This window comes from Rhamphochromis sp. 'chilingali' (assembly GCF_963969265.1).
Source record: "Rhamphochromis sp. 'chilingali' genome assembly, chromosome: 13".
Classification (NCBI taxonomy): domain Eukaryota; kingdom Metazoa; phylum Chordata; class Actinopteri; order Cichliformes; family Cichlidae; genus Rhamphochromis; species Rhamphochromis sp. 'chilingali'.
Window position 1 is genome coordinate 24,143,236 of NC_137940.1, and position 72,089 is coordinate 24,215,324.

At 40.5% G+C, this 72,089-nt stretch overlaps 1 long non-coding RNA gene across 1 annotated transcript; it reads right to left on the minus strand.

Moving 5' to 3' along the window:
* Nucleotides 1-34,880: 34,880 nt before the first annotated feature.
* On the minus strand, nt 34,881-35,397 carry LOC308409065. Its single transcript, XR_013973920.1, has 3 exons — nt 35,302-35,397; nt 35,082-35,221; nt 34,881-35,001 (listed from the first exon to the last, which is right to left on the minus strand). It is a non-coding gene; the product is annotated as an uncharacterized lncRNA (long non-coding RNA).
* Between the last annotated feature and the right edge of the window lie 36,692 nt (nt 35,398-72,089).

The window sequence follows — 72,089 nt, forward strand, 5'->3', positions numbered from 1 at the left end:
GCGTGAAAACTGTAAGAACTGTTAAGGTTTTTTATTACATAACCATCTACAATTGTCCTCACTTCTATATCATAAAACAGCCCTCATTAATTAACATGTAGAACATATAACACAAAGAAATATCTGTTGCTAATTAGTTGGTATGTTCTTTGGAATGTTTGGGACTTGCAGCTCGGGGTTCTAGCTCTCAGTTAATTTAACCTCAGTTAGCCCAAACCAAATGGATTTGAATTTGTTTAAATTTAGATTATTCTGTTACATTGCTTGTGTTGCACTTGCTGTTGAAAATGAAATGCAGTATAGTCACAGTTATATAACACTTTCCTAGACTTACTGAGTACCTAAAGTGCTTTTGACCACAAATTACACTTTAACCATAATCATACAGCACTTTATTCTATACGCTTAAAGCACTTCGCCTCACATGGCTCAAGAGTTGGGAGTTCGCCTTGTAATTGGAAGGTTGCCGGTTCGAGCCCCGGCTTGGACAGTCTCGGTCGTTGTGTCCTTGGGCAAGACACTTCACCCGTTGCCTACTGGTGGTGGTCAGAGGGCCCGGTGGCGCCAGTGTCCGACAGCCTCGCGTCTGTCAGTGCGCCTCAGGGCAGCTGTGGCTACAATGTAGCTTGCCATCACCAGTGTGTGAATGTGTGTGTGAATGGGTGGATGACTGGATATGTAAAGCGCTTTGGGGTCCTTAGGGACTAGTAAAGCGCTATATAAATACAGGCCATTTACCATTTACATCCATGGCTAATTTAGAATCTGACATGCATGTTTTTAGACTGTGGCAGAAAGCCAGATTACCCAGAGGAAACCCACACAGGCACTGGGTGTCCATGCAAACTCCACGCAGACATGCCCCAGCCGGGATTTAAACTACAAACCTTCTTGCTGTAAGGCAGAATCTTTGCCATCTTATTAAGAGTTTGCATCTGTGTTAAGTCACCCTCTCTAGTGGCATCTAACAACTTCTGTATGACTGATATGACCATGCTGGCAATTAACAACTATGTTTACTTTATTACATTTCATTATAATTCCCACACAAAAATAATAAACAGTTTGAAAAATCAACCAATGGAGTAGCATTTGTGGTATGAAAGCCTTATTCTAAGGAAAAACAAAAACTACAGAGACACTTTAGCAGTAATGGGAATAACCGCGCTACAAGTAACGGCGTTATTAACGAGTAATCTATCTAATTACTATTCCTATTGTTACAACGCCATTACCGTTAATAACAAGAAAATGCGGAGCGGTCGCATTACTATTTTTCAACAAACAGACGGTTGAAGCTGTTCAGGCTACCGCATCTTAGATCAGTTGCACGGAAGTAGCTGTCTACGTAAGTAATCTGGGCGCTACAGCTTTAAGCAGCTGCACGCGCTCCCGCGGACGTCGATCACTTCTGGTAGACGATCACTTTTTGGCACAACACCTGGAGCTAGGGGGCAAAACAATCGTATGAGTGCTGCTGTTTGACTGAGGAAGAATAAAGTAGTCGGGGTAAGCCGATCACATGACCACTTTAAGATGACAAGGCAACAAGGTGATATATACCAGTTTTTAAATTGTGTTGATAGGCCACGTAAAACCAGAGTCATGATAAACAATATATACGCGCCGTTTTTTCCACAATAGTTTCGTCACGTTTACTGTCTAAGGACAGAGCTACCATGTCGACCAATGAAAAATGATATGGCAACATGACATTTGGTTGTTTAGGAAGAGGGGGGAAATTTAAGAGTGACGGCGAGAAAGAGAGAGAGAGAGAAAGAAAGACAGCTGAAAAAGAGAGAGAGTTTTGAGATGTGAAAGATTTGTGACGTTTAGCGTATTTGTAGTGTGTAGTTAACGTGTTGTCTTGTGTAATTAGTGTGTGGTGTTGTTGTGTTTGTGTGTCAGAGTAATGAGGCGACTGCTGTCTCCAGGTAAAAAAAACAGGATGAGTGATACACCTGCTGCTGTCAGTCCTGCAGGTATCAGGCTGTGCTGCTCTCCTTTATAATGGACAGAAATAATTTTTTTGGAGTGGCACAAATATAACTATAATTAATTACTTTTTCAAAATAACTTGCCCAACACTGCACTTTAGTGAATAAGCTGTCACGCAGCAAGGCATATTGTAATTCTGGTACACTGTAATCACTTACCAGACTGAAGAAACAAATCCATGGCCAAGTATTTTGGAAAAGACTTGTTAGTGTTGAATTTAGTTTGTGTTCTGTTTAATAAAAGTATTAAACAGCCAATATTTAGAAATTGTGCACTGTATGCTGTTGTGATAATCTGTGTATTGAGCTGTTTGAAAAATATATTATCCACTTTTGCTTTCTCCTTATTTCTCACATTTCTGTGTGTATGCACAAGCCCCAGAGAAACCCAGACAAGCACAATGAATTAGCCAAACAAAACCAATTAAAGAGAGAGAGAAGTTGCAGATCTGGCCGAAAACCATCCCACCATATAGTTTCAGCTGCTTGCCTATTGACAATATTGACTGGAGTGAGTAGCTTTAGCTGATTTCTCACTGCAGTGACAAATAACTTGCTTTCTATAAATTATACTGTAATTTGTACAGTGTCAGTCTGGAGTGGTGCATCTTGCTCTAATAGAATGTAACTGCCTCAAAGCTCTGAAGTATTGAATGCATCTCTAATTCAAACTATTTCAAATGTCTCAAAGCATGCTATTCAAAATAAGAGCAGAGTGACATTCTTTTATGCGTGTTTATGTCTCAGTACAAGAGACTGACACTGAAAGGTTCTTGTTTGAATCTTGAGGTTCTTTTGACAATATGAAGCATTGTGATTATCTGTCTCCTTTTCTTTTTTCTGAATTGCATTCAGTTCAATTCACTTCAACTCAGTTTTATTTATACAGTGCCACAACAACAACAGTTATCTCAAGGCGCTTTATATTGTAAGGTAAAGAACCTAACAGAGAAAATCCCAACAATCAGATTAATCCCTGTGTGAGCAAGCCCTTTGGTGACAGTGGGAAGGAAAAAATTCCCTTTCAACAGGAAGAAAGCTTCAGCGGGACCAGGCTCATGGAGGGGTAGTTATCAGCCACGACCAGTTGGGGATGAGACAGGACAGCCATAAGTATCTGTTTTATCAAAAAGGAAAGTTTTCAGCCTAATCCTAAAAGCAGAGAGGGTGTCTGTCTCCCAAAACCAAACTGGGAGCTGATTCCAGTTATACCATTATTCTGCCAGTATCGCTACATATAAACTGTTTATGTCCCATTGTTGTATTATAAAACTGCCATGACACCCATGGTTGAGTCACGATTGCAACTTTTAAATTCCAGAAATATAGACACGTTTTTCTGGTCCTAGGTTTTCATGCAGGAAATATTACTATGGAATTTAGTACAAATGTTTAGTTTTGCATTTTGCAGCTTTGATTCCTATTTATTAGACAGAAACTACCATAGTTTCCTGTAGCATAAAAGATATGTACATTTTTACATTTCAAGAAAGAAGCTACGATAAACCAGCTACTATGGTAATACTATCCTAATATGTGAAAGCATTAGCTAAGATTACCTTCTTAATATGATGTTACTACTTAAAAGTCAGTAATAAATAAATAAATAAATAAAGTGCACGGATTTAAGTGTTAATATAATGTTATTTCCACATTATTCTCTTCCTTGGTTCCACCCTATCGCCCCACTATTACCACTGTCTACTACAGAGAGAGCTAGCTATTTGTCTTTAGGACTGTGACGTTTCTTTGAAAAAGGATATTCAGGCATTTTCAGTGTTGGTCATATCAAGATTTTAAAAAGTTCAAAGTTTTCACTATCCCCGAGGGCACGGTCTATGGCAATTTATTGTAACGCTAAGTATTCATAGCTCCAAAAAACAATTATGCCATTACAATATTCACCTGTGACCATGTGTGCACTTAGCTCGAATCTTTTTGACTGAAGCTGGATGTTTTAGAGCCTTTGGGACGTTTGTAGCATGTGCAACCATTTGAAATTACCATATTTCCTCCTCTCTTTCTCAGTTTTCTTTTTTTTTTAAGATTTACTTCCTCTGTCCACGTCTTTAGTGTCCACAGTGGCTTAATGTTACCACTGCCTCAGGCTGAGTGTCCTCTCAACAGCCCATCAAATTGAGTGACAAGGGCTGGCCTAAGCTGCACACCGGAGGGGACAAATAAAGGACTCACAATGCACTTTGTTGCCTCTAGGTGAAAAGTTGCATATTGTAGCCTTAAGGAATTTAATCTTTTTCTTCGGTGATGACGGATTTTTGAATTGTTATGGATGACTAGTTCTATCAGGATGTCATGTTGTTTTACAGAAGGATTATGAAACTGCTTGTAAGAGCCTAGGCTCACAGAAGTTAGTACAAGGATTAGACAGGAAAAATAAAAATCAGTAGTTGAAGAGCACCAACTTGATTTGCAATTAAATGTCTCTGTGACGTTTAATTGTCTAGTTGTGAGCTGAAGGTACAGTGGGGCAAAAAAGTATTTAGTCAGCCACCGATTGTGCAAGTTCCCCCCCTAAAATGATGACAGAGGTCAGTAATTTGCACCAGAGGTACACTTCAACTGTGAGAGACAGAATGTGAAAAAAAAATCCATGAATCCACATGGTAGGATTTATAAAGAATTTATTCGTAATCAGGGTGGAAAATAAGTATTTGGTCACCTCAAACAAGGAAAATCTCTGGCTCTCACAGACCTGTAACGTCTTCTGTAAGAAGCTTTTCTGTCCCCCACTCGTTACCTGTATGAATGGCACCTGTTTGAACTCATCATCTGTATAAAATACACCTGTCCACAGCCTCAAACAGTCAGACTCCAAACTCCGCCATGGCCAAGACCAAAGAGCTTTCAAAGGACACCAGGAAAAGTATTGTAGACCTGCACCAGACTGGGAAGAGTGAATCTACAATAGGCAAGCAGCTTGGTGTGAAAAAATCAACTGTGGGAGCAATCATCAGAAAATGGAAGACATACAAGACCACTGATAATCTCCCTCGATCTGGGGCTCCACGCAAGATCTCATCCCGTGGGGTCAAAATGATCATGAGAACGGTGAGCAAAGATCCCAGAACCACACGGGGGGACCTGGTGAATGACCTGCAGAGAGCTGGGACCAAAGTAACAAAGGTCACCATCAGTAACACACTACAACGGCAGGGAATCAAATCCCGCAGTGCCAGACGTGTTCCGCTGCTGAAGCCAGTGCATGTCCAGGCCCGTCTGAAGTTTGCCAGAGAGCACATGGATGATACAGCAGAGGATTGGGAGAATGTCATGTGGTCAGATGAAACCAAAGTAGAACTTTTTGGTATAAACTCAACTCGTCGTGTTTGGAGGAAGAAGAATACTGAGTCGCATCCCAAGAACACCATACCTACTGTGAAGCATGGGGGTGGAAACATCATGCTATGGGGCTGTTTTTCTGCCAAGGGGACAGGACGACTGATCCGTGTTAAGGACAGAATGAATGGGGCCATGTATCGTGAGATTTTGAGCCAAAACCTCCTTCCATCAGTGAGAACTTTGAAGATGAAACGAGGCTGGGTCTTCCAACATGACAATGATCCAAAACACACCGCCCGGGCAACAAAGGAGTGGCTCCGTAAGAAGCATTTGAAAGTCCTGGAGTGGCCTAGCCAGTCTCCAGACCTCAACCCCATAGAAAATCTGTGGCGGGAGTTGAAAGTCCGTGTTGCTCGGCGACAGCCCCAAAACATCACTGCTCTCGAGAAGATCTGCATGGAGGAATGGGCCAAAATACCAGCTACTGTGTGTGCAAACCTGGTAAAGACCTATAGTAAACGTTTGACCTCTGTTATTGCCAACAAAGGTTATGTTACAAAGTATTGAGTTGTATTTTTGTTATTGACCAAATACTTATTTTCCACCCTGATTTACGAATAAATTCTTTACAAATCCTACCATGTGGATTCATGGATTTTTTTTTTACATTCTGTCTCTCACAGTTGAAGTGTACCTCTGGTGCAAATTACTGACCTCTGTCATCATTTTAGGTGGGGGAACTTGCACAATCGGTGGCTGACTAAATACTTTTTTGCCCCACTGTATATTATCATTGTTGTTGTTGGGTTTTTTTTTTGTGGCCTTGGTTGGGTGTTCTTCTGTTGTGTAGTAACCATAACATCTTCTTTAGATTTTGCATGAGTTACTGATAAATCACATGGCAGAGGTCACACCCCTGTGGATTTTATGTTTCTGCAGTAAGGCACAGGGGGTGTTTCTCAGTGGTGATGACTTTGCCATCATCAAATAAGATTGAATCACTGCTATTATAGTATGTAGACATTTTATTCATTAAAGCCACTAATCACTGAAGATAATTAAACAGATAATAATGGCACTTTGCAATCTGAAAAGTAAGGGCTTATCTTTTGAAGCAGGAAACATTTTAATGAAATTATGAAGTGGTGCTAGATCAAACTATGAGTTTAGTTTAAGAAACTGCTACTTTGTCCATTTTGATGTGGTTAATAGTATGTTCTTCCTGTGTCTGAGAAAGCTACTGTAAAGCTGATGAGCTGTCCCACCATAACTGCAATCCCCAGATTACCCCTCATATAATGGCTAAAACCACAGGCCTTGATTGGATATCACTAGAATACATGTTAGTTAACACCTTTTCTTTTTGTGTCACTTAAATTTGATATTATTCCCTTTGTTCCCATTTGCTGACTTATAAATGAATGCAATTGGTAAGGCTCAGATAAGAAGATTATAATCCTCATAATCTCTGTTCTATTAATTAATAAAATCATACCTTGTAAAAATAATTGCCTTAACAAAGTTTAGCAGGTCAAGCTAATTAAATACTAAGTTCTTTTAGTTATAAACTAATTGTGTTGTGTCTGTAACTCATGAAATCACAGTATATTGATATCCAGTGAATTCAATATCATTCATTAAGCCACAAGTGTCTACAACCCTGTAGCTCTAAACAAACTATTCACCTATTCTCTTAGCATAACTGAACCCACTTGTAATCAGGGCATTAGCTTTGTTTGCACATTTATTGACTTGCATTTTTAAAAGTAGTTTGGATTCTGTAATGGTGAGCTCCATCAAAACTGTCCAAAACTACTACCCGCCTGTTAACTCACTGATATCTTGTTGTCCTCGGACGATGCTTGAGCGAGGTAATTCATTAGTACCATATGATAAAGTCATTAGCTAACTAAAGAAGAGCTTTGTGTAAATTATATAGCAGACAGAACATTTTTATATTAAATGCTGTGCCTGTTAAGCAAATTTTATATTAAAAAAAAATAATTCTACTGATGAATCTGAAAAGCTGGACTACACTAACACGCTGCTCAGAGGAATCTTCAAAAAGCATCTCAATCGATTTACCAGAATGCAGTTGGCTGGGTTTCAGTTAAAGATATAATGACCTGTACTAAAATCGTTACTGTGGGGGCCTCTAGTAAATTTTATGATTGACTTTAAAACCCTAATGCTTGTTTTTAAGGCGCTATAACTTCTTGCACCTTAACATCTCTGTGAAATGCTGGTAAATGATGGACCATCTAGCAGTCCTAGGACATTCTGAAACAGGGTCTGTGGTTATTCTACAAATACAAGTGAAGCTTACTTCGTACTGTATGCTCCAACCTGCTGGAGTAAAAATGTCCAGTGTTCCCGAAACTTTGAAACTAAAACTGCATCCACACAGGATCACCATTAGCATCACTGGAATATAAGAAAAGTGAAATACTCCCAGAGTGAAAATATCCCTGTTTAGCTCCACATTTTAGTCTTTTTTTTTTTAAATTGTTTTGTTTGTTTGTTTATTATCATTTGGACTGTCTCTGGCTTGGAGCCGAGCACCTTGCATGGCATGTTGCTGTGCATGTAAGTATATAGTTAAAGGAGTATATAATAATATATTCAAATAATAATAATATAAGCAAATCTAAGGATTTTAATTCAAGTTTTTTGTACTTATTGACTGTGATGGTTTCGATCCACACATCGTTTAAATTTGACCTGCTGGTGTATTTCATGTGTTTATTTTATTAATATCTTTTACTGTATTTATATTCTCAAGTCATTACTCTAATGATTTATATCTATATAGTATTGTTGCAGCGGAATTTATGGTTGCTCATTTTTTGTGCAGCACAAGTACAACAATACTGCATAAATAAAGTTTTGTCACGGCCTGTGGCTCGGCATCCAGGGAGCCGTGGGAGGCTGCGGTGGCCACACCCTCGGGCTGGGCCGCCTCCAAACCACCTGCGTCTCATCTGAGGCAATCACCGGAGGACTACTTCAGCCAGCTCTGGCGGCTTCTCCTCGCCAGTCCGTAAGTCTCCTCCCAGTGTGACCAGCATTCGGCGTGGAAGCCTGTGGCCTGCCTGTCCTCCTGCCTGACTGCCTCCCTCCCTAGGATTCCCTTCAGGGGCACCTCTCCCCTCCAAGCTCCACGTTCCTGCTCTACCTGTACGCCTCGGCAACTTATGAAGTTCTGTGACAGTTTTGTTGCTTGGTATATTTATATGCAGCCACCAAGATTCTCCTTTCATATGCATGCAGATGCTGGCTTAAGTGTTTTATGAATGCTTTATAGTATCTTTACATAGCAAAATTGCTACTTTTAGATTAATACATTTATGATTTACAGACTTAGGAGTTAGTTATACTCTACTATGCAGACTCATAACTCCTAGCATTACCCATTTATAGTGCCCTAAAAGTGTCATTTTAAGGTTCTGCAAAGCTATCAAACAGCAAAATATCCCTAAATAAAATACTATATGAGATTAATTTAAGAAATCTGACCTATCCACAGGTGGAAATCAATAAATTATTCAGCGATATAAAGATTACTAACACTTCCTAAAGTGTGGGTAAAATCCATTAGAGTACATAAAAAATATAACATAATAATAAGAGGATGATGATTGGGTGTAATTTTCCTTCTTTTTATGTATCCTTCCGTTGTTTCAGTGTGCCTATAAGACGTTCCGGTACATTAGCAGTAAAATTAAAGAGAGCAGTGTGGCTAAATATGAAAATATGAAAATCTTAATGGTTCCATCAGTACAGTATAAACTGCATAAATATGCACTTTCAGTATGGGGACTTAAAACCCTTGTCTGGTTATCATTAAGAGATGAATATGGAGCAAGATCTATAAAGTAGCTCTGGATACATGCTATAGCCCTGGTGCCATCTTTAATTAAATGATATATTTTCATGTCATTTCACAGAGGTATTCATCAGTAGACTCTAAGAAAACAAACATTGCTTCAATGAAAGTGTCTGTCTGCTGCATTTCAATGTGCGCAGACCAATATTGCCTTATCATTTCATTTTACCATGGCAACCCCTTTTCTCTGGGGTAGTTTGAGTACATTTGCATTAAAAAAAAGCCGTGTAAAACTGTTGGACCTTACATCCTCCCACTTAAGCCTTGAAAGTTTCCTCTGATTAACACTTTTTTGTTATGATCAAAGTGAAACTGGATTGATGTGAAGCTGAGTCTGGATAACAACACCCAAATCACTTAATTTGTTTGTTTTCCACGTTGTGCCTAAAGACAGCGATGTGATAGCAGCTCGCAGTTAACACACAGGGAGAGACTTGAACAGCAAAACAAAACCGAGTGTTTTTGCATGATATTCACAAATAAGTCTTTTTGTTTTCATGTAGATGATACATTCATTCTAATGGCATGTTTAATCACAGTTCTTCTGTTACATAGATCAACAGTTTAAATAAATGCTGTTGCCAAAAATCATTAGCGAATACCGAAGCTTCATCCACAATACATAATTGCAGCTTGTATCAAATTATAGGGGATGCAAATGTTTACGCAGTGCCAAAAAAGTCCAAAATTTGGATGTGTTTTGTTAGGTTTTGTTTCTCTTTTTTTTTTATTTTGTTTGCAGCACAGATAGGATGTTAAATTATAGAAGCAATAAGCTCTGTGCAACTGTGCTGCCTACTTTAGATGTACCTCTGACATATGAAAAATATCTACTACAACTGCTTTTTATTAAAAATTGATCTTTGTGTGCATGTAGCCAAAGATAGCTCAGTATATTACCCAAGGTGTTTTTCAGCTAAATGAAACAATGTTCTAGTAGAATAACCGTGTGCCTAAAGCATCTCTGCTTTTTCACTGCAGACCCCTGCTGACCTGCGGTGCTCTGCAGAGTCTATTATGACAAAGTGTGGTCTTACTGTCGGTCACTACGCTCAGACTCAAGTGTACGCTGGCAAATCTGTTCACCTCAGGGAAAGTTGCTTGAGGGAAAATTGCCTCAGGGGGGAAGTGCACACAGTTGTTAATGCTGTCTGTCTCCATTATGAGAGATTTAAAGCTGATGTACCTTGTTTACAACTCTGTCGAAAAAAAAAAAAATCCAGCTGCTGCACTGTCTGTCCTCTGAAAATATTTACCAAAAGGGTCTAAACAACATTTGCGTTAATCAAAACTGCCAATGTGCTGGGATGATATTTGTGCGCGTTTCAGCAATGACATGCAAATGCTGAGCGGCTGCACTGAAATGGGGCTTTTGTGCCATTTCCCTTTGAGCAATTAAGTGTCAATTGTTTATTCCTCTCCTTTTGGGGAGAAGACATGAACAGATGTGCGGCGGAAGATGAATCGATTCAGACCGAAGGAATTTCTCAGCACGTTTCAGTCATATCATGCATACTGGGAGATAAATCATGGGTCATTGAAGCTATCACGGGACTCTTTTGACATTTCATTTTGCCATAGAAAAGGAGTAACAACACGGTTATTATCCCAACCTTTATTAACTATTCATAGAGTAAGAACACGTCTATCGAGCTGGATGAAAAAAGCAGGACTATCAGCTAGGGGTGCAACGATACACAGGGATAGCAGGGATAGCTCAGTAGGTAAAGTGGTCGCCCCATGATCGGAAGGTCGGCGGTTCGAATCCACTTAACGGCTACCCTGAGGTACCCCTGAGGTACCGTCCCTACACACTGCTCCCCGGGCGCCTGCTTAGTGGGCTGCCCACTGCTTCACTGAGTGAATGGGTCAAATGCAGAGAAAAACAAGTAATTTCCCCATGGGGATCAATAAAGTATCCATTATTATTATTATTATTATTATTAAAATTCACGGTTCGGTTCGGTTCGATACTTTGGTGTCACGGTTCGATATTTTTTCGATACAAAAAAAATGTTCATGCCTTTTTAATTTGTCATTTATTAAAATTATAAATATATATTTTAACTCAAAAGTACAGTTTTTAAATTTAACCCTAACCCTTGTGCGTGTTTTTTATTTTGACAGCGAATGCGCACCTGCGGACCACTTATGTGCAGCCCTGGTTATTTAGCTCGTCATATTGCAGCCACAGAAATTCTTTTGTCCATAAAACCATAAAGCTGCACTTTCTTTTTGCCTTATAGTCTGATTTGTCATAACTTCTCCGTTTTGTGGTAAGCTTTTCTTTGGCTGTCACTTCTTCACCCTGACCTGTCTTATTTGGCTCAGCAGAACTAAAATATATATCTGTCTGTGAAGGTTCTCAGTCATCCAGGTCATCATAGTCAAATATATATCCTGCTGCTTTTACACGCGTACTCACATAAGCTCAGCGATTCTCTGCGCAATCAACCTCTCACATGTTTAAGCTTGCTGCGGGAGATTTCACTTGTCATGTTTGCATAGTAAGCTAACAATTAATAAGACGATGTCAGAGGAATTGGTGCACAAATTATCATCACTCACAGACAGAGGCGGAGCCAGACATTTGAAACACCCGGGGCTTAGCCCAAAGAGTAGTATGCATGTGGGATTTTTTTTTTTTTTTTTTTTTTTGGGGGGGGGGGTGTAGAAATGACTGAAAGATTAATAGGCTCTGTTCAAAAAAGAATGACTTCATATAGGGAAAAATATATATCACATGTGCAGGACACCTTAAACTAGTTTTTTAATTAAGCAGCAAGGCAGAACAAGGTCAGGGCTGCATCAAGACATGAGGACTAAACCCCAATTCAACCAGACCCAGAACTGATCCAGAATTAAAACAGGACTACAACAGTTCAAAATCAGGACTACTGAGGACTTAACCAAGACAGAACCAGAATCAGAACTAGATGATAGCACTAAAAATCATCATAGACCTGCACTACACTTATTTTTTTAATTCTACCAAAGTCCACTATTTAGATTGAGAAAAGTTTATATAATTATTTAGCCTTGTTGTGCAAACAAGCCTGCAGAACTTAATAAATACAGAATTTGAAAAATAACAAACCTAAAAAGAAACACTAGGTACGAGATACATGAGGACCTGTGATACGGTGATACTTTTGGTAAACAACCATTTGACTAACATGTGTGTCTCACCTGCTCTTGTTCATCTGTTCTGTCCTCGTTCTCCTCTCTCTCCCTCTTTGTGCTGACAATCATCAAATATACAGTTGAAACCAGATATTTACTCTTCAGATAAAAACACTTTTTTAATTGTAACATCAAATCAGACTAAATGTTTATTTCTTTAGATTGATAAATATAAAAACATATTTGTTAACTTTAAGAGTAAAGAGAGAAACTATCTGTATTTCTTAATTGCAAATGGCACCAAATTGTATTCAAACTTGAGCCACACTTATGGAGCTCCACAGTTCTTTTCCTGGTGTTTTGGTTGATATCTCTTGATTTTCCCATGTCAAAGAAACAGGCTCTGTGTTTTGCCTTATATGCATCCACAGCTGTGCCACCAGTTTACTCACATGGACTCTACTAACCTATCAGAAGCTTCTTCAGCTCAGAATGGAATCGTCTGGAGTTTTCTTATTAATTAACAATAAATTTAGTGTACATGTACTCCTAAATTTGATGAAAGTGATAAAAATAGCTCTGTCTCTCTTTATTCTGAAATTTAACTAATTCAAAATATATTTCAATATTTATCTAAAACAAAAATTTACTCTAAATTGATGTTGTACAGTAAAAATGTTTTATGTTTTCTCCCTAAAGTGTATGTAAATATCTGGTTACAAATGTGAATATCCTGCTGTGTACTGAAATCCCTCTTGTTTTGCATAGAAATATACTGAACAACATACAAAGCATAATATATAAAATAACATTTACCTGAGTTTTTTCTTTGAAAGAACCCTCGAATGTCCATTCTTATGTTTCAGTACATAACTGAAACCGATTTAGTCAGGAGGGTAAGAACTGAGAATATGAAATAAACACACGTAAGCTAAGACTCTAAAAAAAATTGCATTTGTTCAGCTTTTCATTCTGCCATTTGTTGATTCACTTGAAGAGCAAGTAACGTAATATTGGTCAAGTGATCAGTTTCATATCAATCTTTCGTGATGCACCGTCATATTTACATTATTTGTACGGTACGAATGATTTGCTTTGGTACCTGGTCAAACTTAAGCTCTCCTTAGTATGGCTGGCTCCGTCTCTCCAACAGCGCACTCACGGGCAGCAGCTGCCCCGCCCCCTCGCTCAGTCGCTTAGTGCCTGAGCTTGGATCATACCAATATCAGGGGGGGATTCACGCACAGTCGTAAATTCCCACAGTGTGCACTATGTGCTTCGAATATTGTGTGTACTTTTTGTTTTATACAGTTGTCAGCCAGGCATCTAACTATGAAAAAATTACACTCCAAAAATACCCCGGGCTTAAGCCCCGTAAGCCACCCCCCCGCTCCGCCCCTGCTCACAGATCAGTACTGTCGCTCTCTATACACAGTTCGCACGATTGCAAAGTGAAAGCAAAAAAACAAGCGCAAATTCAAACGCGACTTCAATATGTCACATATTGACAGTGGCTCACCGATGCCAATGACATAATTACCCAGCTACATTTCTGAAAGAATGCAAAAGCATTGACATATATTTTTCCTACAATAGCCCGCTGGGCAGGGAAGAGATAGATTTTGGTAGCCCGACTGAAAAGATCGCTAGCCCCGGGACGTCGGGCTAGCGATATTGCGAGCCCTGTATCTGATTGAGGAATCACTCATCTTTGGAAAAGAGAGTTTATTACAGAGAAATGGCTCTTTCCAAAATAAAAGCTATACTATCCGCTTCTTCTGGGCTATATTCTCAGCAGCATATTAAACACATAAGGAGAATCATGTGCCAACAGCTGTCTAAATGACTCGGCTAAAGTTAGTAGCATGCTTGCTTGTTTTTTTTCTGCTTCCACTTGTCTTTGCACTAGGATGATGTCGGCGTAAATGTGCAATCATATTCGTTGTGTTCCCACTAGTGCTTTCAGGTTAATCTCGTTGAAATGACCTTAACGCCACAACACGGCAAATCTCCGTTAGCTACCGCCGATCGCCCCGTGCATGGGGCTAGATGGCCAACACGTTAACGAGCTAACTGCGCTAACACACTAGCTCCCACCCATGTAATTGAGCATTGCATGGCAAACATACTGTTTTACTTTAGTCCATGACTCGCTTACCTTCAGGGTCATACGTCACATGAAAACCAAAATAATTCCAAACGCCAGATCTGAATGCCCTGCACTCTTCCTTCTGACGATGCTGTCTGTGTTGAGCGCTCAGTGAATCTGCGTTCGACTACTCCGCCTAGGCTGCACTGTCGAGCCTAGGCGGAGTAGTCGAACGCAGATTCACTGAGCGCTCAACACAGACAGCATCGTCAGAAGGAAAGTTGATAAAATAAATCAAAAATTTTGTATTGTTCGATACATATGCGTACCGAACCGAAAGCACTGTATCGAACGGTTCAATATCGATACGAATATCGTTGCACCCCTACTATCAGCTATAATGTGTGAGGGCGTGCTTCTCCTCCAAATGCAGTGATCGCATGCCCCTGCCAGCCTTCCTCACTCTCATATTGTCTTGGCTTTGAAGGCGAGCTGTCATGCATGTTTGATCACAGGCACACACACACACGCACACACAAAAGACACTCTGAAGTTGCACAGTCTTGGCAGCACTAGAGCAGTGAATTACATTTCTGCCTTATGAAAATGTTGATCCTATATCCCTTCTCCACTCACATGGAATAGTCGCTAATGACCAAACACACCTCCAGAAAGAGGCCGAGAATAGAAGGGCTCCTCCTCAACATCTGCTCCCTCCGTCTCCAAGAGTTCCCTGGAGATCTGAAGGACTAGATCCCTTCCTCCCTTCACCCATCCTCCCAACTATTTAGTTAAAGGGCACACTGAAGGAGCAGGTTGTCCTGGTAACAAGTGCAGAGAAATTCAGAAATGACACAACCAAACACTTTAGTACCATCTGAGACTGAGCCACTGAAAGAACATCACGGCCATGGTCAGATCTCTCCCAGAGCCTATTGTGTCATCATCTTGATAGTGGAGCCTGGCTCCAAACAGCTTACACTTAATGAGGTATTCTGACAATAACACAGTGAGTTTTGAGTTGTTGAAGGACTTGGGAAAACAATTCTTTTCCCCATGTTTTTTGTTTCACACTTTTAAACACGGCAGTCTGTCACATTGCTTTTTACTCTAATGATAGTTTTATGCCACTGCAGTGAAATACAAAACACGAGACACAGGACTTCTTAATACAGAACTAGGATTAGTGATCATTTTGGGGCTGACTAAGTCTGGCAGACACTATTGCAGAAGTACTGATGAAAAGAAAAAGAAAAAAAATCTTAGCTTTGCTACATTAAGGCTGAAAAACCCATAACGCTCTCGAAAAAGTGATTACTTCGTTAAACCCGAACCATTATTGAGCATCTGTAAATTCTGCTCATACTCTCCAGCATCCGCAAATAAACATCAATATCTCCTCAGACATCATTTTAAACCACATATGCATACTGCATATCATCCAGCTGCCTCATCTACTTAATAAACTGCCTGTAACTGTCTTTTTTATTTAAATGTAATTTCAGCTTGATGGAAAACTGCTCAGTGTAGACAAAACAAATCTCCTTAGAGCTTTAATGTGAAGGATTTAAAAAAAAAAAAAAGACTGTATAGAAAAAGTAATCCCTCCAAGCATGTGCTTTGGCTGCATTCACACAAAAATCCCTGCACCTTCCTGCAGGGTTGTGAGGCGGTGCGCGCAAACAATGAGAAAATAGAAAAGTTTGATTTCTCGAATTCACGGCTTTGTTCTCGCTAACATCGCTCCCTCTCATCGTTCACCCTCTGCTGCTCTATTTTTCTTGCTTGGGGCCAAGTTTGAATGTTGTGTTTACAAACAGCAGCTGACAATTGCGGCACATTATACCTTTAACGCTGAAATGGAACACAAGGGTCAATGAAAGATGTGCCTCTTGGACGAGTAATTTAATTTGCCACATTGTCAGGATGGAATTAGCAAGCGACATTTCTGATGTAGTTAGTATTGCAAAGCTGATGTATCTAAGGAGATGCATATTTCAGCTTGTGTAAGGAGATGAGATAAATGATAAAAATCATTTTGTTCAGCTTTGGTTTGTATAAAAAGTGGATAAATTGTCAAATTCAGCTTTGTTGTTTGTCAGAAATGTTCTTACAGCTTCTTCGTTTTCATAATTTAGGTTTTAAATTTAAAAAAAAAAAATGCTGTCTTCAGCATCAAAACCTCCTTGATTTGACCCAATTACACAATCGTGCAATGCATATATTTGGAGCCTGTGAACATACAGATAAATAGTGACCTTAATAAAATGTTTGGTATTAGATTTGAGCTTAAGTATGAATTCTGCACTACATCGTCGGTGTAGTGCAGCATACCTTGTCTGTAGCACCAAAAACACACTGCATTTGCTAATGTGAGGTCGCTGAAGGGGTCAGATGCTGGATGTAAATATAGTTGCGCTATTTCAAGCAAAGGAACAAACAAAAGGGGAGGATAATTTGCTCAACTGTATTTCTAGACAGCATTATCTTAAAATTAGGCATGTTTCTTGATTATGAAAACAGCAGGACTGCACGAGAATTGCTTAGAACATGCTGATTCCTGCCCTACTGTTTTACATTTGCAGGCAAAAGCTCAAAGAAGATAATTTAGCCTAGTTACTCAGGTTTTTGCATAGAACTTTGAAGACCCCCAAAAATCTGAACATTAGTGTACTCTGAGGCAAGGAAAAAATGAAAGACAGATTTACAGTATATAATTTCAGACTGACAAAGCTCTTTTTCTCTGTTATCAGGTGCAGTGTGTGCAAAAAATGAAAAGTTGGAGGAAGCAAGTGATTCATATATATTAATATATATCTGCCCTTTTCTCTCAAAAGACCCTTTAGCAGACCTGAAAATGAGAAAAAACATTTGCAGCAAACATGTTCCGAACCAGCAAAGGAACTTGATGTTTTGCATATGTTAAACTAGATTTTAACAGCATATTTCTTTCGGGTGATGCATTGCTGCTCAGCAAACTGAGATGAACAGTGGAGTGTAATGTAATGTTGCCTGATGGACAGCAGTAATGGATAATAAATCCCAGGTTCAGGTGCTGTTTGATCATAAATCACACTTAGACTGTTAGCCAAAGTCAAATCCATCAGGCTGCAGTGCAACAGGGAGCACTGGGCTGGAGAAGTGTGAAGCAAATTCCATTTTGCCTAATGTTTTGTCTCATAAAGAGTCTTAGTACGCAACGGAATATTAAAAAAAAACATAACATCAGTGGACACTCTGTCTTTATTAGGAAAAGGATCACTAGTTTATTGGTAGGAGCGGCTAAAATAGGTCAGAAATTCTGCAAGAAAACCTGAGCTGGATATTAAACGCTTTGTTTAAAAAACTTGCAGTACAGAAAAAAATATGTCTTTGCTGTAATTTCAATATTTTTGATATATTTTTGATATCTGTCCAGATTCATGAGCCAAGGGGGTCCAGTGAATCAGAATGTATCATCTACTCTGTGGCAGAAACCCAAGCAGTGGGAAGCAGTTGAAAGGTTCACTAATATGATGTTTTGCTGCTTGTTTCTTTTACTGCAAGGTCATCATAAAGATAAAAATAATCCTCCATGACAAATTTGTTTTCAAAAGGTTTCCCTCTCCTTCTCTATCATCTCTGAGAAATACTGCCCGATAGTGCTGACTCCAATAGAATGCTTTGATCGGGGCCTGATGTATTACCCTGTCTTTCCTGTAATTCAAATGCCTCCACCACTTGTTTTGGGGAAGAACATGAAAGTGTGAAATGCTCCTTTGGGAATCATACTACGGGGCTTCTTTATTCCCAGACACATGTTGCGGCATGTCAAATTTCTAATCTGATGAAAACCTGTGTGCAAACACTTCCCAATGAAAAATAATCACGCAAATGCAAATGCACTGCCAACTAGTAGCAGGGACAATTTATCAGTGCAGCTTGAAATCGCAGACAGCAATGTGCTTGTCCTGGCCAGGGTTCAAAATGAGATGAAAATCCTGCAGTTGATGCTTGAAGCATTCTTGATAAATTTGCCCAGAATATGATTGCAGTCAACATGTAAGATATGGGACAGCAGAAATGATCCACTTACTGAGATGTAATGACTTGTTGAACCGTAGGCTTCACATTCACACACTAATGGAGCTTCTAAACAATGTTTACACTTTTTGCCTAGTCTACCAGTTTCCATAAATTCGAACGGGGCAAACAGACTAATATAATACAGACCTCAAAAGCTGGTCATCATTAATAACACACGACATGCTCCCTGGCAATTTGCTTCAGAGATAAGCTGGTTACAGAAAGTCCAATTATGCTGCATGCCTGTAGGAAACACTGCTATAGGTAATGAGCAACAATTCAGATAGTATTCTAAACCCGATTTATGGTTAATGCATGCACTAACAAGCTGTCAGCGTATCTAACATGGACAATATATTTGGAACTCTGAACTGAGAAATATTTGTGTGCATGGTATTTCATTACACTGGCTTTCTTCTTTAGTTAGAATTGCTCTATTTGTATATGAGCATTTTTTTATTCTTACTTTGCTAATATAATTCAAAAGCAATAAAAAAGGATGCAGCTCCATTTTTGTGTTAATGACAAACTTCTAGGATTGACACAGCCTAATGGCTGCACAGACTTCACCACGCTTGTGTTAGTCCTCCAAAATAAATCAAGAGGCTTTAGTTTCTAAATGAAATAGTGGATAGATCTTAAAAGGTTCTTTGAAGCAAAAGTCAGGGTCACAAGCTTCTGCTCTTGGTTAATCAATAGAAGTTTGAAGCCAATTTCCGGATGATCAAGGTAAGAACCTTTATAAACATTTGCATTGCATTTTTGTTGGAGACAAATTGGCACAACTAACATTTGAAATTGCTGCAAGCACTTTGCTCAAGGTATTTGCAGCAATGTAAGTACTCTAAGCTACAGGTCAATTCTCCTAAAGGGAATGCTCCATTAGTTTTTAATTATACTATAATGACAATGCTGTTTTTGAGCAATAGCTAGCTTAAAATGCTTTCTCTGAAAACATGATTAATTCAGACCTGGTTTTTTTTTTTTTTTGCTCTAGGAGAAGCTTGTGTACTTTATTGAGCTTCACAAAACACTCTGAAATGTTCAAATATTTGGTTGCCCTTGTGTATTTCTGGGCCTTCAACAGAGCATGTTTTAACAAGAAAAAAACATTAGCAACTGACAACATAACATTTCAGATTTCACTTTATTTTCTTATATATACAGTGGAACCCCGACTTACGAAAACCCCATTTAACGAAAAATTCAAGTTATGAAGGCACTTAACGGCAATATTTCTGCCCGTGATACGGCAAAATGCCCGCATAAGGAAATAGATCAAATAGAAAATGTAAAAAAATTTAATTAAATTCCACAATGTTATGTACATGTACACATACGTATGTATGCATGCATATGCATGCTTTCTTCAACCTCCGCCACCTCCTCCTCCACCAAGAACTTCGTCTTCAGCCAGCATCGCCACACTCAAAAGGCGATGGAAAAAGGTGCTTCAACGTACGAAAATTTTGACTTACGAAAGGCCCTCTGGAACAAATTAATTTCGTTATTCGGGGTTCCACTGTATTTCTACATATATTCTATATATATTCTATTATATTCTTTTACAGCTGAGGAATAAAATTAAATGTAAATGCAGATATCGCTGCTTATCTAACTTAGAGCTACCTCCAATACACTTAGCACAGACGACCACACACTCTCACATTCATACCAAAAGCCATTTTAAAACTAACATGTATTTCTTTGGCGTGTGGGAGGAAGCCGGCGTATCTGGAGAGAAGCCATGCAGGAACAGGGAGAACATGCAAACTCCACACAGATGGGCTCCAGCTGACCTGGAGGTTTGGACAAGGAATGGACACGGCTGAGTTGTACCAGCACAAAAATAATGTGGAAAAAAAAGACCAGTGGGTTGGTAGTTTGAAGAAAGGCGGTAAGAGTTTTGTTTTTTTTCTCATTGTTTCATTGCCTCATTTGCTTAACCTCATATCCAGCTTAGGGTCACAGGGAACTTGGTATCTGTCCCAGCTGCCATGAGGGGGCAGACCGACAACCACACACGGTCTTGGTCCATGATCAATGTTGCTTAAGCATTCAGTTAGAATTAGCCAATAAGTTAGTTAAAGCTTTTATAAACTATCAGTAGCAAATCATGATGAGGAACTTTTTTAATATGATTATTATAGTGTACAAATTAGTTCAGTTCAGTTCATTTTTATTTCAAACATATACATTCACCAACATTTCATAATATCATTCCATGCAGTTATCTGAAAAGGAGTAGGCAGAAGTATACACTTATTTAGCCCTACCCCTTTAGGTTTACATCTTAATAATTTCCTCATCATCTAAATTTGAAGAACAAATACTTATACAATGGTTTCTACTTATGAAATAATGTCACAAAAAATATTTTCTCATATTCAACTAAAACTATGTTTAGATTTGCTAATTAGCAAAAGAATATAAACATCACTGTGACTGCTGTCTTGGGTTAAGTGCATTTTCTTCATTCTTATACTTATTTAAAATTTCTTTTTTGAGCTTTATTTTAAACTGGTTTAAATCACTACTGACCTTTATTTCTTCTTTTAACTCATTCCAGAATTTAACTCCCGCTATTGAAATAGACATCCTTTTCAAAGTCGTTCTTACTCTTTGTATTTGTAAATTCCAATTCCCTTCCTGCAATTAATAAAGGAAATGCTTACCATTTCTTACATCTGTACCATGTTAACCCCCCCATGCTATGACATCATGTGATTAATCAGTTGCACTGTTAAATCCTGTGCACATATTATGATGATGCAGGAACAACACGAACGTGGGAAAATCACATATGCACACAGTATTATATCCACACCAGTTGATAGCTTCAAATGAAACCTAACAGCTGGGGCCTCTTATGTGGAGTTTGAATGTTCTTCTTCATTTGCGTGGGTAACTCCTGGATACTCCCTGGTACTCATCTCACAGTCCAAAGACATGCATGTTGGGTTATTTGGTGATGTGAAAAAGTGGGCATCGATGTGATGCTGAAATGCTTAGTGTATAAGGTTTTATATTAATATATGTTTATATGAATGTAGTTTAAAGCATTTTGAGTGGTCAACAAGACTAGAGTCCATTTTCATTGCCAACATGCACGTCTTTGGACTGTAGAAGGAACCTAGAGTCCAAAGACATTCCTCTTTATTGTGTTAAAAATGAGATGCAGACATATTATTTAATATGCTTTTTCATGCAAAAGGAGGTTGTTTTTTTATGTTACTGGTGTCAGACATATAGAAAGATTTGTGTATACTATCTATATCTATACACATGTAGAGGAGCTAAAGTTATAATCCATACTGGCATTTGCTTTAGTACGGTTTGCTCCATTTTAGAAAAGCAAACAACAGAAACAAGAAAGTTACACTTGTATAGCAGGCAGACAGTGATGCCTTGTAGAGTGAAGGCAGCTTTGCCATGTAGACATATTGCAAAGGCAAGCTTTTTGAGCAGGGCATTTCATGAAAGTAAATGGTTTTCGATCTCTCCTGACTTTAGACAAAATAGCTCTTTGAAATGTGCCACACTGCAGGAAATGAAACATCGTACTTACATCTTAGGTTGTCAAAGGTAACATTTACCTTGAAATAATTTTATGTTGTACTGTATATTTCAGAGTCTGAGTGCACATGCACTCAGAGGAAAATACTGAGCAGCATGACAAAAATCATCAAGTCTCATAGACCATCTAAGGGAAGCTTCAGGTTCATGGATTTTTCTTGTGCACATGTTTCACTGTGAACTCATATCAGTCATATTAAGGCCACCACAGAGAAAAGAACAAGGCCACAACAAAATCTAAAGAAGACAGTTATGAAACCACAAGAAGAGGGTGTTATCAAATCAGTCTTACGTTTCTTCTTTTGACCAGTGGTTTTTGAAAAATATCATCTGACACAATTTTAGTCAACTAAAAAAAACAATATTCATATGTACGTTTTTGCCAGTGGACACTGCTCTATATAGACTTTCTGAGTGAAGCCTTCAGGCACACTTTAACAGCCCACATGCCTACTGATGAATATATAATGGCTGTTGCAAGGACTGACTGTATGACCTTTCAGTCTCAAGACAACCACAAGTGCGCTCCACTGCTACATCCATAAAACTTGTTTGCGTCGACTTTCTAGCTCAGTGAACAGTGTTCACGATCGAAAGGTCTAGCTGAGCAGCGGCATCCCAACTTCTGAGGATGTCTTGCGGTGCCGCCGCTCAGCAAAGTGTTTCAGTCGACCTGACAACATACTTACGAGGTACTTATCAGCAAGAACATCGGTGCAGAAGCAGATAAGAGACTAAAGTTCTGTCCTCGTTTTACACTTCATTTTTCCTTCCACCCCCCCAACCTTTCTCTCTCTTCTTCGCTCATCTTTTCACCAGCGCTGTGGTGGATTGTTCAATTTCCCCCTCCTCTAGCTATCATCCTCTATGAGTTGGCAGAATTTTTCACACTGCTTTTGGCCTGAGATCAGTGAAGCACCTTGGGCAGAGAACGAAATATAGAACCGGGACAGAGAGACAGACAACCTCCCGCAGCAATCTCCTCCCAAGCAATTTTGATAGCAGGGGTGGCTGTGTGGGTTATTCCCTCTGTAATACACTATGAGGCCCTAAGCTTGTTCCCTGCACAGTAGAGAGCACTCGCCTCCCTCTGCATGACTCTCTCTTGACAGTCAGACAAACAGACATCCAATCTCTGGTTTGGATGATTACGCTGCTATTGACCATGACCTTATCATTCATGTGTAGTTGATGTGAAAGAATTCATGCACTGTTTTATGGCGAGAAAAGTCAGACCAACCTTCTTTTTCAGTGTCACTAGGGATGGGTCGAAAAAAAAAATAATCCAAGGCTGGTGGTAATCATTTTCCTTTTGAGTCGCATAAATAGGCACCTGTGTGAAAGAACACTGATGGTGGAGTGGTTACTGCATAGACTCTAAACTGGGATGGGCTTCTTGGCAGATATTTAGACTCACATTTGAGCTTACTTTTGTTTTACGGTCCACGAGTTATTTCATTGATCAGGCTGATAACAATGGCAGCATTTCAGTGAAATATGAACTGCCAGCGAGAGCAGCTTAGCTTTGTCATTATTGAAAACCTTCACCATCCATCTGCGTCATTTGCGTAGCCTGTGGTTTTAAGACTAGTATTGACATGTTATGTGCTGGTATCATATATATATATATATATATATATATATATATATATATATATATATATATATATATATATATATATAACAAAACAAAAAAAAAACAAATCTAGATGATGTGTTATTTAAGCTCTGTCACTTGCTGTGCTAATGTATTCATAACAAGCAAAATCGCTTCCGTGATAGTCTGTAGATAAGAGAATAAATCCTTGCCACGCTCATTTGGCAAAGGTTATAATTAACATTAGCACATCTTCTTTTGTTAACCAGCGCAATTACCAATAACCTGTGATACTTCTGAAAAAAAGAAAGAAAGAAAGAAAGCGGTGTTCCTCTGTAGTTGGCTCACACTCTAGGAGGGAAGGAGTTACCCAGAGAGATGTTATTGTTTCAGAAAGAGGCTTTAAATTTGTGCAGCTGAATGCAAATGAATGCCTTTGAAGTACAGCGATCTTAGGAAATTAAGACTCTCATTTCTTTTCTTTTTTTTCTTGGCATGACTAAAACTGCAAGCAGCAAAAGTTGGCACAAAGCGAACCTAGAGGAAATGAATTAGAGAGCTGCTTTGTCAACGGTCAAAGACAACAGTAACCATCTAATCTCATGAACTGTTTCAGACAAAGCTAGAAAGTAGCAGTCGGTAAGTAGTGTCAGTCTGTTTTTTTTCTTCTTTTTTTGTGTTAAATAGCATATTTAATGCAAAAAGGAGAAAAAAAATAGAAACCTCTATCTGGGATGTGCAGGCAATTACACCAAATGCTTCCATGCATGAAATCCCAGCTGGTTGTTATTGATAAATTTCCAAACACCTCCAAAGACTTTTCAAATTACCTCTCTCGCTTATTAAAACTTTACTCATGCATTTCATATTTCTAAACCCCCCCCCCCACTCCACCACCCCGACCCCTATTCTTTTTTTTTCTTCCAAAGTCTATGTGAGAGTGTGTTTGTTAGTGCAAGAGCAAGCAAAATATGCTCAAGAAAGGTACAGAGAGACAGAGGAGGGGAGATAAAAAAGGGAAATGAAGGAGAAGAAAAGTGAGAAACTGTATGTAGGACTGAAATGCTGGACGTATGAAGAGACAGAACCATTTATCTGCTCCTGGGGTACCGATGGATTTGTTAGTAGCAGGGAATGGTATAAGCTGAGCATATTTTAAATCTCCTCTCTATTCAAGCGGCATACCTTTCCATTAACGCGAGCCACTTCTCTTTACATGGCTGAATGAGATTCCCCTTAAAAATCATGCGAAGGTCAGATGACTTGCTGTACTCCAAGGGATCTCCAAATCTTCTCCCTAAACATTCCCTAGCTTCCATGTCATCCCGCCAGGCTAGAGCTGCCTACTTGAAATGACATCTCAATTGTGCTGAGTGCAGATAAATGGATTGCATAAATGTAGATGAATTAGTAAGAAAGTGGCTAAGTTATTTATTTCCTCTCAAGCGAAACATCCTTCAACATGTAAGGTGTGTTTAGACCCTTTGAAAACAAGAATGGCACTTAACCAGACACGTCTTTTGTGCTCCAAACCTATGAAAAGCACAATTCAATTAGCAGACAATTGCAAAAACCCACAAACCCTGCTGTAATCACACATCGCATTTACCATAAAAGAGGTGACAAGATGCTTTTGCAGGCCCTTTCAGCTCTTGTTTCAATAAAGCATTTATCTACAATGCCATGGGAAAATTTGCCTTTCCTCTCACCAAACACTAAAAACCTCTGATTGCATGAGATTTGCGCTGTGGTTTCTAGACAACTGACTGGCCTATTCGAGCAGGATTTCGGGCCCTCTGACCGCCGCGTTTGTCGTCGCTGCTCCTAAACACATCGTGCCCTCCCCATCAAAGGCAGATAAGAACATCCCACCCATGAACACATTTATACGTAAATTTAGCTCCGTGCAAAGACCTTCATGAATAAAGGCACAGTTCTAACAGCGACAAGCCTTTATTACAGCGTAATTAATCATCCCATTGGGCTAGAGATTAATAGCAAGGGAAAATTAAATGCATCTTTACACACTGTGTAGAGATTGATTTTGTAAGTCTCTGAAAAATAATGAAAGGTGCAATATGATTAAAATAAATGGCGCTGCATGTTGTTCAGCCCTCAAATATTTACAGGGCGTAAATATTTATCAGCAAAGTCTTAAGCGGTGCAGAATAACAGCCATCAAGCCTCCTCAGGAGAGGAGCACATCTCACACTGATGGATGTGAACCTTTTTTTTTGTCCTCAGAAAGCATATAATGGCGCACGCTTTTGATGTCAGACTGCTCCATAGATGCTGCAAAATGCTACATAAAACAGCATCCCCTTTTTAACACTTCCAATATGTGTCACAGAGATGTACTGTACGCACAAGGCCTCACTGGTAATAAATTACACATTCCTCTCATGTGCCCTCCAGACAGTCCTCTGAGAAGCACACATAAACCCACAGCTATAAAGTAAATGCACGGTAAGACCTATCACCCCTATAGTGTACAGGCCACTTGGGGCCGTGGCAGCTCAGACAGCAGCAGAGGTAAGTGGTTCTGGTGCCATGCAGAGACGCAGGGAGGCAGGCTGCCACTTCTGACTCGTCTGTGGACTGCAGAGGTGTACATAGAGCCGGATTAGTATGCAGCGGCCATCTGGAGTCGTGGTGGGGCATGGTGTCTATTCTGACAAAGCGCAGGTGGGGAGAGTGAGCGTTTGAACAAAAAGGCAGGTTTCCTTTGATGCTATAACACTCAGACTTGTCATCCAAACGATATGTCATTTGCTCTTTAATTCCCGTGTTCCCCCCATCCCTGAAAAGGTGACAATGGGAAGTTGTAGCGACGGTGCTGACGAATAAGACGTTAAAGGGAGTATCTGTTGCGTAGAACAACAAACAGCAACGGAATGAGCACGATAGATAGTTTTCTAAATCCTTAATTTACTGGCTGGGTTCACTAAGAACGTCTTCTCATTCATGGTAACAATGAAGGGGGATCAGTAGCAGAGAGAACAGGAGTAACACTCGGCTGCATAGCTGCAAGCAATAATGGATTTTTCTTACCAGAAACTAAACACCTGTGGCTCTAATTACAGAACTGGTATTTTTTTTAGCTCTCTGTGGTGACAGAGAGAGCAGTATTTATTAATATCATATTATTGATATTTTAGTATTGCAGTGCCAACATCCAGTAGTCCTACTGCGAACACTGCTTTTGGCATTTGCCCATATCTTTAACTGCCTGTCCTGCTGGCTGCTTTGAGGCGATATTTTTATATTAGAGAGCCGCTCTGATTCATGTTTGACCTCTCTGCCACACCATCCCTTTTGAATGCAGTGCCGGCAGAATAACAAACGCTCTTGTTGGTATAAAAATGGAGGAATTTTCATGAGTGCGAGGATTTGAAAGTAAATTGATAAAACGTTCACATAGATTTAATGTAAAAAAGCATGAAGAAAGGGTACTAGTGGCCTAACAGTTAATGCCTTTGCATCGGCTGAGGTGAAAGCGAAACTGAAATGCTGAATTTTGTCCAGTGAAAACATTCCGACTGATTTGCATGGCTTAAGGTGTTTGAATCCCATTTTCATACTAAATAGTTTGTGCCTGTTTTGCGGGAGTCTTTCCGGATTTAGAAGTCCATTGACTTCGCTGTGTATCAAGCGTATATCGGTCAGCGTATAATTCTTCTTCTTAAAGGTCATTTTGTGGTCAGCAACATGGAGACATCAACCAGTGACGGGGGGGAATATGTTTCGCGTTGCTTCCATCATCCCGAAAATGTATCCAATCGATAAAATCCATATTAAATGCCATGACTCATAAGTGACTGCCTGCCTCTAACAAAAGCAGACACCAGATTGCGTGTCTCATCACTGGTGCACTCCATTTAACACGGGCCGACAGACAGATTGCACTTTGTTTTGCACGCGCACACACATATACACCCTTCACGGTGGTGTTCTTTAGCATCTAGCAAACATAATATTGCATAGGTACTCATTGCAAAGCTTTTTAATGCTTTTGTTTGCCACTTGACCTTGAGACAAGGATTATTATGTTGTTACCAAACTACAAAAATCGCCTGTGTGTGTGTCCTTGTATCAATAATTAAAGTTACAGCTGTTAATGTTGTGTTGTTAATTTGCTTTGCTGAAAGTAATTACGCAGCAAGGCAGCAGTATTTTTTGAGGGTTCTGTTCTGCGCTTTGGCGTACACGATTGCTGCACTAGCTTTTTTTTCTTCTTTTTTTTTCTGATAAGGTCTCTGTAGCCCTGTGGCACTATCCACCCCATTATCCCCTCCTGCTCTGCTGCTGATTCATGTGAAGGGGTGACATCTTAAGGCACATACCTCCTGGGTAGCCTTCCCTGCATTCAATATTTTTCCTTCTGTACTGTATATACACAAATGCTGTTGTCAAATAACATCAAGCTGTGTGACTTTAGACCCATGTGCCTGCTGTGCGCAGACTCTTGTGAACGTCTTATCCTTATCATTGCTGCTAAAGCCCACTGTTGGATTATCAGATCACACTATGGTGGGCATATGCGGGTCATACATTAGTCACACACGGGTTTGCAGAGTCTTTTATTCTTCTAGCAGCTCTCATCTCCCAAAGAGCCCATCCTGACCTGTGTGTGAGTGCCATTGGTAAACATAAAGTACAATAATCCTTGCACTGATAGTTTTTTTCTTCTGTTTCTTTTTTTGTTTTCTCTTTGATTCCAACATCCTCTGGGATTTTCACAGGCGCAAATAGAGAAATTCAGAATGAACTTTTACCTGACTCTGCAGTTTTCTTTAGCCTTTGATAGATCTCACATCTTTCACTGCCCTCTTCTGATGCTGTCCATGTGCAGTTACAATATCCAACAATCCAAAGGAGAGAGAAACCAAATGAACCAAAAATCAGTCACTCACAATCAAATCAGACAGGGTAGCAGATATCGTTGAAGGCTGAAGGGACACATTTCTCACCTGAAAATGAAAGAAGCTTCACTTTTGAACCTTGGTATTGTGTAACAAGGACACCAGCAAATATCTTGTTCTGCTGATATTAGATTAACTGATGCCCCTGGGATGCTGGCATCCACTGAATCTGTTTCCATCTAAAGCATCACACAAGCAGCCCTCGAGAGACAGTAAACGTTGCCCTAAAGTAGACAGATCCCCGTCAGCTACAGCTCTGAGATTCACGACATTCCTACATTAAAGAAAATATACATGCATCAACTATCCAGGCTTATGTTACTATTTTATATTCGTCTAAATGTTTAACGGGTAAAATCGTCCCATGTTCCACATGCTAAATAGCATGCAAAGCATCACATGTTGATGATTTAGCCAGATGTCAGAGCCCCAGATCATGAAAGAGATCAGAGGTGCAACCTCAGTTTGTGAAAAATGTAAAATCTCATCTTTTACCTCGTGTGAAGCCATGGCTGCAGGCAGGCTGAAATATCTCACTTCTCTGTTCTGCTCTGGCCTTCTTGAGATAACGACCCCAGAGTCAATCTGCCCACTACTGATCACTGACTCTAAGCCACTTTTATCCTCACTCAAGTGGCCAGGAACCTAAACCAAAAGTCCATTCTTCCAACTGCATTAAAGAGAGAATATACATCACTAAGCAAAAGGCTTAACCTTCAGGTTGAGTGGTACCTTTTGAGCTTAACTCCACAAAGCTGACATATTCACATTGAGAAAAAGCTGCAGTGGTGAAACAGAAATACGCTAAAGTCCTTATATAGGCTGAAAGGATAATGAAATACTTTGAAATATTAGTAAGCACTACACTGAAAGATGCACTGTTACCGCACAAACTGCCGTGTTATGTGTTGCGTTGTGGTTGCCCTCTTCTGACCACTTCCTTGTGTGACCTGAGAATCTTTCAGAAACTAATGGCTGTTTTGGCATGAAATGCACTGTGCACATTCATGCTTCCAACAGGGAGAAACCTATTGATTTTTGTGACCCGACTTTCCTCACAAACCACCTCTAGTTCAAACTTTGCCTGCTCCGGTGGCACCAAGCCTGGTTGTTAGCACTGTGGACTCACAGGAAAAAAAATCTTCGCTTTTAACTCCTCTACGCTTAACTGGAGTGATGCACACATGTCGGGAACAGTGTAAGAAAGACTTTTTACTCCTGCCCTTTACCAAGCCACTACACCTTGAAATTAAGCAGCCTTTCTAGTGCCTTTGACAGTTGGAAAAGGTTCATTTGTACAGGATGAAATCTCCAGAGGACTAATTAACTGCAATTTAAAGCAGTACTCACACTAAAAGGTATCATTAAATATCAAGTGCGCAACTTTTGGGGATTTGAACGTAACTATAAAAAAGTCAGCGCTTTCATATTTAAAAAAACAAAAAAAACAGAAGCAGAAAAACAGAAGCCATAGTCAGCTGGTATTCAGTTGCATTACAACACATTGATCTCCCCCATTGTGTTCCTCCCTAAATTCATAGGAGTTCTTTGAATGGTTGTTGAAATTTTTCAGTCTGATTTTAGGCGGTCGACTGACCAAGATTTGCATCCTTAGAGGTGTAGACATGTTGCTCGCATTCTTAAAAACCATCAGCAGAAACATGTCAACCCTCATTTAAGCTATTTATTGATGGGTAGGTCATAAAGACAAGTAGTGGATTAAACTGCAGGAGTGGTTTGAGAAATTGACGAAAATTCAAGCTGGCATAAACGCAACTCTTCATTAAAACATACAAACCTTTTCCTATGGTAAGCTTAGCGAGGTTTTCAGTGTATTGCATCATGTGCGATTAACTAATCTCTCATCAAACTGTGTCATCTGAGAGAACAGTGCAAAGTTAACAATAACTGATGAGGCTTGTTCAACTTAATTTCCTTTTGTTTTGTTTTTAAAAAGTGGGCAGGGTTACGTTTGAGCATTAGGATATTAATTAATCACTGGGCAGTGGCAAGGATCCAAACACACTGCTCCTGCCAACAGAAAAATGACTTTTGTTTGTTTCTCTGTTGTGATCCAGCAAGAGTGTAAACTAGCATATTTCAAAAATCTGTGTCACAACCTGTCTCTCTCTGGCTACTAAGCATAAAGAGCAAAAACAACAGCAACAACAAAACAAACAATAATAGTATTAACAATAAAATACTGTGCTATTATATTAGTAGAGGAATAAAGATATGAAGTGCTTTACACAGGGAAACAATTCAAAAACACAGTCACATTGTTCTGTGTATTTACTACTCGTAAAAATCTGCTAGCAATAAAAATCCCCCTTCAAGTTTTTTTTGGTATAGCTGTTACTAAAATGTTCTCTGGCATCATTACATGCAGATACAACTGAACTCAATCCCCTGGAAAATGGAATTATCTAATATAATAAATGTTGCAGAAATTTTTATTATAACCCCGACAATTATCTTTTCCTAACCCTGACGAGTAGTTTCACATCTTAAAGTTAACTAAACAGCGAGTGACAGTTAAGAAACTCAAGTGTGTTTGTGTCAGAGCTCCACCCTTCCCTTGATGTGGGCTTGGTCACTCATTTAAAATGAACCCTCTACTACATGTCTTTCCGCAATACTTAAGTGTTTTGAGGTTTTTCACGAGACATCGTCTGAACATTGCTCAATTGTCCGCAATACTGGATGTGATACAGCCACCGGTTGCTGGAGAAATGAAGCTTATGCATAAGTTCAGTAAGGAAAATCTATAGTCACACATCTGTCTGCTTACCAGGTGTTTGCCGGTTAATCTAGCTTTGCATCACTTCCACTTTCCCACGCTGTCAAGCTCATTGTGACATCACTAGTCCGAGTACTTTAACTCTCATGTCGCATCTTTCATCCTTCCTTGGAGTCGCCTTCATGCAACCCACTTCCTTCCCATCACCACCTCTTATATCTCAGGCTCCATTCAAGCCTCCATCTTCATCTCCACCACCAACATCTAGACTGGGGGGGGGGGTGCTCTAATCCCTATGATTAGTGGGATCCCATCCCGTTGTGCTGGACCATCGGAGTCTAACGTCAGATACTTGAAATTGAATTCTGTACATCAATAAATCATGTTCAGTTCCTTCTAATGATCTTTCCTTATTGAAATGTATGTATGCCCAAACATGAGTCGCAATGGCATAGTTTCTGCCTGTATCTGAGCGAAAACAGTGTAAAGAAAAGTGCTGCGCCAAAAACCTCCTAGTGATTGCGTTGGTTGCTAGCAGATTGCCGTGGCCTCCTGGAGTTTTTCATTTTTGTCTGCAAATACTTGCGAACTAACAGCTGAGTGGTAGTAAAACTTGAAAAAGTGGGCCGCAAACTATAAATGGAAAAGGTTGCAAAGTGTTTCTGAAGGTGCAGCTTTTACTTTGAAGGAACACACTTTTTAATGACAGGTCTGTGGGTCTGTCTGACTGAAGCTTTGGCATTCATCTTCCTAGCAGCTACTCAAAACCAGTTGGGGGATACTTATTTCCTTAAAACCAGTGGTTGTCAGATGATTGCAGACCAGTCTCTAGTTCTGCGTGACAGGGGCTTAAAATCATTTGACCTTACATTGTCACATATCCAAAATGTCAGACAAGTTAATGCCTTGACTGGTTAGTGGTCACATGTATTCGAAGCCTCAATAACTTATTAACTGATTTTAATGACAGCCATCAGATATTGCTTAGTTGGACGATTTCTCCACTTAATGAATTTAAACAAAATTCTTTGTAAAAATGCAACATAATCAGCATTTTAATCTTCATTTTGTTTTCTGATAGTGCATAAACAGTAATAGGTTATCATTTGAATCACAATTTGGCATTTTCCTGCACTTACTTTATCTACCCTGTTTTTTAATCTAAAGAGAAAGAAAGTTATTTTTGAACATGTAAATAAAAACGAAAGCACACTCTAAACAGGTAAACGAAGAAAAACAACACTGAGTTACCTCCAACACACACAGCTCAATTTACATGATCAAAAAACGAGCAGGATGAAGTCTAAATGTATTAAAAGAACAACAGATGGTTCATCAAAACAGTGTCAGTGTTTATGTGTTTCATCACTGAGGTGAAAGCTGTTCTCTACCAAAGGCCATTCCTTAACCTAACGCCTGTGAATTGAGTCAAGCTCCTTTTTTTTTTTTGCTGACATGCTGAAGGTCATCTTGAGATAAATTGTTGGGTCCATAAACTATACAACTTTGACACTCTTGTGTGTGTCCGTGTGTTTGTGTGTGTGTGTTACCTTTGTGACTTGGTGTGAACATGCTGCCCAAGAGATTGCATGAACTGAATATTTTGTCACAGCTTGTTAATAACACTTTAATCACACCAGCTCCTCTATTGAAGACTAACAGTTCAAATGAATTCAAGAACATTTCAAGGGAAATTTGAGAGCGCCTTGATCAATTACACAGAGAACTACAAGTTCTAGCTATGTGGTGCTGAAAGAAGCTCTTTGCATAATCTAATCAGTCAGACCTCTTGCATTTATTGACAGGCAGTATGATGAACACTTCAATGTGATTGTGCAGTGAGAGTGAATGGAAAGTTCGAGCAAATCTTTAGTGTGTTTTTCGGAAGTGCAGTGGAGATAAAAGATGGATAACATGCAGGGAAAGCAAAAGGTATGAGCTGTAGTCCTACTGTATGTGATAATATCCACACACATGCTGCAGGGTAGCTCACCATCTTAGCAATTATTACCTCAGTAGTGCATGAATCCTCATGTTTCACACTTCTGCAGCCAGCACCTGACCTTTAAACCTCTCGCCCTCCTTCAGTCCCACCTCCTGTGCAATAAAAAAAAATAGACCAGACGTGATAAAGAATGGAGCCAAGACTGTGACAAAAAGCCTGACAATTCACATGTCCAGGACTAACTCGATCTGGAAGCTAAGCGAGTGCCCCGTTTTTATTGAGGGGATCTATCAAAAACATTCATTCACTCCTCTCTTTGCCAGCTGAGGTTTGAAATTTAAGACAGTAAGCCCGAGGAGCAGCATTTCATAAATTTCTTCCTAAAGTCTAAGGATATGAAATGCTGGAACATTTCAGGTTCATATCACAAGGTTTTGAAAGGAAAGGTACTTCTAAACTCATGTTGGCATGGCAGCTTGCTAATATTTCACTCAATATTTTTTTTGTCTTACTTTTGCAATTAAAATAGTAAAGGCATAGTCTCAAAAACATTTTCAAATACCCATCGGCCACATCATTTACTAGCACAGTGCCAGGTTAAGCTACCTTCCATCTCCAGAGCAGCCTTCATTCTTCTTAGCATAAATTCAACAAGATGCTGGAAACATTCTTCAGAGACTTTGATCCACGTTGTCATTATAGCATTGGACAGTTGTGCAGTTCTGTCGTCTGCACATCACTGATGTGACTGTCCCGTTCCTACAAAGGTGCTCTGCTGGATTGAGATCTGGTGACTGTGGTGGTTATTTAAGTACAGCGCATTCACTGTTATGTTCAAGGGACCAGTTTGAGATGAGTTGTGCTTTGTGACATGGCAGGTTATCCTGCTGGAAGCAGCCATCAGAAAATGGGTGAAATGCAGTCATAAAGGGAAGGACATGATCAGCAACAATACTCGGGTAGATTGTGGCACTTAAACGTTGCTCATTCGATACTAAGAGGTTCAAAGTGTACCAAGAAAATATCCCTGACATCAATCCAGCAACCTAAAACGTTGATACAAGGAAGAATGGTCCAAAATTTCATGTTCTTGACCAATCTGATGCTCAGTTTGAACCCTAGTTTAACAGGTGTACCATTACAATCAAATGACTGCTGAGTGTTTTTTGTGGTTACAATGATCTTACTCAGAGTAAATGAAGAAATCCTTACACTTTGATAACTGAACAAATAAATGGCAAAAGTGAAATTATTTTTTAAAAAGTTGCCCACGTTTTACCTTTACTTTTGCCATAAATATTACACTTGTGTCAGGTTTGATGTCGTGTGATGTCGTGCAGTATAAAAAAAAAAACTGTTGTGGTTAACACTTAGCTAGTCTCTTTAAATTCACCAATTAGATTTGACATTTGATGATATCATGTGTTATGTCTTTTTCATCCATAAAGCCCTTTGTCAAAGGTGTCTTTTCTTGCACAAGACGCCTGTTTTGATCAGTCAGCCATTCTCAGAGGAAGAAAAAACAGAAGATCAAAGCATCTGCAACAGACAAAGGAAAGTAAAAGTATTCCTGTTGTCATGAACCGAAGTTCCGAGGCAGGACCCAGTAGCAGAACACACACACTAGGGTAGGAGCGAATAAAGAAAGTAATTTTTATTGCAACTAAAGGTGTCCCGTGAGGGTAGCCAGAAAAACAACGTATGAAACCAGAAGAAACCGAGGGACCGCACAGGGAACGCCGAGAGCGGGGCTGTGAGAGGCTGTAAAACAAAAAGAGAGACAGATTACTGGGGTGCGGAAAAAAGGCAGCATACGAGGGAAGGTGGAGTGTGCGTCTCACGGTGATAGCCGGGCCGAGTGAACCAGAGGGGGGTGGAGCTCCAAAAGGGGTCGAGACGGCGAAGCTGAATGTGAACCAAATCTCAGGCGGACAGGTGGACAGGCAGGTGGCTCGAAAACAAAAACACGCCGAGTTGTGATCTGGGTACACAGGGAAAAAAACAGTGTTAGGTCCGATGGAGAGTTTGTCATACGAGTTCTTTTCCGCAGGCGTACGTTACCGCTGAGAGGCGACTACGGACTGGCGTGGAGCAGCAGGTAGGGCAGGATTAAATAGTCCACCTGGTGATCGCCTGGGATGGGATGCAGGTGTGGGGTTAGCAGCCACGCTCGTGGACGTGGACATCCCAGCAGCACCCCGGACGCCGGGCCGCGGACCATGACACCTGTATCCTCTTTCAAGCTTGGACTGTGTCAAGAAAACCTAAAAATTCAGTCAGCATCAAACCTACGCACCTGCAGCAGAGCAGTACAGACTGTACACTTTTTTTTGCCTTTTCCATGACTACATTAACACTCGAAACTGTGGATTACTCACCAAGCCCACATATCTACCTGTGAGGAATGTGTCAGCATTACACCCAGCGCCAGCCCAAACACAAGTAATACTCTCCCTAATTACTCAGTTCTGACAACTGCAAGAGTCGATGTCTAAATGAGAACATCCATTTTGTGATACACTGTTGGAATCAGTGTGTAGTTTTAAGAAGATGAGTGTTCTGGAGATACATTTCCACTTTGTTTACTTACTTAATTTTATTAAATGTTTTTTTTTACTTTATTATCTGCCTCTGCTCCACTATTTCAGTGTGACAACACAGTAGATCTCTGTATCTACTGTAACTGATTGATTTTATCTCATACTGCAAATTGAATCATTTTGTTAAGGGAGCACAGTCAGAAAGGATATTGGAATAATCCTGCTGCAGTGATAGAGGGTTTTTGATGGGTCATTTCTATCTACTCAGACGTGTAAAAAAATTTTAATGAAAATTTTTCCCTTGTATTTATTTATTTATTGGAAGAACATCATTGGATAGGGAAATTGGGTGATTGTTTGTTTGGTTATCAACTGGCAATAAACTTTGTTTACTTGCAAAAGCGCGTGGTTGAAGTGTAATATATTAGTGTCTCCATCATCTTCTACCTGATTTTAACAGCACCGGTACAGTGGGGGAGTTGTGGGTGGTAGTTTCAGGCTGTAACAGCTCTCTGTGTTTCTATTCTCCAGACACTCAGTATTATAGCTCAGCTACATTTGTGTTTGGCCAAACATTTAAAAAATAATCTTCTGTCCTTCAGAGTGACTAAAGTGTCTTCTGATCTGATGCCTCACTTAGTAGGATGACAAATATCCGGATTAAGATTGTGTTATGATTAGGGATAAAACTAGTTATTCAGAATGAACTTATTGAGTGATCATTTTGGAGGGTAAAAAATTAATTAGTTCAGGTCAATAAAAGAAAGAAAAAGGATAAAACCTATAAAAAACATGTTTTTCGGACATTTGCTCAAGCAACTCCTACTGTTGGTTTGCTTGGGGGTAGTCTCAAAATAACTCCCAACCCTCATCAAACAGACTTTTATAGATTTTCTTGTATCATGTTATTTGTGTTGATACATACACTCTGCCAGCAGATTCTGCAGAGATCAAAGCACAGTTCATGCAGACTGAGCGGCCCGGGCACATAACCTAGCGCTGTCTAATAACTGGTCATATTGATAAGTGCCAAAACACTCAATTTTACACCATTAAGGGATCAAGGCAGATGCTGAAGATGCTGCTCCTTTACTACATAACGTCTCTCTAGTCTCAAAATGGTGCAAAGTGTGAAGATTAGTTCATATGCTCTGCTCTGATATGACCATTTCATCTAGGTGTTTGTTTACTGTGTAACAAATTCATCAACAGTAAACTTCAGCTGATTCCTGCTCTCTTGCCTCATTTTGTAAGACCAGCTATATGCAGACTGGCAGCCTGTAGCTCTTTCTTCACCCCTGAATGGTTGACAGGTGTCACCACCTGCTTGCTTGACATTACTGTCAGCAAGAAACAGCTGGAACTCATCTCACCTCCAGCAAGGCATGCCAGCAGACTCTGATATACCACCTGTTTGAAATAAGTAATGCATCGTTTGATCTGCAAACATAATCCTGAGTTGAGTGCAGAAAGAGAGCAGTTAACAGTAACAGTACAATTACCAAGTTGAGGCTGGGAGCCAGCTTTTTCATGCCATGACCACAGGCGAATTATACCTTTTCTTTATTTGCAGTTTAAATAGAAATATTGTGAAATTCAATGTAATACCCCCCAAAGCGATAACATTCCTGTCTGAAAAAAGGCTCAGCGAAAACTTTGAAAAGTGTCTTTTCAACACTTTCAACACTCTTGGTTGGATATTAATAAAGTCTAGTAGCAGAGGTTTGTAACTATATGGTGTTAATATAAAAAGATATTACTCATGTTTTAGATATAAGTCTTATATTTTGATTTACTTGAGGGAAAAAAAGTCCTTCTCACTTTTGTGATACAACATCAGAATCACTTGAATTATCCTTCAAATTGATCATTTTTTTCATAAATAAATTATAGTGTGTGCTGTACATATAAAAAGAGGCACATTTCCTTTTCTTTTCCATACAGGGTTGCTGCCATTAAAGGGACAGAAAATGGAAGAATGAAGCTCAATTAAGCAACAAAAACAAACAAGTATTTATTTTTCCTTCTCTTTGCTTAAAGAAAAAAAAAGCCCTATGGGCTTTTCAGCTAAAACTTTAGATATGTGGGTCGTAGTGTGGTATATACTTGCCAAAGAGAGTGGGTGCAGCATGAATTTTGCATTTCTCGCTGTCTCACCCTGGAGTATAAAGCAGGCAATGTCAAAGTCTGCACACTTTTGACTGGTGTTGTAGGTAACTGTAAAGTCCCCCGAGGCAGCCCTGTACTACTCTGGTCCCTGTCCGACACACTGCTCACTACACAAACAAAGTGTGGCCTGCCCTTGTAGTCTGTAATCCAGGAAAGTAGACCGCTGTCCAAATGCATCACTGAGCATGTCTCCAAGGAATAAGAACTGAATACCTCCTAACTTCTGTTTAAGGCCTTTTACACAACAGTGCTTGTGCAGAGGCCTTTTTAGTCTTATTTTTCTTTTTTGCTTTAAAAGTTCAGTTGCTCTATCATTTTGATTTGATCATCTAAATACAATGAATCAATTTTATGTAACACAGCGAAGAGTAATTGCTAAGGTTCAGCACAAACCAGGATCCAAATCCACAACTCAAAGACAAATCAGCTAAACATAAAACTGACCTTGTTATGATACAAATATTGTGAAACATAAGAGAGGCTAAACAGACACACTGACAAAGACTAACGGGAGACCAGGACTATAAAAACAGATGAGCTGAAACTAATCAAGGTAATGACAAAACGAAGCAAAACTAAATCCAAACACAAGAAACAAATGACTACAACAATATGCCTGCATAGGTTCCCAGCACACGGTAGCCTTGACTGTTTAAAAAGAAAACTACTGGACTTCTCCAAGTTTATGAAAATGCTTTGACTCTCATCCAAGAGGCGTCTTCAGCTAGTGGAGAGTCACAGGAATTTAGCCACTATAGCGGGGCTGTCCCCTTGGAGGTGGCACGGTATTAATCATGTGAGTCATCACATGAGCCACGATGTAAAATTTTATTCCAACATTTAAAAAAAAGGGAATGAATGACTGAAATGTTTAATATGGAGAACCTAACTGCAGCTGAGAGCACAGAATACAAGAAAATACTTAAAGAATAAACACCTGCAACTGAGAAACCGTGAAGACTAATGAAGAAAAGGAAATCAAACCCTGAGGAACAATTAAAATCTAATACATGTAGAGACCGGAACTAAAAAGATTCAAAGGACATGGAATTCAAAATAATAAACGAATAACTAAACTAATTATATGAAGCTAGCAACATTCAAAGTCCAATACTCAAAATCCTGAGTCCAAACCCAGGACAATGACAGCAACGACTACAGAAAGTGGAAGGAAAGATCAAACCTCATTTTTGAAGAATAATAAATTCGTTACTTTGATGTGTCATTGTTTGTACTACAATCCACAAATGACTTGTGTTCAATAAGGAGAGACCTTTAGAAAGAAACCAACATGTTTTACTGATGTACAGAGTTTAGATAGAGGTATTTGGCAGTTCGATTCTGATGTCTATGCAGATCATTTCCATTTGTAATACTTTCTTAAAATTTATCTGAACTTTTGGAATGAACCCTGGCTCTCTGGTGATGCTAATAATATCCTTATGGTTCTTTAAAAGGAATTGACTGAGCCTTTCCATTGGCTTGCCGCAGCATGTTCGGCCTAAGTGGTCAAAATTTTTCTTTTCATACACTTTCTTAGTCATGTGGCGGAACAAACAAAAACATAAGTCTTGCGTGTTTTATTTGGCCAGGACTTCTAATACAATTAAGGGAGACATTTTGTGCTCTTACGTGACCATGCAGAGAGGCACTCTAAACAGACAGAATCACAAAGAAGAAATGGGAAGGATTTTCTTTGAATAGCATCATGGCTCATTGCTAAGCCCTGCTGTGTCACTGCCAGACGCTCCAGACTGTTTGCTTGCCTTCTGCCTGGTGCATGCAAGGACAGTATCACTGTCAGGCTGATCAGGAATAAGTATGTTCAAGGAATGAAACATTTCCTTCAACAAGAGGCTCCGAGAGTACTGTTCAAGGGCAAAATATCGTTATTCCCCTGTATAATAAAACAAAACAGCGGGTGCCTGCAGCAACATTTGTAATTAACTATTCATATAAATTTGACCTTAAATAAAACAAGGACTGCTTAGCGGATCTGTTTTTATTTGGATGTAGGGATTAAAAGATATGCAGAGTCAATCCTTAAAATTCGTCCGAAATGTGTGAAGAAACTTTTAATGATCACACACAGACTGAACCCGAGGGAAACATGCACCCCAGTAATGCTAAAATGAAAGGCAATGTTTTAAAGTAAGACCGTTGCCAAAATATTTTTACTGCACTTCTAGGCACTTCACACTTAAACCTGTTTTTTTGAGGGGGCCACATGGGGACAGTACAACAAGCTTTTAGTACATCAAAATGATATTCCAAGTTTACAAAAAAAAAACCATATATATATATATATTGCTTCTGCTTATTACACTAATTTTACATTTAATCCGATTTGTGCTTGCACACTAGGTTTTTGAGATAAACGTCATTCATGTTTTTGAATTTCACTAAAATGTATTAACATAGTTTCAGGAATTTGAACTATTTGTCACCAAAATTATTTCAATGTGTTAATTCTGAGAAATTAAATTAATTAACAAAAAAACAACAACAACAAGACATTGCCAGACACACGGTAAAGCATATTTCTGTGGATTGAACTCAAAATAAAACCATGTCAGTGTGCTTGAAAATGTGAACCAGCGGTCACCCATCATTCTCTGATTCAATTTTCTGTGATATCAGTTTTCCATCTTGATGAAATCTTGCCCCATGTTTGTCGCTGACATCGCCCAGATTTGGTGGAAAACAGTCCAGATGGGAATGTAAGAAGTGCATCTTCAGTGGCATTCTGGCACTCGTTATCTGATGTGCTTTCAGCATTTTATTCGCAACCTCAGCATAACTCCCTACACTCAGATTGCCAAAAAAAATCTGGAGAACCTGCACGAAGGCTTCCCACGTTGCTGATTCAGTTGGCTTCAGTTTCTTTGTGAACTCCAACTTTACTCACTAGCTATAATATTAAGACTTAGGTTGCAACTTGAAAACAGGATGCAGTGGATGGATGGCTGCGGGGTTGGTTACAGTAATTCCACGTGATATTTTTTCCTTGTGGCACAGAATAAAATAAGATAAGATAGAACTTTATTAATCCCTCGGGTGGGTTCCTCTGGGAAATTCGACTTCCAAAAAAAGCACAGCAACGACCAAAGTTACAGTTACAGAACTGTTATATATATATATACACACACACACACACACATATATAAATACAGAGACAAATATAAATAAAATATACAAAGGGGATAAATAGAATAAATAGGAATAAAAAATAAAAATACAAGTGAATTGCACATTTCAAGTATTGAGTCTAGCAGGTACACGTATGCTTATGCTAAACTCAAAAGAATCAGTGATGAGACCTCATAATTCAAAAGTGAACTTTCTTTTAATTCATTAAAGCAAAAGCTTCATTTGTTGTTGAACTACACGCCTTCTAGTGCCAGCATCCACCTGAGCTCTGAGAAATCTGAAGACCTGTAAACCTTCTATGGGCATAAAATTTGTAACACTGGAATACAAATCACCTCTGCTGCTCAGGACATAGTCATTGTCACACAGATTACTGCCTCGCTAGATTCATTTAATGTTGTCTCTGCTTACTCATAGATCAATACCACAGCCTTTTACTGTGCCCTTGATATTCTTCACTGTGAATAGAAAGAAAAATCTTAGTCCGGCAGACACTGTGGATAAAATAATTTAAGCACTTCATGATAAAAAAAGGCCTTGATGTTACCAGTTCAAGTACTGGGCAAAGACAGACAAACGGCTGCATGCACATTTCTCAAAGAAAACAACAACTGTACAGCAGATGTTCAGTATATTGTGTGTGACCACTGCTTGGCCAAAGTTTGGCCTTCCTGTTATTACAGCTTTTCTTAACTATACTGGTCCTGTAGCAGGTTTCAGAACTGGATACAAGAGAACTATTTGATGAGAATTTGGAACGCTTTCTGTAAACTTGAGAGATGAGGCATTGGCTTTGGTGGAGGATGCACTGTCTTTTTAATTATCTTTTTTTTTTTTAAATAATGTGTTTAGCATCCCACTTCTGAGAGGATGCCAAGAACAACAGCTGGGCTGTGTTACTGCAAGTGTAACACTTTTCTGACATCTTTTTGGGCAGTGCACAGCTCTAACGACCTCCTGCAAACACACAGGGAACAGTACATGCTCATAAGACAGACTCCGTTTTCAGCCACAGAGTGTGCATGTAAAGCATGTCTGTGATGTACACAGCTGCCAGAGATTTTGCACAACTCCACTAATGTACAGATGACAGTAATGCATCAGGAAGGAAATGAGAGGATGACTACCAAACACACATAAATGATTTATAGTACTGAAATTGCTAAAAGAAAAACCTGAAATGTATTCAGCATCTGCTAAAGGTCTAAAACATGTAATGGGTTTTTGGCAAAGTAAATCTTAAAAAGGAGTAAAATAAACCTGGTTACAGTTTAGACTTATATCTCATCCTACTTGTCAATATGAAAAATTTGAAACATGTTAATTTTTACTGTTTTGGGGAACTTTTTTTTTTTTTTTTTTTTTTACCTGGGACTGGTTTCTGATGGATGAATCTAATTTAAAGAAACTACATCTACATTGCATCAATCAGGGAATGCAACGTTAGCAGCTGAAGCTTTGGGCAGAGGCTAATTGTTGCATCCCTTCAGCACAAGCCACCGAGAGGGGTTGTTCCACAGAGAGGAAGGGGAGGACAGGCCATCTGGAGGAGTGAGAGAGCGCTCCTGGTGGACTAAGATCCCTCAAGTTCACCACACCTTGTGAGCACATCATATTCCCTGAGCCACTTTCACCTCGTAAACCTGTATTTCTCTGTGCTCTGAACTGAAATTGTTACACACTTACTGTGTTTTGCCAATCCAAGCTAACAAATGAGCATTATGTTGCCTTCCGGGTGCTGTCAGAAGTAGCAGAGCTACAAGTTAAGCATGAATGAAAGATATAAATGAGGAAGCAAATGACACAGGACAGTTGTAATTTTTTTATTTCAATACATTTATTTTTATGTCTGATGTGATTACTCCTTTTCATACATCCGTGGATGCAACTACTGATTAGTGAAATGCTAGGTTCACTTAGTTAAAGCTGTGGTATGCATAGTTTTTGACTGCAGCGTGTTTAAAATGAATTTGGGATGTCGGATAATGAGACCATCCTTATTCTGAGGGCTGGGGCAGGGACTTTTTTTTTTGCTGTTAATCCTGCTTGTCACGGTAAAACTAAAAGGTGCTGAAGTCAATATTTTCAAAAGCTCAGAGGGAGGCATTAGGTCTTAGCTTTGTTCTGTTTTCCATGAGCCTGCATAGTGTCTCTCTTTTTCATCAGCAGTAGTCAAAAACGAATGCTAAAGAAACTTTTGTTATTTTTTATTTTTCTGGCTATGTTACATTATCAAAACGAAACTACTAATTATCCACACTGCTGCCATTTGTGTGATACAGTTACTTGCTTTCTTTGGGCAAAAACTTGGAATAATGATTAAACTTTTTTTGTGTTGGACTTTTTTTTGAGCTTCTGTAGTCATGCTCTTTCAAGTAAAAAAAAAAAATCTTAAAACAAGCACCCAGCCAGTTTTCACTCATTTATTTGGATTTGTGTTTGTGGCTCACTCTCTTCCATTATCTGAATGTGTCACAGAAACAATACTTTGTCTGCAGATGTTTGTGCAGGCGGATTATTGGCAAGTATTTAATAACTGTGCCATCTCAGAGCTGTGAGCTCTATATGAAGCACAACTGGGACGTGTTCACTTGTAAAAGTCGGAGAACAGTTTTGTCCTCGCGTAGCCTGGTGCCATGCAAATGAGTTAGGTTTCTATTCTGAGGATGTAGCATTAAGGTTATGCGTCAGCATAAGCTATAGAGGAGCTAAAACTGGTGGTAATAGACTAATTTGTCTCACTGGTCAACAGCTTCACTTCACAATAGAGAGCGTTCGCTTAAAATACGTTTGTAGACTCATGGACAGTGAACCAAGGGCAGACGCTCTCGCTAATGATTGCTTTGAATAAAGGTGTCTTTTCCTTGCCCTCTAATTGGCTCATGCACAGGAATCTATGTAAAAATGATTTACAGAATATTTTTCTAGTGTGTGAAAAATAGTTGTTGTTGTTTTTTTTGCTGCTTTAAAAGTAGCAGAAGATGATTTCTATTCCAAAGCTGAATTCCTTAAAAATATAAAACATTTTTAGTTGGGGGGCGGGGTATCAAAAAAAATGTATCAAAAATCTTTTTTTTAAAAAAAAAAACAACAAAAACAAACATATCTTCAGTACCAGGAAAAACCACATGAGATGTGCAGTTTTTCAATGTTAGTGGTCCTCAGAGGACCCTAAGGGCTCCTTTTCTCTTTATGCTTGCCTGAGTTGTCACACTATCACAGTACTGTAAAGCATTTACTCAGAAAGGGATACTACACAGAAAACAGAATGTGAAGCCAACTGTCTTCACATTCTACCCCATATTCAACTGAATCTGGACGTATATACCACATAAAAATGCATAACTTTTACAATATAATGGATGCTTTAATTTTTGTGGGCTTTTGCAATCACGATAAACACATATGCATATTTTTAGTCTTTTCCTTGTTTAGAAAACATCTGTCTTTCAACTCAGGCACCATTTGAGGTCAGATGTAAAGTTTGTGATTGCATTTTGCAGAGCAGCGATGATATTTTATTGAAAAGCATTCTGTTCATAATTGAACTGACAGCACATTGCTTTTGTCATAGGGCCTGTTATAGAAGGTGTCACGTTACTAACATTTTGCTGTGGTAACACACACACACAAAAACCACAAGGCAAAATAACCTAAATCCTCACATTGAATAGACAGTTGAGATCACACAAATGTAGATTTCAGGAGGTTTGGGGTTTTACTCATGTCCTCTTTTCTTTCTCTGTGTCCCTGTAAGGGCTATTCAAGTGCAGGTCAGTGCTACTGACCTATATAGCCTAGACTGGAGGGAAGCAGCGCAGTGAAATATACATTTCTATAACTTAGTGGCTCCACAGAGTGGTGGTTTACAAGGAAAAGATCGCTGGTTTCATCCATGGGAGGAGACACAAATGTCTTCAGTGTTGCTTCATGAAGAGCTACCTACTGTGGTGACTCCTTGTGAATAAGAGAGAAGCTGAATACCTATATGTATATACATATATACATCTGTGCTGCATTTGAAATAGAAGTCCCCAAGTCCCGATGAAAGATACCACCAAAGGTGGTTGAGAAAAAACAGAGCTAAGGTCCTGTGGGTGTCATGGTCCGCGGCCCGGCGTCTGAGGTGCTGATGGGATGCCCACTCCCGTGGGCGTGGCCGCTGACTCCACACCTGCATCCCATCCCAGGCGATCACCAGGTGGACCATTTAATCCTGCCCAGCCTGCTGCTCCACGCCAGTCCGTAATCGTCCTTCAGCGGTAACGCACACCTACGGGAAAGTCCTTAGGCAATCCTATCCGTGTGAACTAGTACTAACTCTGCCTTGTATACCCAGATCACTGCTCGGTGTGTTTTGAGTCACCAGCCTGTCCACCTGCCTGTCCAGAATTTGGATCACGATCAACCCCAGCCGCCTCGCCCTTTCTGGAGCTTCTCCCCACGGACCCTCACCCCTCCCTCCGGTTCCCTTGGCCCCGCTATCATCGTAAGACGCGTACACTACCTCCCCTCGTATGCTGCCGGTTTACCCGCACCCCAATAATCCTTTTTTCTTTTTCTGTTTCAGCCTCCCACGGTCCCGCTCTCGGCGTTTCCTGCGCGATTCTTCTCCCGGTCCCTCGGTTTCTCTGGTTCCGTGCGTTTTCTCCCTTCTACTCTCCCGGGACACTCTCAGTTATAATAAAGTTTATTTTTTCTCTCGTACCGCTGTGTGTGTGTTCTGCTCCTGGGTCCAGCTTGTGTGTTGAACTTCGGTTCTTGACAGTACGGACTGGCCAGTATGGACCCAGCAGATCCACTCCGCTCCGCCATTAATAAGCAGGGCGCTATTCTCGGTCGCCACGACCAGCAGCTTCAATCTCTCCAGGACCGCTACCAAGAGCTCAGTGACACTCGGGAACAGCTGCGAACCAAGCCACCCGATCCCGTGCCCCACGGCGTTTCGCCTCCGCCTTTGGAGCCCTTCCACGGGGGGTTAGACCTGTGTGGGGGGTTCCTTTTTCAATGCTCCCTGTTCTTCAGCCGCACGCCACACGCCTTCCCCACGGATGCAGCTAAAATCTCCTATTTTGTAGGTTTATTACGGGGACGTGCTTTAACGTGGGCTGAGGCCTATTTAACATCTCACTCCATTCGTGATTGCGATTACGATGATTTCCTGGAGGAGTTCCGGGCTACGTTCTCCCCTCCGGTCTCGGAAGATGACGCCACACAGAAGTTGCTGGGGCTCCGTCAGGGGCGGCGCAGTATCGCGGAGTACCTAGTCGAGTTTCGTACCAGAGCGGTCGCCGTGGGTTGGCCCGATTCAGCTCTCCGTGGGGTTTTTTTACGGTCACTAACCGACCAGATGAAGGACCAACTAGCTTTTCACGAAGAGACTAAATCCTTCGAAGAATTGGCTTCCCTCGCCCGTAGGATCGATAGACGCCTGCGGGAGAGGGATGCCGAGCGGCAGCTTAAACCTATGGGCTCCGTATTGCGCCCCGGGATCAGTGTTTCTCCGCCCACGCCCACGGCTGCGTGTGCGCGCTCTCCGTCGCCTCCCCCGCCCGAACCCATGCAGATCGGACGCTCTCGGCTTTCTCCGGAGGAGAGGGAACGCCGATTTCGGGCTGGAGAATGCCTGTACTGTGGGAGGCCCGGTCACCGCATCGCTGTCTGCCCGGTCCGCCCAAACGACCCGGCCCACCGGTAAGTCCGGGGATACGGGTGGGCAGCACGTTAAGCACTACTAGACCCCGATTATTACTGTCCGTTACCCTCGTAACTAATAACCAGACCTTTACATGCTCCGCGCTGGTAGACTCCGGGGCGGAACAGAATCTTATGGATGAGAGACTGGCTAAGAAATTAGCTGTGTCCCTCACGCCACTCGAGCCGCCCATCCCTGCGTCCACGTTGAATAATCAAGTGTTTGCTTATATCACCCACCAAACTGCACCCGTACAGTTAGTCACATCAGGGAATCACCAGGAGCAGCTTTCCTTTTTCACTTTTCCCGCTCCTGACACCCCGCTTATCTTAGGTTACCCCTGGCTACAGAAACATAACCCTCGCATCGATTGGGCCGGAAAGAGGATCGCGAGCTGGAGTGTGTTCTGTCTGGCGAACTGTTTGGGGTCGGCCGTTCCCTCCGCCTCAACGAAACGAAATTCAACCCCGCCACCCGCACCGGACCTCTCTTCCGTGTCCCCCGAATATCACGATCTTCGGCAGGTGTTCAGTAAGGACGAGGCGCTCTCACTACCTCCTCACCGTCCTTATGACTGTGCCATTGATTTACTCCCGGGAGCTTCGCTGCCCTCTAGCAGACTGTATAACCTGTCTCGCCCCGAAAGAGAAACCATGGAGAATTACATCCAGGAGTCGCTAGCGGCAGGACGAATCAGGCCGTCGTCCTCCCCTGTCGCTGCGGGTTTTTTCTTTGTGGGAAAGAAGGACGGGACGCTTCGCCCCTGCATCGATTACCGGGGTCTTAACGACATCACCATCAAGAATAAATATCCCCTCCCACTAATTAATTCTATTTTTGACTCACTCCAGGAAGCCACAGTCTTCACCAAGCTGGATCTGCGGAACGCCTATCACCTGGTTCGAATACGTGAGGGTGATGAGTGGAAGACCGCCTTCAACACCCCACTGGGGCATTTCGAATATCTGGTGATGCCGTTTGGACTAACCAACGCCCCGGCGGTTTTTCAAGCTCTAGTCAACGACGTGTTACGGGACTTCCTAAATGTGTTTGTTTTCGTATACCTAGATGACATTCTGATCTTTTCCAAAACACCCGAAGAACATCACATCCATGTGAGAAGCGTACTACAACGGCTGCTCGAAAACAGGTTGTACGTCAAGGCGGAAAAATGTGAGTTCCACGTTTCATCCATCTCCTTCTTGGGCTACATTCTAGCAGGTGGGCAGGTGAAGACCGACCCGGTGAAAGTCAAGGCAGTGTTGGAATGGCCGGTTCCGGAGTCACAGAAGAAGCTTCAGAGCTTCCTGGGGTTTGCGAACTTTTACCGCCGCTTCATCCGGAACTACAGCCAGGTGGCAGCGCCGCTCACCCAGCTCACCTCACCCAAAGTGCCCTTCACCTGGTCCCCTGAAGCCCACGCAGCCTTCGCTAAGTTAAAACGGTTATTCACTTCCACACCCATCCTAACCCACCCAGACGCTGCTAAGCAGTTTGTTGTAGAAGTTGACGCGTCTGATGCGGGAGTGGGAGCGGTTCTCTCCCAGCGGTCTGGGCCTCTGAATAAGCTCCGGCCATGCGCCTTCTTCTCACGCCGACTCACCCCCGCAGAGAAGAATTATGACATCGGCGACAGGGAACTGCTAGCCGTTAAACTCGCTTTAGAGGAATGGCGCCACTGGCTGGAGGGGTCCGCTCAGCCCTTCCTCATCTGGACACACCATAAGAACCTCCTGTACCTGAGAACCGCCAAGAGGTTGAATCCACGCCAAGCTCGCTGGTCCCTATTCTTCGCCCGCTTCAACTTCACGCTCTCCTATCGTCCAGGATCGCGGAACACCAAGCCCGATGCGCTCTCCCGTCAGTACTCCTCCGACAGCGAAGCGACTCCCCCCGCCACCATCCTACCCGCCACCTGCGTGGTGGGCGCCCTCACCTGGGAAATAGAGGAGACCATTCGCCGAGCTCTCCCGGGAGACCCCGATCCAGGGACCGGACCACCCGGACGGCGCTTCGTTCCTGCTGCCGCCCGTGGAGCTGTCATCCACTGGATCCACACAGCACGATTCACGTGCCACCCAGGCGTGAACAGAACGACGCACCTCCTCAAGAAACATTTTTGGTGGAAAACGCTAATAAGGGACGTGAGGGACTATGTGTCTGCCTGTGCCGTCTGCGCCCGTAATAAGTCATCCACCCAGCGCCCCGCAGGCCAGCTCCACCCGCTCACTACACCCCACCGGCCCTGGTCTCACATCTCCCTCGACTTTGTTACCGGTCTCCCTGCCTCGTCCGGAAAGCGTGTCATTCTCACCGTTGTAGATCGGTTTTCCAAGGCCGCTCACTTCATCCCGCTAGCCAAGCTGCCCTCAGCCGCTGAGACTGCCCAGTCGTTGGTTGCTAATGTGTTCAGGCTCCACGGAATCCCCTTGGAAATTGTCTCCGATCGAGGTCCCCAGTTCACCTCACAGGTGTGGAAGACCTTCTGTTCCGCTCTCGGCGCCAAGGTTAACCTAAGCTCCGGCTTCCACCCGCAATCCAACGGACAGACTGAACGTCTCAATCAAGAACTGGAGACTATGCTACGGTGCGTGGCCAGTCAAAACCCCTCCTCTTGGGTTACCTACCTGCCCTGGGTGGAGTACGCCCACAACACTCTAACCTCGTCCTCCACCGGTCTATCACCTTTCGAGGCGTCTCTCGGATATCAGCCTCCGCTCTTCCCTGAAGAGGACTTGACTCTCTCCGTCCCGTTGGCTCCACACCACCTTCGGCGCTGCCAACGTGTATGGCGCAGCGTTCGAAGCGCCCTCCTGCGTGCGAAGGAACGACATGCGCACTACGCCGATCGTCGCCGCGCCCCAGCCCCTGACTACCAGCCGGGACAGAAGGTTTGGTTGGCTGCTGGGAACATCCCACTCCGGGGCACGTCCCGCAAACTGGCTCCCCGTTTCATCGGGCCATACGAGGTGGGCCGAGTCATCAACCCGGTGGCGGTCAGGCTTCGGCTTCCAGCCTCCCGGCGTGACAGTGGGACCTTCAGTTCCAGACAGACAAGCAGCTGCTGGCCAACCAACCAGACACAGTGGTGTCTGACAAGGAACAGAAGACCACAGTTGTGATAGATGTGCAATCCCAGAGGACAGCAACATCAACAGGAGCACGACAAAATAGAGAAGTACCTGGAGCTGAAGGAACAATGGGAGCAAACGTGATAGGTTGAATCCAAAGAGGTCTCAGTGGTAACAGGAACTTTAGGACCCTGAAACTGGAACAGTGGTTCAACAGATTCCAGACACAACATCAGAGGTCTCTGTCTGGAAGAGTGCAGTTCAAGGACCTGTTAAGATACTGCAGAACTCTAGAACTCCTAGTTCTCTGGTAGAGGACCTGATGCTAGGGGAAAAAAAGGGTGATATAGATAGAGGAGAGCTATTTTAAGTTTGTTGAATTTAGCTTTTGCTTGTGTGGCTTAATCATCATCATCAACAAATTACACACACACACACACACACACACACACACGCACACATGCACACACACACACACACACACACACACACACACACACACACACACACACACACACACACACACACACATATAAGCTTGGATATTGTTTTTGTTTTAGATGTGTAATATCATTGAATTTAGTGTGTTTTAGATGTAATATTATAACATGTGATGTTGCTACAAGAATTAGCACCACAAACAAGTCAGCAGAGAAACTGCACTTCAAAGTAATGAAGACAGAATTCTATAGGGAGTGCTTGTACTGTATAAACTAATAATAGTTATAAGGTTCCGTATTATAATACAGATGACTAAATTTAGGTACTGTTGCATCAAAGTAGAACAAATGTATTGATCCATTAGCTGACATTTAGCAGTGCTAAAGAAGTAGTATATGGAATAAAATGTGACTATCATTTGCTTTTTTTTTTAAAACTTAACAATATAGTTTTAGTGCCAACAGCTAAACAGTAAGTAAAAGTCATTGTATAAAGCAATATAGAAATGAATACAGAATGAGGTACAAATGGGTAAATGGGATGCTGAAATAAAGCCATTTTCTTGCAGTCTCTTTTAAAACATGCAAAAAGAAGAACTTTGCAATGCTAGATCCTCCCTGGCCTGTTTAACAGACCGGCCTGCTTAAGTTAAGAGAATTAATGTGGTCTGTGTACTGCAGCCAATATTTGTAGTGCCTTTAGCACTGCTAAAGTGCAGTTCAATACATTTGTTCAAAAACCTGAATACATGGAACTGCCCTTTCAATGAAATTTCATGTCCAGTTCAAGTGTGAGTAAACTAGTATTAGTTTGGGCAGTACATGCATCTTCCAATTATCTTAGAATTATTTATTCATTGCTTAGCAGCATCCCTGCTGACTTGTTCAAAGTAGTCAAAGTACACACACACACACACACACATATATACCCTGAACAGGGTCCAGTAACCATCACAGTGGCAGATATCCAAGAAAGGGTCTCCAGTATGAAGAGTTGGACAGCACCAGGGCCCGACATGGTTCACGCCTACTGGCTAAAGAAGCTGACTGCACTCCACGAGCGTCTGGCAGCACAAATGAACCAGCTGCTAGTTAACGAGAGACACCCGGAATGGCTAACCAAAGGTCGGACGGTCCTGATCCCCAAGGACCCCAAGAAGGGACCGGTCCCCTCCAACTACCGACCAATAACCTGCCTCAGTACTACATGGAAGCTCCTGTCAGGCATCATATCGGCTAAGATGAACAGGCACATGGGTCAATACATGAGCGGGGCACAGAAAGGAATTGGCAAGAATACCAGAGGCGCAAAACACCAGCTACTGGTAGACAGAACAGTCAGCCGAGACTGCAAGACCAGACTGACCAACCTGTGCACTGCCTGGATTGATTACAAGAAGGCCTATGACTCAATGCCCCACAGCTGGATACTGGAATGCCTAGAATTGTACAAGATCAATGGGACCCTAAGAGCCTTCATCAGGAACTCAATGGGGATGTGGCGTACAACACTAGAGGCCAACTCCAAGCCCATAGCACAAGTCACCATCAAGTGCGGGATCTACCAAGGAGATGCTCTGTCCCCACTGCTGTTCTGCATAGGCCTGAACCCCCTCAGTGAGATCATTAACAAGACTGGCTACGGATACCGACTACGGAACGAAGCAGTTGTCAGCCACCTCCTGTACATGGATGACATCAAGCTGTATGCCAAGAGTGAACGAGACATCGATTCACTGATCCACACTACCAGGCTATACAGCAATGACATTGGAATGTCATTCGGACTGGAGAAGTGTAGTTGGATGGTAACAAAGAGAGGGAAGGTAGTCAGAACTGAGGGGATTGAACTACCAGAAGGCAACATTGCAGACATAGAGGACAGTTACAAGTACCTGGGGATCCCGCAGACGAATGGGAACCATGAAGAGGCCGCTAGAAAAGCTGCAACCACCAAGTACCTGCAGAGGGTCAGGCAAGTCCTGAGGAGTCAGCTGAATGGTAAGAGCAAGATCTGGGCCATCAACACGTACACCCTGCCCGTGATCAGGTACCCTGCTGGGGTAATAGGCTGGCCAAAGGAGGAGATAGAAGCCACTGACATAAAGACAAGAAAGCTCCTTACCATGCATGGAGGGTTTCACCCCAAGTCCAGCACCCTGAGGCTGTACGCTAAGCGGAAGGAAGGATGGCCCCAACTGACCGAGTGCTCAGTGAATACCTCAGGCAGCAGAAACCCAAGAAAGAGGAGGGAGACGAGGAACCATCATGGAAGGACAGGCCCCTGCACGGTATGTACCACCGGCAGATAGAGGAGGTGGCTGATATCCAGAAATCCTACCAGTGGCAAGACCCCAGGTGCAGGCTGTGTAAAGATGCCCCAGAGACAATCCAGCACATAACAGCAGGGTGCAAGATGCTAGCAGGCAAGGCATACATGGAATGCCATAACCAAGTGGCCGGCATAGTGTACAGGAACATCTGTGCCGAGTATAACCTGGAAGTCCCGAGGTCAAAATGGGAGATGCCCCCAAGGGTGGTGGAGAATGACCGAGCTAAGATCCTGTGGGACTTCCAGATACAGCCGGACTAAATGGTGGTGGCTAACCAACCGGACATAGTGGTGGTAGACAAACAGAAGAAGACGGCCGTAGTGATCGATGTAGCGGTTCCGAATGACAGCAATATCAGGAAGAAGGAACACGAGAAGCTGGAGAAATACCAAGGGCTCAGAGAAGAGCTCGAGAGGATGTGGAGGGTGAAGGTAACGGTGGTCCCCGTGGTAACCGGAGCACTAGGTGCGGTGACTCCCAAGCTAGGCGAGTGGCTCCAGCAGATCTCGGGAATAACATCGGAGATCTCTGTCCAGAAGAGCACAGTACTGGGAACAGCTAAGATACTGCGCAGGACCCTCAAGCTATATATGTATTTTTTATTTTTTTTTTGCCTGTCCCGTTTGACTCTTTTGCCATCAGAATTGTTGTCTAAAGGCAAAGAAAGATGCCCAACGGATTTACTTTACAAAATTGACCATCCCAGCCTTGCCGTAATGGTCAATTTGATTCACCTTTTATTGTTTATTTTATTTTCACTTACTGAATATGGGACAGACTTTACTGGGGGAAAGAAGGGGAGAAAGAAAGAGGGAAAGAGAAACAGCTGAGAAGAGGGACGGGGGAGAAGGGCAAAAAACAAAAACCAACAGAATGAGCAGAAAAAGAAAAAAAATAAGAAATAAAAAATGCATATATCAATCACCTGGATCACCTGCTGAGAAAGAAAAAAGAAAACAAGCAGAAGAGAACAAGAGTAATAGAATAAACGGCATCACAATGATATATGGGAATATGACAGCTATATATGTATAAAGAAAAAAAAACACCCAGCACGCCCCTGCGGGCGGTTTATCCTTCAAGCTCGGGTCCTCTACCAGAGGCCTGGGAGCTTGAGGGTCCTGCGCAGTATCTTAGCTGTTCCCAGGACTGCGCTCTTCTGGACAGAGATCTCCGATGTTATTCCCGGGATCTGCTGGAGCCACTCGCCTAGCTTGGGAGTCACCGCACCGATTACCACGGGGACCACCGTTACCTTCACCCTCCACATCCTTGGTATTTCTCCAGCTTCTCTTCTTATATGTATATATATATACATATACACCAGGATATATATATATATATATATATGTGTGTGTGTATATATACATATATATATATATATATATATATATATATATATATATATATATATATATATATGTATCCATCAGCTGCCTATTTTGTGTGTGTGTGTAATTTGTTGATAATAAAGATTAAGCCACAGAAGCAGTTGCTAAATTCAATAAACTTAAAATAACTCTCCTCTAAGTCCTTTTTATAAGCAATGTTGGCATTTACTGTTCACCGTATAATCTGTCCTTGCAAACTGGCTAAGAATCAACTTAAACTGCACTCTGTCCATTTCCAGAAACAGAGACAAATTTGAAAATTATTGTGCGCCCAAAATGAAAAAGGCACATATATGCGTGCCAACCTGTGAGTGCGGGAACTGTAAAAGGTCCAACTGAAGATATTTATATACAAGTTTGGATCTTCGCTTGCGTTCAAACATTTTATTTCACAAATACTGCAAATGGCCTTTATTAGTAGATTGTGATTCATTCTGCGATGCTTGTTGACATCCTAGTTAAATATAACACCAAGCTTTCCACAGTAGTTGTCGAACAGTACACGCCCTGCTCTATTATCTCAATATTTATCTGTGAAAAAGCGGCAGAAATGTGGCGCATCATTGTTCTTCTTGCTGTCGTTATTGCTGGTGTCAACTGTAGCTGTGTTAGTTATACATAATTACCAAGTGTGGCCACATTTGATGGTGCCTTTGAGTGCATATTCTATTTGATATTTTCAGCTGAATGTGCTCTGTCAGTATATTTGGGTCACTTCTATCTCAAGGTTACAGCAGGGTGGACGGGTTAGATATCTCTTCTCAAAGCATATCCAGAGACTTTAATCAGTGTTATTGAAAGCCACAAAGGTGCAGGAAATTGCTAAAGGCTGAAATCCAAGACATACATTCTCATGACAGTATTCATTATCATTTTTTTGATTGGAGATCATGTGCTGGAACATTCCCAGTAGAAAACAGAGGGTACATTTTCCTAGACACTTCCTAAGTCTGGGCTTCACAGGCAGACTCTCTTTGTCTTAGGAACAAAAATCAAATTCCCAAGCTTATTGCATCTGTCCCGGAGAGGTAAATCGGTAAAAGGCAATTAGCCTCAGCCTCCCAGAGGATCACCTCCACAGGGAGGACATATGTTTGTTTGTTACATTTTCAACGTTCAGCTGACAGTGGAAATAACTTGCATGCTCATTTTAGGTCAGGAGCACAAAGACTGTAATTTACTGTCACAATAGCTAACACTGAGTTTAAATCAGCCGTCTCTGTCTCAAAGTCTCAACTGAGACAGTGATAGAAAGTTTTAATTGCCTTCATTATTGACACATTTGGGGTCTCCTGAGATCTTTTTTCTCAAATAAAAAACTAAATAAAAAAAAAACCACACATTGACTCTGTTTGCTTCCTCTCTAATTCCTTTAATAATGATTTTGTTATTAAGCTGTCCCTTGCTGTGTAAATATACTTAGGGATTTACTGCAATGACATTGTATGTCAGACCTGGCTCCCACCTGCCGTTATGTGTCAGGGTACTTAAGGCTAATACGTGGACTAAATCCCCTTTTAGTGACATCTGTCATATCAGAAATGATGAACCTTTAGCTTGTGCCCTTCTGAGACTGTCATAGAGTTTGAAGGTCAAATGTCTGACCATAGAAAAGTAAAGTAACTTCTTTTTCTGAATGAAATTTCCAGGGATGTTGTATTTTGTGTCAGGTTGGCTACAGACACAGTGCATCTAAACCTGGCTTGCCTCTGCAATTACACAAGGTTTTCATCATCTCATTATGGTGAGAGATGCCCAGCATATCAGAAGTAAGGTGTTCGTGTACAGAAACTGGATTTTGAAGTCAAGATGTACAATGCAATAATATGCTGCAGATAAAAGTGTTTCCTACGTTTGCTGTGAGATCCCTCGGGTTTTGCTTTGGGATAGGAATTGTCCTCTTGTGAGCACAGGCACATTCGTAGTGTGAGCCAAGTGAGAGTGGTGGGAGGAAGAATTAAACGCAAAAGTAGGAGAGGTCTGATGCTTACAGGCCACATGTGGATGCGAGGTAATTTAGGTGTTTATGATGGGTTCTGAATTTTAAATGACTGCAGTCTAACTGCATCTCAGTAAAAGCTTAATAATATAAGTGAATATCTCAATAATTAGTTCTTAACTAAGCTTTGGCAGTAAAAAAAAAAAAAAAGAAAAAGAAAAAAAAGTGAACTTCTGCATGCATTTTTATTATTTCATTATTTGATGTTATGTTTTGTGGAAAAGACTCAATGGCAGGGCACACTGGAAAAGGTTCAGGGGTTTTAATGATCATAATTCAGAATCATAATGAGAATATGCAGTTATTCAGTAATTTACTGAAACGGGAAATTCATTTTCTCCGTTTCTTTGCAGAGATCGGTCCAGCTGCTACCAGATTATTTTGCAGGTAAAAGTGTTTTGTTCTCACAAGTTTCTGCTTGAGGTAAATAGTTATTGTCTTTACAGGAAAGGTTGCAGATGCGTCTTCAGATTTCATGAACATGGAGGGAGGTAAGAAAGAAAAAGCTTTCCCACAGTCTTGAGTGCAGGTAAGTATTTCTTAGTAGGCGAGAGTTAGACTGAGCAGGTTTCTTCAGAAGGCAGGCAGGTACACCAGGACAAGATGTGTGATACAGAATAACCTTTATCAGAGTCAGAATCACCCCTATTTACCAAGTATGTGTACACACTCAACGAGCTGAGCTCCGGCTATAGCTTTGCTCTCAGTGTGCAAAACAGCGACAACAGGACAACAGACTATACCAACAACATGACATCAACATGACACAGACAGTAACAAGAAAATTAACACTTTTTTGGTGCAGAGTAATGTTGGAATAGAGTTATGGAATAAATCATAGTTACTATATATACACCACATACATAAGGATTGGCTATGAATACATATGTGTTATAGATGTGCACAACAGAATAAAATTACATGCGATGAAGAGAACCAGGGTTATATGCTACTGGTTACTGTTGATGAACATCAGGGGTGCAAGTGCAATTCGGGGTAGCCACACCCACTTCTGGGTGGAGATAAGCACTGTCATTTAGGACACACCAAAGGCATGCACATGACAGAGAGACACAGATGAGAGGGAAAGCAAGTGTGAATCTGAGAGGACAGGGGGACCATTACAAATAATTGATGAGACAGTCTCCTCTGATTATGCATGCTTATCAGACCATGTTTTTAGTAGGTAATAACTGCTAAGAAGTAATATTGGACAGCATCAAATAAGACAGTTTTTTCTTTTTTCAGTACTGCAGCTATAAAGTTCAAATTGGTGTTTCAGTGGTAATTAAAGAGCTCCTAAGTGGTTCTTATGCAGAAGTGCAAATTACATCTCATGGCCTATGAAAAACTCAGAAGCCTTTTCAGAAGGGTTAGGTTAACCCTAATCCAAAAAAAGGCCATGATACATGATGCAACTTATCCCGAAAAGAAGTAACAAACGGTTACACAAAACAGACCTTCTTCTGGATTCTTTTTCTTTCAAGTTTTGCATATTTATTATACTTTTGTCTCATCTCTTCAAAAGCAGAGAGCAAACACGCAAAGAACGAGAGGAAAGTCGAAATGACGTGCGGCAAAGGTCATGAATCAAACAAAGCATGCTGCAATTACAGTGCCTCTTAACCACAAACTCATGTAGCTGTTAAACAAAGCAGAAAAGTCGGTCTTAAAGTGGATGTCGTCTGTGAGCCGTACACTCACACATGAGCGCACTACATAAAAAAAAGTCTATGTAATATGTCATAATAAAACAGTTGCAATTTTCTTTTTCATTATTTATTTTTAAATACTGTTTGGACTATTATGTACTTGGGGTCCCCCATGGGTGTATCCGTGTACTTAAACACAAGATGTTCAAACTTCCCCACAAAAGCTTCACCAACAACTGTGAAGAAGAGTATTTTTGTGTGCATTTGCCACATTTTATGTATGGAGTATTATTGCTTTATGGTGTGGCTATAAACATATTCTTTAGCTTATTGAGCAAATATTTTGGCAGTCAAGCGCTAAGAGCCTGCGAGTGGATACAACAATTAAATTATGTAAATGTTAACAGTGTTTAAACAGTGTTTAAATGATAGTTGAGTCTTTTTCTCTGTTCTGATTGCGACGTTGGAACTAAAATGTTAGATTTGCTTATGTAGTTACTGTGTGTGATGAGTACTCTGCTTAATTCATCTGGGCTTAAATGTGCCATCGACAACACTGTATGTGTTTAACAATTAATTTCTCAACGTGCTCTCATTTAATTGCATCCACACATTTCAAATATTGTTTTGCACTAAAAGTTGTTACAATTTGTTATCACAACACAGTTTCTCAGCAGAAGCTACTGATTTTTAAAAAAAAATTTAATTTAATTCTTATTTTCAATGTTTTGTTTTGTTTTCCCAGCAAAGGTCTCATAGGGATACAAATCTCCATAACAATTTAAGTTAGTTATCCTTGAACTGTTAAAGTAACCTTTTCCTCCTTGTTACCATAATACGTTGTGCTTGTGGTTATCAAATCCTGCCTGAAGCTAAGATTGAACTGTAAGATGGTATATTCAACAAAAGATTTAAGAAAATTGCCAATAGTACAGAGGCCAGAATGTGGACATATAATATGCAAATTGCAGATGGCTTTTTTTTATTAATATTAATTAAAATTAATTCATGTATTCCAGTGATTATATCGGCAATATTCTGAGCGCCCTCGACTTGTTGAACAGCAAATGACTGTTTTCTATGCAGGCCTTGTATTTGATTAACATGTTTATCTTGGGAACATGCAATTATGAAGCCTCCATTAGCTCTCCATTGTCTTCCCCTTATTGAAATGGATTTTTCTCTCTAACCGTTTTCGTGGTGGCCGATCTTTGATTTAATCTGGTCTGTGAGGTAGTATGAAAACATCAAAGGTCTCTGAGGCAGCACCTTGCTCCCATCCTAAGTAAAGCCTCGCTAACTCACTTTCCAAAATAAATGCCCCCTCCACATAATTGGTGGCTGAGGATCCGGCTCATGCACGCTCCATTTTTTCTTTTCTTTTCTTTTTTTTTTTGCACGAACCTCCCTTGCGAAAACAGATCTTCCATTCCCGAAGCCGCATTACTGCATAGTCACTGCGCCAGAATCCCCATGGCAACAGACATGTGCAACAGTCTGCCCGCTCCACCCGCAGAGCTCTTTCCTCAGTCAGCTTTAGAGTACAAATGTGCAGCATCTTCCACAATGATCTACAGGGGTAGATGCAGTAGAAGGGAGAAAAGATACATTTCATAAGTAATATGTCAACTAAAAACATCTTTTAGTTCCGTTGGTTGCCATTGGAAACTGCAGAAACTGAGGATGTGGACTAAGGAGCAACAAGCATGGGAGGCAGGCTGGAAGTAGGTGGTATATATTCACTGTGACAAGGAGAGACAGACTCTTGTTCTTAGAGGTTTCTGGCCCATAGAGGAACATCAAACCGGTTGAAAGAGTAGGCTCTGTAACTCTGCACTTTTCATTTCTTTCTTTTTTCTTTTACCATAAAGTTACTGGATGACCAGCATGACACACAGCAATACACCTCTTCGCTTTGTCTCACTTTATTTCTCTTGCTCTCTGACTCTTTCGGATGCTCATTGTCTGCCCCTCTCTTCCTTCATTCTGGGTTTCTGCTCAGTCTGACCTTAACTGTAATAATATTGTGAATTGGGGTTACTGTGACGAAAGAAGCCGGGCTGACCGGTAACCCCTATTTCCTGCTCCTACAGCACCTCATCACAGTAGAAAAGACACATGATTTCTCAATCCACACTCTGCAGTTCCCCACTTGCACTGCTTTCTCTGACATCAGCTAGGACCCAGACTTAAAGCTCACTTCTCCTTCAGTAAGCTCTCTCTCTCTCTCTCTCTTTCTTAGTTTAATTCATTGACTTTCCTGCCATTTTTTCCTGGTCACACCCACCCGTTTTCCATAGGAGGGTCACCTGAAGCACATTTAACCTGGACGCAGTTTCACTTCAGCGCTGTCAGTATTCATGTTTCACCACAGTCTTTTCTGTTCTCTTTCTTTATTTTCTTCTCTCTGTTCTGTCTTAAAGGTTTATCATTATATAGCCTGTTTGCATAACCTCCCTCTGTTTTTGACCTTGCAGAAATCCTTGCATGAATCTCTTTCCACTCTCCTGTTTTTTTAGATGTTTCTGTTCACTGGGTCCTGAATTCCACTTTAAAATGTTTTCTGTTGTTGTTGTTTTAAAATCAGCTAGCATGGATTATGCTGGCTGCTGCATAGCTGCATATTTGAAATCGTACAGTATACATGATCTTAATATATAGGATATATTAAGATCATCATATATTAAGAGTAATACGGTAAAAAACAATACAACATAAAAGGAAACATGGTAGAATATGTGTATATCATAAAGATCACAGTTTGCACTAATGCATATTTAATCCTGTTTCCTGTTCCATTCCATTTTTTAATCTTATCATTTATATCTTTTATCAGTGGTATTACTTTTATTGTATTTTTATTGTGTTTCATTTAAGGTGAAATTGCCTTTGAACTTAGTTTTACTGTGTACATTGAAACAAAGGAATTCAATCATTGAGTGCCAAATCAAATTTTGGTAACATTTTAAACCACATTCACTAGTCATACACCCCATATACAGGGCACTGCCCTATAAAAGACTTAACCATGACTAAACTACTTAAATTGCAGTGGTATTATGACACTATGTACTTGAGCTGAAAAAGCTTCTGTACTCTATGTGAAAGTGACTGAAAACCAAATGCCCTTGAGAGCAGTAGATTGCTCCATTGTATCACGCTGTCTCCCATTTTATATATATATTTTTTCACTCATGCATCTTGATTTAAAGGTGCCAGAGCCTACAAGTCTGCATGACATGCAGTCCACTGTGATAAAAGGGTGAACTCTTTAACCGTGATTAGCAGCAGAACTAGATTACTTCAATTAGTGTGTAATCACCTCCGACATTACAGATGAAAGCTGACGCCTGAGCGATTCTTAAATACCATGAAACTCACGCCCAGTGCTACCAATATCAATGACAGCCACGATTGCCTCCCTCCTTCTTCTTCTTGGTGTTCCCATTTTTTTTTCCAAATATGCACCTTTAGGGTATTTCTGTCCTTTTTGAAAAGGGAGATCATATCTATATGTGTCACTTACGGTACATCACTGTCTTCACATGTCATTTGCTTTTTCTGTGTGTCAATGCTGCCATTTGACAACCAGTTCTGGTTCACCGTAACAAATGTCAAACTTTCTGACAGCACAAAAGGTCACTAAAGTGCAGTTTAGGGACTGTGTTTTAATATCGCCACTACTGACTGCAATCTGGCATTATCAATACAGCCAGGAATAACACCTGTGGTAGCGTCCAAGGATGGGGGGAAATTTAAAGTCGCTATGACTGATGTGTTTCACATATTTGGGCGACAGGTATGGGTTCACTGGCTTTGAAGTAGAAAAAGTCAAAGCACGAGTGAAGACACTTTGTGTCTTTCCTCTTTTGTGTTCTCCGTTTTCTTTCTTTTTCTGTTTTTGGTCTTGCATGGATGGTGTATGGTGATAACCCACAGTTGTTATTTTTACAGCACACACGTGTAAGCATTTATAAAAAAGAGGAAACATGCAAGTGCGCACACACACATACACACTTCTACCTTAACTTTCCTAAGATTGATTTCACTGCCCAGACTAGAGAATGAAAGGATAAATTTCAGCACGATCCAGCCTCATTACAAGAGCTCCATGTGGACTTAAGCTTGATGCTGCAGATGTTCTTCCAATTTAAAAGCAACCAAAATATTTTTTCCCCAGACACTATTATTATTTCATTTGGGTCAAATTTGATTCATAGAGACTGAGGAGGAGGGAAGAGAAGAAAGAGAAGCTCCCAATAGAAGCAAGTCTGATATTCAATTCTCCAATGACATCTTATCCCCCTCAGTAAGGGATTGTATTTTTTTGCCAGCAGGGTCCATAGCAACAACATCTATGAACATGTTTTGGGCTATCTTCTCTATATTACTTGCAAATTTGAGATGGGAAAACCCTGGACGCCCCATAAACTGTCTTTGGGGACTTCAACTCTCTCTCTAGTTCACTAATTGGTTGTCTATCCTCATTTTACCCCTTTCTTGGGCATTCAGGGGATAAGCTGTCTTACTTTGTCTTGGCCAGTAGTTGAGCTTAATCTGGGCTGATAACAACAAAATACTGTTTCATGATCTGAGTGCAGTAATTCACCCAGGAAAGTGAATTACAAAGCCATGAAATGATGTCATGGCTTTGTCTGTATAAACTTCTTGAACCATCCCTGCTCTCATTAGTAAACGCACCAGGTCATTTATTCATTAAACCTGGTTTCTAGTCACTAAGTTGGACAATATTTCCTGTGACGTGACTATATCACAAGCATCTATAGCTGAGCAGAGCAACATATCAGCTCAGCCTTGATGGAATGCAGATGATTTCCCTACTTTCACTTCTAATTAATCAGACTACATATGAATATATGACTCAGCTTGAAATAACTGCACATCGTGAGTGTGTTAAAGTCATGCCTATTTAATGTCCCTCTGCTTTTCCACTTTGATAGCTCTCCTAATTCCTGTCTTCCCTCTGCTAAAAAGCCAGGACTCACCAGCTTAGTACCGATTGCTTCAGGGATTACACAGTGCACATTTGTGCTTTTATCTGTGTGCCTATAGTGTTACCATATAGAAAATTTACCAAAATACCAAATGAATAATAGAAAGTCCAAAAAATGCCAGTTTATGGACAAAAGAACATAACTGTCAGTTCTCTCCACACCACCCATGGCCTGAGCTTAAAAGTATGTTTAAGACTATGTTTAAAAGTAACCTAGTCAGTTTTGAAGATTAACAATGGCTAACACTGAGCAGTGCTGATTTTCTAACACTGGAATATTTCTAACATTTTGAGTTATTTTCCAGTGTTAGAAAATCAGCACTGCTCAGTGTTAGCCATTGTTAATCTTCAAAACTGACTAGGTTACTTTTAAACATATAACACTGTCAAAAGTGTTAATTTAACACTCAGCAGTGTTGTATTTAACACTCAGAGGTGTGGACCCATATAGACACTCTCCAGTGTTAATTTAACACTGGAGATTTTGCTGTGTACATTGAGTGGATAAACCACACTGAGATAAAAAGCATTAATAACTAGTTGGTTTCCTACTAAAAAAAAACAAAACAAAAAAACATCCAGAGTGTTTTGAAAACCTTGAGTCCAATGATTTGATGCTGTAAAAAAATCATTATAACAACAAACACAGAAGTACTGTATAAAGTTGCATGCTCCCTACCTTTCAGTTTGATTTATAGTTATGGCTTCGCTTCTCTGCTACCTTCCACCTCCTCCGAGTTCAGTTTTGGCATTTGTTATCTTGATTATGGACTGGAGGATTATAATTGAATATTTATTGGTCTTTGTCCATGCACAACTCAACATTAATCATTTCTCTACTAATCCAGCCTGTCTTTTATCTTCCCACATAAAGGAGTGTTAATCCCTAAATCCCTGTTTGGAGCACGCAGTCGTTTCTCCTTCTTACTTCATAAAGTGCTACTGGCTAGCTTAGTCAGGTGATGATTGCAAGTCTGCAAGGTTAGACACAATACTTAAAGGTATCACTTTGATTTGGAAATCGCATGTGTTTCTGTAATGACTAGTTTTTGAATAAACTTGTGGAGCGAGCAGTTTTGGGTTTTGTTTTGTTTTTTACATTCTCAGCTTATTCAGAATGCCCTTAAACAACTGAGCTTCAGAGAAATCTAGTTAATCCGGCACACACAGCTCTCTGGTTTTGGGATAATGATGCAACTCTTCAACTCCTTGCCTTCATACAGGATAACGTAAGCTCTAGGTCTGTATTTATGGCACATCTGAGGGTAGGGAGTTAGTCCTTATGGGTTTGAAACTCCCAGAGTGGTGAACCTTTAGTCTCACTTTTAGGAACATGAGTAAAAGCTGTTTATCAGTGTTCTTAACCAGGGAAAGCTGTACCATTCCTTTAGGATTTAGAGAAGCTTTAGTGATGTCCCAGGAGTTCCCAGCAGGACAAAAAAGATAACACACATATGCACGCACATTCCTATATTGAAAGAAGTACAAAATGTCCAACAGACAATTTCAAATAGCGTCTCGATGAGATTCAACCTTGATACAGGTAAAGTATCATAAATTACATTAATTGCACCCAGGATTGGAGTCAAACCACCTTTCAACCAGCCAGTTTTAATCTCAAGAATAGCCCTTTTTTTTCTGATGGAGGAAACAAAATAAATGCAGCAAAGGTTCAGTTTTCATCATCTCGGAGTTTCCATCAGACTCACATTTCTAGAATCTCATTTTAAATAAGGTAAGTATTAGGCAGTGTAGTTTCATAGAAACAGAACAGAACAGCTATTAATCCAGCAAGTCAAACCTTTTTATTTGATCATTTCATTTTAATGGATTTTTATATCCAACACACCAAGTTTGTAAAATAACTGAAACTAATTAGATTTGGTTTCTCTGTTTTCATTTGATTTGACTCTATAGTATTAAGATTAATTCTTGAACATTTTGATTTCACAATTCATTTATCGCTTGTATTATTTCTCAGTAAATGAAAGTAACTATGTTGTTTTTGCTGTTCTGCCTATTCTTTCTATAGTCTCACCCTCCTCATTTCTTTGCCATCATCATTTTCAGCAGATGATTGTTATATTTACTATTCAGAGGTGACAAAACTGTATAACGTATTTACACCTTACTGCAAACACAGGCCATGCTTCAAAATTTCTTAAAATGTTACATTTTTTCTTCAAATATTTGAATATTATGAGATTTTAGTCTGTGTAAATATAAAGCTATTTGAATTGATTCAGCTTGTTGTTGGGCCATAAGTTAACATGAGTTTTGATAATAAGGATGACTAATTTAATAGCAATAGATAAATATTCGAAAAGAAAAGTAGTCTGGGCTAAAGTCCAGCTCTTATGGTCAGGCTGGGACTACGCAGCTGTAAAATGCTGAATGTGTCGGCTATGTTTTGAAGAGATTAGCTTACATGATTGTTGACATAAATGAGCCTGTTTAGTTAAACAGAGAGACCAACCAGAACTAATCTGATTGGCCACCGGCATTGATTTACTTAAATGTAGTTCCAGGATAATAATCTATATTTAATCATTTTTCCATTGATACATTAGTGTTATGGAAATGCATAGAACTGAATAGTTTCCTGCTACTTGATGTTACAAAAGAGTTAAGAGGAAAGCAAGCAACGGTTTGTATGGCCGAGTACAATTATGCCCTCAAATACCGTAAAAAAATTTTTCCAAAATGGTGAGGTAGATCAACATCCTACTAGAAACAGGTCTGACCAATTGATAGCCATCTCAGTAAAACCTCTGGGCAGTTATTTTAGGGGGTTGTTTACAGCTCAGTCCAAGTGCTCGCCCAATCAGAACACTTGAACATATTCTGTGCTAATGCAGTGTGGATAAGGTATTGTACACCATTAAAAATGAAGCAAATTTACCAATTTCACATGTGCAGGACATAAAGCAGATGACTGGCTGGATCAAAACTGCCTGCAGCTCTTAATCAGGGGAAGCGATTCACAAAGTAGAACTTGAAATATGACTCATCTCAGTGCTAATATTGGTAGTGCAGTGATTTGAAAAGAGTCTGTTATTTCATTTTTCTTACCATTATTGAAGTTAAAGGAAATGCTTACAAAAGATAACACATTCAGGGAAATGATTGTCAAGTTTGAAAAATGTGCTTTTTAATACTGTGCTCATCTTGTATCTAACTATGCAGTAGAGAGTGAGCATTTTCAAATTAAAACTACAGTGCTTTGTTATGTTAGCTGAGCAAAAGTAAAATGAACTTACAAGATTATCCATCAGTGGTGCTATCAGACCTTGTGCCAGTGGTGGCACGCTTTCCAAAGACAGAGGAAATAGGCTGGCTGCTGAGAACCATTTTGGCTGCCTAGGTTCTGTCCCCCCAAGCAAACCCTATCTTATTCTGGAGCTTCAAGTTGGCACTTTTCATTTTAGCCCCATTCCTTTAATTCAACGAATTAAAAAAGGCCATTAAATTATTAGATAATATCATAGCTGATGTTATTCCAAAGAGGGAGTAGTGAATGAGTGGATGCTATTCTGTAGGCATCTACCACCATAATAATGCATCAAATAAAATTCAGATATTAAGCATCATTTTTAGACTGAAACATAGCATCTAAAAGGGGCTCAAACAAAGAGTAAGCAAAATGTTTCCAAAACCCAAACAAACAAGAAGGAAACAAAGACAGACAGAGCATGATAGGAAACACAGTATGTGATAAAAGTATGCCCTAATATAGCCTCACCAGCTGAGGCTCATTTTGTCACACTTGCCATGGTTTGAGGAACTTTCTTTGTTTCTTTCTTAATGTGGTCTCACTATAACTCGGGCTTCACTACAGGAGACTACTACAGATGATTTTACTTGATTAACAAACTAGTGAAGATGAACATCTGGAAGCAATTAACCTTCAGACCTACATTTAAACCCATGGAGCAGCATGCATCAGTAGAACTGGGCTTTGCTCCAGTTCTCTAAAACCCCTTTACTTTCTACAAAAACCACACATCTTTATCGCCGTACAGGGGAAAAGGTTGCAGTAATGTCTCTGTTTGTCTGATTGTACCACTCTAGGTCAAAGGCCATTTTCACAGATGTCTGGTCAGCACTCTAAAAAACAATCACCTGAATCGTGGTGCTGAATAGAAGTTAATTATTATTTATCTGCCTGTCCTCACAAATTAAGAGACGGTGCCAGCAATCACCGTCTGAATAAAAAATATCCACTTATTAGTCATACTATTGAAAATCAAGTTATAGACGGATTCCATTTGATTTTTTATCTTTTTTTATGACCTTGTCTTGTGTTGCCATGGGTGATGATTTTCCCAGGCTTGTACTGTATACATCATTCGGGTCTCGACTTTTATGCGTGCCAATGCAGAAATGCTGCATGTGCACAGCACTCTGGGAGAAATAAACATCATAAAGGCTGCAGTCTTCGTCCACCTGATCCAGTAATTTGTGGCCAAGGTTACAGAGGTAACACAATCTTAAGGGAGTTCTGTGCAATGCTATGTAGGTCTTTCTTACTAGGATGAAGTGAAAAAAAAAAGAGTAGGGCTTTCTTTATGTGTGGTGCAGTCAAAGCTCTTGTGAAGCAGTGGTACTGCTAAAAACTGTGACTTTGCCAGCAAAATTATATCAACGTTAGCAAAGAAAACACTAGCAAAACATGATGACTATCAATAGAGTGAAACTGGTGCCTTCCTTTATTCAAAGGCTCTGGTTCATTAGATAGTTGGATTTTCCTAAAAGCACATTAATGCATCTCAGGACTACTAGTGCCTGCTATGCACACAGAGCAGCTAGTAGCAGACAGCAGCTTGCTAAACCAAATTGTATAAGAAAGATAAACTGTCCTCTGGTGCTAGAATAAAAGCAAAGACTGAGGAAGAGGGGAGGGGGGGAAAGTGAATTCACCATCATTCAGTTACCACATGAAGCCGAGTGTGTTACTGTTACAAAATTTATTTGCTGTCTTGCTTTAGTGCAAAATGCAATTTGTTTCCTGAAAGAAGTTGTATCTGGAAAAAGTCGTCTTTAAAACTGCAGCTCTGTCGTTTCTCATATGGGAAAGAAAAGTAAAAGGAAGAGCAATTTACAGCTGCACATGTAGACTTGACTTGGAGTTGCACTAAAGGAGGGCCATCTTACAAACTGCTAGTAGTGCTGCTGCAGGAAATTTGATTTGATTGTAACACAGACACAGGCATAAAGCTAGCAGGTATAGTTCACAAAAAAAGGCAAGAGTAATGTGTTGCATTTTGTTTTTTCTCAACAAATTACAGAATTCTTGATTATTGGACAAATAATCTCAGAGCACAATGTGTTATTTTAACCAAAGGCTGAAAATGAGAAAGTAAATGAGGAAATGTAGCACTAAAAAGGCCTAATGTTCAGTTTTAATTGTGGCTTTGACTTTCTTAATATAATGCACAGTGCAATGGTTTCCAAACATGCCAAGATTTTTTAAATAAGGCGGAATTGCAGATTTCTTTGTTCCATATACGTTAGCAGCCACCATGGTTATTTAAAATAAATTTTCAAAGCTAATTAACACATAAAGTGCTACTGGATTAGATACTCAACTATGAAGGTTTTGCCTCCTCACAAAAGTCTCTCCTCTCACTAGCAGCTGAAGTTGTACTTTATTTAGTACTTTAAAAACTCCATATAAAGTGCTAAAGTTTCTGTTTCATTACTATTAAACAGTTATCATAAATGTTAACTTGTTAATGTCTTCTTTTAACCATTATCAGTTACTCAAAGGCCTCATTAGCCATCTGTAAAACTACAATTAAGGCAGCAGCTAGCAGCTATGGCTAATAATACCACAGCATTAATGTGGGACCTAAGATAGCACCATTACTCATACCTAAAAACTGTTTCTCAGTTTTGCCACATCCAGTCAGTGTTTTGTGTGAACAATAAAATAGGCAATGACGTTTTAATATCTTATAAATAAAATTATTACATGAAAATTGCGTTATTAGCGGACACTTTCTAGGCATCAGCCTCCAGTGATACTAGCCATGATGTAATACGAAGCCATCATGTAATACCTGGAGGGCATTTCTGGCTTCATTGTGACACAGCTTTCAAACAGCATCAATGGATGAGTCTGATGTTCAGGTGCAGTGAATTATTGAATAAATTGTTGATACATTATAACTGTTGAGACTTGTTAATGACAATAAAGTAATTATTTTTAATGACTGTCAGAGCACATAACCTGCTGTGCTCTGACAGGTTAAATAAGTTGACCCGGGGTTGTTTGGCTTACTTAAGCTTAGTGCTTTACAAAATGAAAAGCATCATGTCAATCCATTCAGGGACTATTTAAGCCACATCTGAAAGTTCTGTCAAATATTTTCCCTGCTGGTGTCATATTGCATACCTAATGCCACAGCGGACATGGAGGATTAGTTTAAGCTGATGGACCTTTTGGGTGAGCGGCTCTGACTCAGGTGGTGGAGCGGGTCGTCTACCAATTGGAAGTTTGGTGGAGTTCTCATGCCAGAGTATCCTTGGGCAAAATACTGAATCCCGAGTTGCTCCTGGTGCATCCATCAGTTGTAAGTGTGTGTGTGTGTGAATGTTAGAAAAGCAGTTAGGCATAGATAAAAGTGTGTTTGAATGTGTGTGTGCTTGAATGAATAAGACTTGGAACAGAAAGCAGTTTGAGTAGAAAGTTGTTAAAAGCCGGTCCATTTGGAGGCAAATAGTAAGCTCAAAGGGCAACAAGATCTAATTTGCTCTCATATGGTAATTGATTAATTAGCAAGTGAAGTGAAATAAAGTTAATGCTCTACATGACTGATATAGATTGTCATGGCCACACGAATAGCTTGATAAATTATGTAAAGATAATGTAAATGTCTCCTGCTGTGATATCAGGTCACAAAAATCTTTGAAAGAATACATTTTTGCTATGAGGCACCAAAGCATGTGTCACTTACCCATAATGCCAAAAAACACAACAAAATGAAAAGAGCTCCTATGTTTTTGTAATGTCGACCCAAATTAACACCAACAGCTGATTTGCTGTGTTAAAGTGACAAAAATATATAAAAAGTGTTCATTATTTAGACAGTTTGTTCATGTATGTGTTTCAGCTCTTCTTAATCTACCACTGCTGCCAACACGTTGCAAAAGCCGCCACTTTTACTTTGAAGGCAAAGTGTCTCTGTTTCAGACATGCGTCGCATTTGTTCAATTTTCACCGCGCTAATTGGTAAAAGGAACAAGCCGACGCTTTTGTGTGCTAAACTGTATTTCACATCTTCGTCCAAAGTGACACAAAGTTTTGATTTTGTTTAGAAGGCGTCAGCATTTGAAGAATGAATTTGTATGTGTCGGTATGTATTTGCATTCGCACAAGTAGGACAACGAAGAAAAAAAACCTGAAAACTGGCATTTCTCATTATACAACTTCAACAACTGAAAATGAATTATACTTCATAAATGGACCCAAAGAGCCTAGCAACACAAGTGAAGACTGTTTACTCTTAGTTTTGAATATATTCCAGCATTTCTCATTACTACAGATGTCAGCTTAATGACTTGAGTGAAAAGTTGAACCTCTGAATAATATATACGAATATTAGAACAGCTTCGTATTTTGATTTGCCTCTAGCATGCACTCAAGCTGGCAAGGACCGCAACTTTGTGCAAAATAAAATATTCCAAAGAGTATTTTGTTATGCTAGGAGTGCATAGTTCTCTAAGTCTTCAAGCAAATGATCAGTAAAGTTGAGGTCAGATGACTGCGGGGGTAAGAGCTCCTCTTTGGAATTAAAGTTCTTGCTAAGCTTTCAGATGTGTTTGAGCTCCTTATCCTGATGAACTATGAATCTTTCACCGCAAAGATGCAAACCAGAGAGTGTAGAATGAGAAATGGAGAACTACTTCTCCTTCATTATGGTGTAGGTGTCCAACTCCACAGTAGACAAAATACCCCCCAGACCTGACTATTCCCATTACCGTGATTCACTGTATGTTTGATGTACTGTAATATCAGTCTCACTCGCTCTTGCTTCGCCTCCTTATACACACCCCAGTGAAGGGCCAAGTCACAAGTACCAGATCAATTTTCACTTTAAAACTATTTCTGTCTAATGTAAAAATAGACATTATTATCTTGAAATGCGAATGCTTAAACACTCACAAAATGCTTGCAGTGTTTCTGCAGACAATAAACACTTGGGCTTAAATGTTTGATGCTGAAGTACCTAAAAGTAATTTATATCACCAGACATTTAGATTTTTTTTAAAGTTAACTTTCTGCAGCCACAAAATGTAGTAAGCACGTGTATTTTAGACAGATGGAAATGTGATTGTTGAAATTCCTGCATTTTCTTTACATCCATCTTTCCTTCCATATCATGCTGCTTTAGTGCGATTGCATGTTACAACTGTTCTGTCATAGTCCTGAAAACCTTTTCCCGAAACAAAGCCTATGAGCTGAGCCTCCTTGCGTGTAAATCTTGCCTCTTGCCATCAGTGGCCTGTTTACAAGCTTCTTGCTAGCACCCTCAGGATAAATGGGGTGAAAAGTGTACCAATCAGACAAGGCTATACAGTTGTTGTTGCGCCATTTATTTCTGGGGGCTCCACTACCTCATTTGGATGGCAAACTAGCTGGTGAGGTGTCCCATTTGTTGTTGTTGTTGTTGTTGTTGAGCAGTGGTCCTCTATTATTTTCTCCATTTCTTTTAGTTTTTACATTCCATTAATGATAAAAGGAATAAAACTGAAACTGGAGTGAAATAAAAGTCAAAGTCAACTGAAATTCATTTGATACTTCTCCCCCAGCTGTCCACTCAACACCTACAATGACTCTCTGCTCTACCAGTGGAGCCATATTTGCAGTTTGTGAGCCACTGTTGCTGAGTAAACGCCCATTCTGTGTCATTTTTCTTGTATAATCACGGGTAAATGAAACACTATTGCAGCCAATGAGGCCGCTCCCATAGGAACACAAAAATCTTTGATTCTTTCCACTCTGGGAAATTGTTAAATTTCAACAGCCCATGAGATTGATAAAATGGTGTACAGTGATTTCAAATCAAATATTTATCACATTTGGCATGACACCAGGGAGCCTTTATGTGTTTGAGCAGCCGGAACGATTTGATAAGTCTGACAAAGGACGTTGTATTAAGAAACAGATATACATGGAAGACAATTTCTGTTTCCACTGCTGCACGCTTCTTTTCTCCTCCTCCTTCTCAGAGTGTGCCATTTTTCTCGCAGTGAAAGTGATATTATCAGAGGCCCGTGTGCGAACGGTTGTGGAGCCTTAGAATAATGACGAGAGATTTAATGGTATTTGTCTCATTCTTTGTGTTGCAGGCAGTCAGCAGGGAAACAACTTGTCTTCTCCCATTATTGAT